Source organism: Hyperolius riggenbachi, chromosome 2, assembly GCF_040937935.1.
Source record: "Hyperolius riggenbachi isolate aHypRig1 chromosome 2, aHypRig1.pri, whole genome shotgun sequence".
NCBI classification, from domain to species: Eukaryota; Metazoa; Chordata; class Amphibia; order Anura; family Hyperoliidae; genus Hyperolius; species Hyperolius riggenbachi.
Window position 1 is genome coordinate 135,967,252 of NC_090647.1, and position 72,089 is coordinate 136,039,340.

Genomic DNA, 72,089 nt, shown 5'->3' on the forward strand with positions numbered 1-72,089 from the left:
TGTGGTACCTAGTATATAGACGATTGACTGGTTGGATTTGTCAACTCTCCTTAAATGGATTGGGCAGCTCTCCCTGTCTCCCTATTTATCAGAGCGGTATGGAAGAAAAGATTGTGCTGTGCCCATAAAACACGCCTCTTTCACCCATCTGGCCCACCCTTGTATCCTATTTACCTCCTTCTCTGCCTCTCAGATCTCACACATCTGCGCTTGCGCCGCTTAACTACAGCCCTCAGAAGCAAGTTCTGAGAGTCGGCTACAGGATAGGGTGTATCACCCGACAATGACACTCGCCGTATAAGACGACCCCTGACTTTTCAGAAGATTTTCAAGGGTTAAAAAGTAGTCTTATACGCAGGAATATACAGTACCTGTATGTACCCCTTTGCAGTACTAAGTATTAGTTTCAGCAGAAATGTTGTGTAATATTGACCATACCACCACAGCTGTTAGCTTTGTACCACTAACTGCCTATTTTTACTTGGTGGCACATCCGTTTTCCAAATCAAATGTAGCACCCGTGCTCCCGCGAATCCAAAGTCGAATCGCTTTATCCATGCCATGCATGGCTATAGGGATTTGGATGCGGGCTGTGGAAAACTGCTGCCAATACAATTTTTTTGCCCGCGCACAATTTTGAATGCAGCCGATTCATTTCAATAGGCTGTGATATTACCGCATACGAAATTGTGAACAGAAAACAGCTGCGATCTGTGGCTAGTGGAACTAGGCTCTAAAAGCTCCCAACTGCAGCCCTGCCCCGTACTCTTCTCCTGCTGGCATCAATCATGTGAGGTAGTTTGGAGAACACTTATCACATCTGTACGCATTTTGCCACAATGGTCATTCAATGATTTCAAAGGCTTGCCTGGGAATCTCACAGGATTTGGGTTTTGTGGTTTTTGCCACAATTTAAAATCGGACAGCGATGTATTGGCAGATTGACTAAGAGACAGGTCTCTCTATGATTGAATCTGATCGGAAAGCTGTTGGCTGTCCATAGACCGCAGGGAGAGGTTTGCAGTGCTTCTCAAAGGAAGCTGCATCTGAATGTCTGCACACCTATAGTCCATAGACCACAGGCCAATTCCTAAAGAATTTCAGCATGGAATCTCTCACAAATCAGCCTCGTGACGGCGGTCCAATTGGCCCGAAAACTGGAAATCCAGTGCAAGAGACTTGGGCTTAGCCGGCGCCACCATAGACCGTAATAGGAATTACGGCTATAGCGGCGCACAGTGAGTGACTTCAGCACCGTCAGAAGACAGAGCTGAAGTTACTTATAAAACACTATAATTCGGCCTCCGGCAATTGCTGGAAGCCGAATTATTTCATTCCCCACTATCCATGTAGACCTAGAGGGGGAATAGTATTTAACGTAGCCGAGAACTTGTGCAGTAGCAGGATAAGCCATACCGGCTGTATCCTGTGCCCAAGTCTCCCAGCTGTGAACTCTCTTGTACGCCAACTGGCCACCTCTGCTGCTGTCCATCCTTATATTGCAAGATATCAGCCCCAAATTTTCCAGCATGCTCCATTGATGCATTTGATCAATATCAGCCCAAAATTGGTCGAATTGTCTCTTGGACATGCTTGTTGTGACGCCGATTTTCATACGATCCGATGAAATGATTGAATTGGATGGTCGATCGAGCCACAAAATTGCTAAATGTATGGCCAGCTTAATTCATATAACTTAGCAAGTGCATCAAGGAACTAGCCTGTAAAAAAAAATTCCAAACTTAAATAAAATTCTCTTCCCAGCCAGAACCAACCAAGTGTTTTACATTACTTATCACACAACTGAATGCATGTATAAAGGCAGGAGAAATTAAAGCAGAGTGATTAATGACCACGGCAATAAGCAGAGAAACATCAATACATATAGGAACACCAGGGGCTGTAGACTAAACTGAAAATGAGATAGTAAGCAAATAATTGAATTACATCCCTTCCAATTTTATTAAACAAAATTATAGTGAGAAGTGTAGGAGGAGGGATAGGGGAGTAGAAGGCAGCAAATACACTGCATACACCCACCTCTCTCAATTATCGCCCCCTCCTTAAATATGCCTGTCTGCAGCAAGACTGGGTGCTGGGACCTGTTGCTTGCAGAAGTCAGAGGGACAAGACAGAGACGCTGCTAAGAATGTGGGGGAAGATTGCATCATTTACAAAGCAGGTGAAGAAGAACCCTGGAGTAAGTCCTGCATTTACTTTTGTTAGAAGTAATTCTCTTATATGTTGTGACCACTAAGTTGTTAGCAGGCACTGCACAATGCACATAGAATTATGTATCTATTAGGAAAGCTCCCAAGTGTCCCCAGATGCTAGTTACTGCTTATGTCACAGTGCCTTAGATGAAGTGCATCTCTGTATGTTGCTGGGAGATCTCTTCTGATTCAGGATGCTGCAGTCACTCCCAGCAGCTAAACAGAATACTTATAAAGTAACTCAAACTGCTTTTCCAGATAGCATAACTTTACAAAGGAATGTCTCCATTGCACGTCCATAACAGGCACACATATGCAAGGATCACAGTCCTGTAGAGCAGGCTAAAATCATGAATTATTGTGTTTGTTTCTTAATCCATCTGCTACTCCAGACTAACCAGCAGTGGAAAAGCCAGAGGTTTGGAGTCTGCCCATTTAAACCAAAACTTAAAGTACACCCGAACTGAGAGGGACATGGATAGGAAAAATGTGTTTAAAGAGGACCTGACCTCTTGCACAGGACAGAAAGAAAACAGAGAGAAATGCACCCTGTATGTATTTACTGTTTAGCATTTCTAATTCCCCTTCACCTGTGACTAATCACAACTGTAATTTGACCTCTGCTGTGTCAACTGGCTGCCTCAGCAGAGCAGCTAATTTGTAAACACACGATGTTAACCCTATGCCTGCTTCCATGAAAGCAGGAAGTAGACACACTGCAGATATATTGCAAGATTTGTATCAGCTGTAAAATTTTAAATTATTATTAAGTTATTATGCTGTTGCTTATCTTTCAGAGCAGAGCGGAAGTTCTGAGTTCAGGTCCGCTTTAACAGACTCTAAACTTTATTCCCATCATTTAAATGAATATATGTTTTGTTTTCAGATGTTAAAATGAAGAAAAACTACTGATGGTAGAAAGGATCAGTGTGGTTTGAATGATAAAGCTGCATCTTTTGGTTCTGAAATCTTTGTGATATGCATGAAGAAGTGTGGGGTGGGGTCATGGTAAGAGGCGTGGCAGGGGCTTGTCTTAAAGAGCCCTTCTTTCTTATCTCAAAACATTGGGAGGTATGCAATACCAGTTACCTGGCCGTTCTGCTGATCTCTTTCTCTGGAGTATTGTCTGAGGCCTGGAACCCACTATAGCAGTGATAGCTAACCTTGGCACTCCAGCTGTGACAAAACTACAAATCCCATCATGCCTCTGCCTCCCTGAGTTATGCTTAGAGCTGTCAGAGTATTGCAATGCCTCATGGGGCTAGCAGTTCCACCACAGCTGGAGTGCCAAGTTTGGCCATCACTGCACTAGAGCATTTTTTTTGAGCGTTTAGGGAGCGCTTTCAATCGCTAGCACTTTCCCTAAACGCTCTGCCAATGTAAATGGATGGGACTGATTCCACTAGAGCGATTGCGATTAAAGGGATACTGTAGGGGGGTCGGGGGAAAATGAGTTGAACTTACCCGGGGCTTCTAATGGTCCCCCGCAGACATCCTGTGTTGGCGCAGCCACTCACCGATGCTCCGGCCCCGCCTCCAGTTCACTTCTGGAATTTCTGACTTTAAAGTCAGAAAACCACTGCGCCTGCGTTGCCGTGTCCTCGATCCCGCTGATGTCACCAAGAACGCACAGCGCAGACCCAGTATGGTCTGTGTCTGCGCAGTACACTCCTGGTGACATCAGCGGGAGTGAGGACATGGCAACGCAGGCGCAGTGGTTTTCTGACTTTAAAGTCAGAAATTCCAGAAGTGAACTGGAGGCGGGGCCGGAGCATCGGTGAGTGGCTGCGCCAACACAGGATGTCTGCGGGGGACCATTAGAAGCCCCGGGTAAGTTCAACTCATTTTCCCCTGACCCCCCTACAGTATCCCTTTAAGGAAATCGCAATTGCAGAATATACAGCATTTTGGGAGTGTTTCCATTCTAATGAATTGTATAGGAGAAGGGAAATCACTCCCAATATCGTTTGCAAAAAGCTACCACAAATCGCTAGCGATAGCATTTTGTACTTTCTAGTGGGATCAAGGCCTGAGTCTGAAGCAAGAATGTAGCTAATCTAGTCAAACATCTAATCTGCATGCTTGTTCAGGGTCTACGGCTAAGAGTATTAAAGGTAGAGGCTCAGCAGGATAGCCAGGCAATCTGCATTGTTTAGAAGGAAATAAATATGGCAGCCTCCATATCCCTCTCAGTTCAGGTGTGCTTTAAACACAAAAGCGGAAAGCTGTGTGCAGCGAAATCTCTCAACTGCGTTGTGCAGCTGCTTACTGCAAGTAATTATTCAAAATGTCTGTAGCCACAGGGAATATAGAATTTTAATTTGTATTGCATAATTAATTCATACTCCTACAGAATAGCAGGCAATGCCATTTTTATTTTGTACAAAAGTAAGTGTATGTGTGTGTTTATGTGTGTGTGTGTGAGAGAGTGTGTGTGTGTGAGAGTGTGTGAGAGTGTGTGAGAGTGTGTGAGAGTGTGTGTGTGAGTGTGAGTGTGTGTGTGTGTGTGTGTGTGTGTGTGTGTATGTATGTATGTATAAATAAAACAGAAAGGACCGGCACCGCTGTCTTGTATCAAAGCTCTTTTAATACCACCAAAGTGGCAGCAGTGACAGACTGCTGTTTCGGTTTACACCTTTATCAAACTGCTCAAAGCCATAAAAATTGTGACAAGACAAACACCTTTAAATACCCCCTTCCTGTATGGGAGGGGCCCCAGAGCGGACCTGAGAGGGAACTTCAATGATAATATGCAAATATGCTCATGTTTCATGCACACTGAAAAAAAGTGTAATACCTGAATTAGCTTGTACACCACACCCCCAAGCTGGGATAGATCGATGATCACTTCCAAAAAAGGGAAACACTTTCTCCTCCTGTCCCTCCTCCAGCCAGCCACTCACAGCTGTGCAGGCAGTGCTCTGACGATTTCCAGGTCAACCCGGAAGTAGTCAGCACATTATGGTCATTGGAGTGATCAGGTTGCAGTATTACCAACAAGATGGCTCACTAAAGGTCGGTGCGACATTAAAGTTGCACCCTGCAGTATAAAATTAAAAGTTCTAGATGAAGCCACAAGATGTCAGTGTGTGCAAAAATTCTAATGCAGTCAATAGTTCGCATAGACAATGAGTTTAAGTAGAGTGACCATATTTTTGTGGGTCCAACCTGGGACGGGGGGGGGGGGGGCGTGGGGGAAGGAGTGAGGAGCACGCAGCGGTGAAGACTGGGGGAGGGGGGCTGCGGCGCGCGCAGCGCGCCGCGCCGAAAAATGGGCGTGGCCATGACATTGTATGGGCGGAGCTAACGTAATGATGTAACAGCGAGGCATAAGAAAGCAGTGTTTACGCCATGATGTGGACAAACGAGACTTTGTATCATGGGTGTGCAGAAACTGTGTGATGCTAATAGTATACCGTAACCACAAAGCAGCAAACATAGCCATCTATGACCATTAAATAATAAATGCAGTAACAGTTACCCCGGACACCAAAAAATAAACGCAATAGGCAACATGTCAGTATAAAATAAATGCAATGCGGGCAAACATGTCAGTACAAAATAAACGCAATGCGGGCAACATGTTAGTACAAAATAAACGCAATGCGGGCAAACATTTCACCAGACAATAAACGCAATGCGGGCAAACATGTCAGTACAAAATAAACGCAATGCGGGCAACATGTCAGTACAAAATAAACGCACTGCGGGCAAACATTTCACCAGAAAAGAAACGCACTGCGGGCAAACATTTCACCAGAAAAGAAACGCACTGCGGCCAAACATTTCACCAGAAAAGAAACGCACTGCGGGCAAACATTTCACCAGAAAAGAAACGCACTGCGGCCAAACATTTCACCAGAAAAGAAACGCACTGCGGGCAAACATTTCACCAGAAAAGAAACGCACTGCGGCCAAACATTTCACCAGAAAAGAAACGCAATGCGGCAAACATTTCGCCAGAAAAGAAACGCACTGCGGGCAAACATTTCGCCAGAAAAGAAACGCACTGCAGGCAAACATTTCGCCAGAAAAGAAACAATGCGGGCAAACATTTCACCTGGAAAAGAAACAATGCGGGCAAACATTTCACCTGGAAAAGAAACAATGCGGGCAAACATTTTACCTGGAAAAGAAACAATGCGGGCAAACATTTCACCTGGAAAAGAAAGCATTTACTCACCTGGCAGAAGTGTCCGGCCTCTGGCGCGCTGCTCCGTCCCGGGACCGTCTTGTTCCTCCTGCTCTGGTCTCCCGCGCTGACAGGGCTACGGCAAGATGGCGCCCGAAGCCCTGTACTAGTGACTAGTGTTGGGCGAACATCTAGATGTTCGGGTTCGGGCCGAACAGGCCGAACATGGCCGCGATGTTCGGGTGTTCGACCCAAACTCCGAACATAATGGAAGTCAATGGGGACCCGAACTTTTGTGCTTTGTAAAGCCTCCTTACATGCTACATACCCCAAATTTACAGGGTATGTGCACCTTGGGAGTGGGTACAAGAGGAAAAAAAATTTAGCAAAAAGAGCTTATAGTTTTTGAGAAAATCGATTTTAAAGTTTCAAAGGGAAAACTGTCTTTTAAATGCGGGACAGGTAACATGCTTTTTGTCGGCATTTTTTTGGGGTATTTTTCCAATTTTGGACCCCTGTAACTCTGGTTTGCAGAGATGTAGGGACCCCATCTTTGGAATCTAAGTCTAACAATATGTCTTCTACCTGCATGAGACATTTCGTGAGATTCAGACGTTGCTAACGGCCATGGCTGAGATTTATGTACGCCACCATCACTACCATTGAAATAGCCCCAATAAACAGGTTTTTGTGACCCTAGGCTATGACCTTTTCGGCCTAGGGGCCCGAAACTCACCAGTCATGTTCCCCCGAAGGGTCCCTACAATGCTAGAAAATTTGGTACTGCTGAGCCATTGCCCTTTGAAAAGATGTGAGATTTTGGAAAGTGAAATAGGGAGCCAATGAAATCCTATGGGGGATTTTACCAATTTTGACCCCTGTAACTCTGGTTTGCAGAGATGTAGGGACCCCATCTTTGGAATCCAAGTCTAACAATATGTCTTCTACCTGCATGAGACATTTCGTGAGATTCAGACTTTGCTAACGGCCATTGCTGCGATTTATGTACGTCACCATCACTACCATTGAAATAGCCCCAATAAACAGGTTTTTGTGACCCTAGGCTATGACCTCTTCGGCCTAGGGGCCCGAAACTCACCAGTCATGTTCCCCCTAAGGGTCCCTACAATGCTAGAAAATTTGGTACTGCTGAGCCATTGCCCTTTGAAAAGATGTGAGATTTTGGAAAGTGAAATAGGGAGCCAATGAAATCCTATGGGGGATTTTACCAATTTTGGACCCCTGTAACTCTGGTTTGCAGAGATGTAGGGACCCCATCTTTGGAATCCAAGTCTAACAATATGTCTTCTACCTGCATGAGACATTTCGTGAGATTCAGACTTTGCTAACGGCCATTGCTGCGATTTATGTACGTCACCATCACTACCATTGAAATAGCCCCAATAAACAGGTTTTTGTGACCCTAGGCTATGACCTCTTCGGCCTAGGGGCCCGAAACTCACCAGTCATGTTCCCCCTAAGGGTCCCTACAATGCTAGAAAATTTGGTACTGCTGAGCCATTGCCCTTTGAAAAGATGTGAGATTTTGGAAAGTGAAATAGGGAGCCAATGAAATCCTATGGGGGATTTTACCAATTTTGGACCCCTGTAACTCTGGTTTGCAGAGATGTAGGGACCCCATCTTTGGAATCCAAGTCTAACAATATGTCTTCTACCTGCATGAGACATTTCGTGAGATTCAGACTTTGCTAACGGCCATTGCTGCGATTTATGTACGTCACCATCACTACCATTGAAATAGCCCCAATAAACAGGTTTTTGTGACCCTAGGCTATGACCTCTTTGGTCTAGGGGCCCGAAACTCACCAGTCATGTTCCCCCTAAGGGTCCCTACAATGCTAGAAAATTTGCCACTGCTGAGTAATTGCCCTTTGAAAAGATGTGAGATTTTGGAACTGTAAATAGGAGGCCCAATGAAAGCCTATGGGGGATTTTACCAAATTTGGAGCCCTGTAACTCTGGTTTGCAGAGATGTAGGGAACCCATCTTTGGAGCCCAAGTCTAACAATATGTCTTCTACCTGCATGAGACATTTAGTGAGATTCAGACGTTGCTAACGGCCATTGCTGCGATTTATGTACGTCAGACTCGCCACCATTGAAATTGCCCAATAAACAGGTTTTGTGACCCTAGGCTATGACCTCTTCGGCCTAGGACTGCATTGAACGCGACCCACGCATTGTGCGCATTCTGGACAACACCAATTACTGGGTTTATACCCTTCTGGATCCACGGTACAAACACAATGTTCCAAAACTGCTTGAAGAAAGAGCCAGACAGGTCAAAATGGAAGAATACCAGCAGGCCCTTGTGGAGACTTTAGAGAGGAGATTGACATCCTCCCCCTCCTCTAGCCAGTTGTACGCCGACAGACTGACTTCCGCAAACCCAGGACGACCAGGAGGGCAGCAAACAACACAAGCCGCAGCTAGTGCCCAAAAGGGAATGGTATCGGCAGTGTCCTTGGAGTGGGAAAATTTTCTGACACCCATGCAGCAGCACACAGAACAGCAAGCGTGCAGATCCACCTCCAACACCGATCGCCTGGAGAAGATGGTCAAGGACTACATGTCAGATGGCGTAGCTGTGTTGAACAATCCATCTGCACCCTTCAACTATTGGGTATCGAAGCTAGACACCTGGCACAAACTGGCAATGTACGCAATAGAGGTGCTGGCTTGCCCGGCAGCCAGCGTTATGTCGGAACGCTGTTTCAGTGCTGCCGGAGGCATCGTCACAGATCGGCGGCGTATCCGCCTCTCCACAGAAAATGCAGACCGTCTGACTCAAATTAAAATGAATCAATCCTGGATTGGAAACGACTACGCAACACTCCCGGACCCCAACCAAGTAACATGAACAATGAACATCTGTGATGGGTTAGCGTTTCCGGTCCCTGTTTATTGAACCTCTCATCTGTATTACATTTATGACTGCATGGCGACAAAATGCAAATTGCTATCCGCACGCTTCTTGTCCTCATGCAAGGCCTGGGTTGTTGTGTCTCAAAGCGTGGCCTTCTCCTCCTGCGCCACCCTCCTCTTGTTCCATCACGTGTGCTGCTGCTGGGTTAGCGTTACCGGTCCCTTTTCCTGGAACCTCTTATATGTATTACATTTATGACTGCATGCCGACAAAAAGCATGTTACCTGTGCAAAGAAAACAGACATTTCCCGCATTTAAAAGACAGTTTTCCCTTTGAAACTTTAAAATCGATTTTCTCAAAAACTATAAGCTCTTTTTGCTAAAAAAATTTTTCCTCTTGTACCCACTCCCAAGGTGCACATACCCTGTAAATTTGGGGTATGTAGCATGTAAGGAGGCTTTACAAAGCACGAAAGTTCGGGTCCCCATTGACTTCCATTATGTTCGGAGTTCGGCCATGTTCGGCCCGAACCCGAACATCTAGATGTTCGCCCAACACTACACGTGACCCGTTCGGCCAATCACAGCGCTAGGCGAATGTTCGGGTAACGTTCGGCCATGCGCTCTTAGTTCGACCATATGGCCGAACAGTTTGGCCGAACACCATCAGGTGTTCGGCCGAACCCGAACATCACCCGAACAGGGTGATGTTCTGCAGAACCCGAACAGTGGCGAACACTGTTCGCCCAACACTACTAGTGACACAAATAGGTCTCCAGTACAGGGCTCCGGCAGCCATCTTGCCGTAGCCCTGCTCGCCTGCTGGTGTCGGAAACAGACACCGGAAGAGGAGGCTGGAGCGGGGCTGCGGGCAATGAACTGGCACGGCGTCTATAGACGCCGCTGCCAGTTCATTGAGGAGAGAGTGGCCAGAGTCCCGAGGCCGGGACGTCCCGCTGCTGAAAGCGGGACGTTTCCCGGGACCTCATTAAGCCTGGGACAGCGGACCCCGAATCCGGGACGTGTCCCGGGCAATCCGGGACGTCTGGTCACTCTAGTTTAAGTATATTTTAAGTGCGCCAAAAACGTCCCAACAAGAATACAAAAAGCAGTGTTGTTCTCCTACCTGGTTCGCCGAGGGTGAACATTAAAAGCAAAATCTGGAAAAAAAGCATAAAATAAACATATGAAAACGTGATTAATTCAGGAGGTTCTGATGTCACTAGATACAAAAACTAAGATCATATTCACGGTTTAGACCACCCACTCCAAAAGTATTCAGTTTCCTGATCCAAAAGGCCTCCTTTTTAAGTAAGGCCTTGTCCCTATCCGAGCCCCTCCAAGTATCCGGGACCCCATCGATTGCCATTATGCGCAATTGTGACACTGCGTGTTTATGCAAATGAAAATGTTGCGCTGCTGCCAAAGTGCAATTCGGGTCGCGTATATATTCGATTTATGCGACGAGAAACGCTTCTTAAGTCGCTGAGTGGTTTTGCCTACATAGCCAAAACCACATGGGCATTTAATCATATACACGACATACCGAGAGTTACAATCGTATCGGCCACGTATTTTAAAGGGGACACCCGTTGAGGGATGGCAGAAAGTGTCCCCCCTGATAACATGTCCACACATGTGGCATGATAAACAAGGGTACATGCCCCTTCTGCTCGTGTCCCCAACAGGGCCCCCACTCCTAGTAATTTTGTCCCGAACTGTTGGTGCCCTTTTAAAGGACATCAACGGGGGATATCGTAGTTCTGGAATCGATGGGAATCCTTCACTCAAAATGTGCCAATGTTTGCGAATTGTACGTGCAATCATGTTACTGCAGGTATTATAAGTGGATACGAAAGGTAACCTAAAGCTTCTCCTTCTACCTATTCTATCACGTTTCTCAGTTTGGAAAGTATTTTCAGGGTAACCCCGGGCCCTAAACTTACTCCTCATTTCTTCCTGTCTCCTCTCCCTGACCTCAGTATCTGTGACAATGTCCGCCACTCTCTTAAGCTGCCCTAGTGGTATACTATCTCTGGTGCCGTCGGGGTGGAAACTCCTATAGTGCAACAGGGAGTTCCTATCAGTCTCTTTGACAAACAAATCCGTTTCGAAGTGACCATTTTGCAAAATGACTCGAGTGTCTAAAAAGGAGACACTACTGGGGTCACTATGCGTCGTAAACCGAATATAGGGGCAGGCACTGTGCAGTTGCGACACAAACTCATCCAGGCCCGAACGCGGGCCCCTCCACACGTAAAATATGTCGTCTATAAATCTCCACCAGCACAAAGCGTGCTGGCGGAAAAGACCTTGGGCACGCTGCATACTCTTTTTTGGAAACGGTGCTCCCTCTCTTTTGTTTATGTATATGTGTGTGTGTGTGTGTGTGTGTGTGTGTGTGTTTGTGTGTGTGTGTGTGTGTGTGTGTGTGTGTGTGCATATGTGTGTGTGTGTGCATATGTGTGTGTGCGTGCGTGGTGTGTGGTGTGTGGTGTGTGGTGTGTGGTGTGTGTGTGTGTGTGTGTGTGTGTGTGTGCATATGTGTGTGTGCATATGTGTGTGTGCGTGCGTGTGTGGTGTGTGGTGTGTGTGTGTGTGTGTGTGTGTGTGCATATGTGTGTGTGCGTGCGTGTGTTGTGTGTGGTGTGTGGTGTGTGTGTGTGTGTGTGTATGTGGTGTGTAGCATTTATTTTATTTACAATATAGTGTTTTTCCTGAATGTGAAATGTGCAGGATTGACGGTAGGATGTCAAACCAGTTTAATTCACTGCAGTGGAGTGCTATTTTATGTGTGAATAAAATACATCTGTTTCTCTATTTATATTTTTAGATTTTACACTGCACAAAGTTTTGCTGACCTACAAAACTGTCATTCTAGATCTGGTTCTTCGTCATAAAGTTTGGATTACACCAAACTTTTTAGGGATCAGTTACAAACATTTGTGATGCCACATCCAATAGTGAGAATAGAATTGCGAAATACATGTTAAGTCTGGGATTGTTATTGTAATGTATGATTTTTTTTTTCATTGTGGTAAGTATTATTGATAATATCGAACTCTAGCTTTAAGAACAGATCTATGTGGAGCTGGCACGAAATTCGATACGGTGACCTGCGGTATATCTGATCAAAGTCATAACTACAAATGATGATTCACCATGGCAAAATTTAGATGGAACCCCAGCCCCCCTCCCCCACTTTTGCAAGAAAACAAATTGAGTGCATATAGTGCACCTGGAAACGTGAGCGCCACCATAGGGTGAAATGTAAATTGCGGCTATGGAGGCGCAGACTAAACAATTTTGGCACTGGAGTTAAGCTATTACAATATATAGCAAAACTCTGGCTATCATCAGAGGGGAGGAAGTGTTGGTGCATGGAGTCAAGTGACAGGCAGCCTATTGGGCCAATCAAAGTGCAGGGATCTCATCCTCTGAAGCCACTGGACCTGGTGGGGCTCAGGGCTGGTTCAGTGGAGCACACGTTAAGTTAATGGAGCGCTTGTTAAAGTAATGGAGCATAGCGTAAGTTACTACATGCCTTATCACCATGGTGATAACTTTAGAAACGTTATTAAAGACAGAAGATAAGCTTAGTGAATTGAGGCCAATGGACCGGAGGGGTCCACTGTTGGCCCTCGGTCATCCACCTTATTAGCTTTTCATTGGTGCTATGCTGGTAATGAACACCTCTATATGTGCATTGCATAGTGGTTATCCTTAAAGAGGAACTCCAGCCTAAACAAACATACTGTCATTAAGGTACATTAGTTATGTTATTTAAAATAGATAGGTGATATAATCTCTTACCTCCCCTGTTTTAAAAGAATAGGCAAATGTTTGATTTCATGAGGGCAGCCATCTTTTTGGCTGAAAGGAGGTGACAGGGAGCATGAGACACAGTTCCAACTGTCCTGTGTGCTGATCTCCCCTCCCAGTTGCTAGGCAACGTGAACAACAACATAGGAAATCCCATCAATCTTTGCCCAGCATCAGGAAAAAAAGCCCAGGCAGTTTTCTTTGATGGGTGGAGCTTAGCTAAAAATGCAGCTAAAAATTATGCTTTGGTAAGAAAAACAAAGTTCTGATGCTGTGAAACTGTTAAAGAAACACCAAGCCTTTTCAGTTCTGCTGAGTAGATTTTCAGTCCAGAGGTTCACTTTAAGTTGCATTAGTTATGTTGATTAAAATAGATAGGTAATATAATCTCTTACCCACCTTGTTTCAAAAGAACAGGAAAATGTCTGATTTCATGAGGGCAGCCATCTTTTTGGTTGAAAGGAGGTGACAGGGAGCATGAGACACAGTTCCAACTGTCCTGTGTGCTGATCACCCCTCCCAGTTGCTACGCAACGTGATTAACAACGAAGGAAATCCCATCATGCTTTGCACAGCATCAGGGAAAAAAGCCAGGGCAGTTTTCTTTGATGGGGCGGAACTTAAGCTTTTGCGAAGCTAAAAATAAGGCTTATGTAAGAAAAACAAAGTTCTGATGCTGTGAAACTGTTAAAGAAACACCAAGCCTTTTCAGTGCTGCTGAGTAGATTTTTAGTCTGGAGGTTCACTTTAAATTGTTTCCTTACTCTGATTACACCTCTTGGACTTGGCAGCTGTCCTTGGCAGGTTCCACGGCTCCACATCATAACAGTGGTTAGGGCCCTATGTAAAACTCACACTGAGGCCCCAAGCTCCTTAGTTACATCACCGGCAACGCTCCTGGGTGCTTTGTGGGTCACCTAATCCGCCAATTGATATGCTGATGAATGCACCATCCACAATGCTTAGGAGTATTTATTTTTCAACCATCACCAGCACAAGAATTACAAGCAGCATACAAGTGACGGCCTAACAGCCGTCTCACGGGGTGCCGCGAAAGGGATGTTAGGCCATCACTTGTATGCTGCCTGTAATGCTTGTGGTGGTGATTGAAAAATAAATACTCCTAAGCATTGCGGATGGTGCCTCATCTACCTCTCTTGCTGCTGTAATGGAATATTCCTGTTACGTGTGCACACCACGGGAGTGGTCAATCGTCACCCAAAGGTCCAACAGTGCATTTGGTGCTGACTTTTGTGCTTCTTCTAGTTTTGGATATGCTGATGAATCTAGCACCACACAGATACTTGTATTTCTAATGCTGCTCTTGTAGTGTTTTTAAATTGTATTTTCCCATGGAAGTTCTTTGTACATAACGGTGTTATGTCACAGTTTGTATTATTGCTGGTGAAGATAGACTTTATGCATTTCCATAGATGAAAGCAAACCTTTGTGTTTGCTCTGGTGTGCTTTGGAATGCCTATGTGTAAGACACTACAGGGTGAAAGGTCTGCAATTTGGAGAGCATCCAGCAGAACAGCACACTTCCCAGGACCTCTCTTCCTCCCTGTATTAATTCCAAAGTCACTGATTATGCACAGCTTTCCCATCAAAATCGTTACGTGCATAACAGTTGTTAACAATGGGAAAAGTACTCATTCCATCAGAAGCAATTCTGAGTGTCCTGTCACGTGACTTCTGGATTGCTGAAGTATCGCTGTTAAGAGGGAGAACATTTTTTTATCCTCACAATAGGCATCCTGGTGGATGAATAATATTAATATTAATATTAGAATGGTAGACAGTAATATTCTCCAACATCTGTTAATGCTATTATGGGATGTAGCCAGGAGAATGTAGACCATCTTGACAGTTGTTGCAGGAGGAAGGTGTGTAGACGGACAGACTATAAGAACAGCTATGACAACAGGACAGCAATGACACACGGCAACACCTGGAACAATGCTATTTTGTATTGTGCAGAAATATTGCAGGTTGACAAAACATTTATTATTAGTGCCATGGGTATAGAATATTGGTAAATGTACCGATATTTTACTATGTACTCACCCGACACCTTTTTTTCAAACTTTTTTTTTTTTTCATCACAAAATTTTTATTTAAGCAAAGATTGTATCATAATACATGCAGTAAACTAAATCATACAGGCATTTTTGATACATATGAACAGAGAAACATACAGATGGGTATAACCTCATAACTGCCTTAAAGCTCAGCATCAACTTAGCATAGTCAGTTAGTAGACAGTTCACTCCTACTTGTGACGTCTTCTATCAGTTGTTTTACATAACCTGAAAGAGGTAACAACTGAATTAGTCGACATGAGCATAGGTATCGTAACAGGGGGCTAGGTGAGCCCGCGAGACCTGTGATTTGGGTATCTTGCTAGTGGAGTGAGAGGGAGGGATATCTGTATCTAAGCATTGCGCTAGGGTGAAGAGGAAAACAGAGATTATAAACAGTATAGACAGATGGTAACTAAACATTTTCCCAGAAGCTTATTTTAATATGCCTAGTGAAGTGATATTCTCACCAGGAAAAAATTGTTGGTTTCCAGGAGGGGGGGTAGGGGTTATTGACTCCCAGGCAGGAGAAGAGTGTGTTAAGTGAAGAGACTAGACCAGGTGTCAGGCATAATGTACTCACTATAGTCTTTAGCGTTCCTCGCCCTGATTTTACATTCCATTGATAGATTCCTACTCACTATGGATATTAGCTGAGATACGCTGATTCGGTCTGCTGACCTCCAATTAGAAGTGATTAGGTGGAGTGCCGTAAGCAGAATGTGGCACACCCGAGGCTGGATAGCTTTTGGGAGGTTATCTAACCCAATTAATAATAAAGCTATCTTTGGGGATATTTGGAACTCCCTGTGTAGTGAGATTTTAATTAATCGTTCAATCTGAAGCCAAAAGTTATGGATTATTGGGCATTCCCAAAGCATGTGTAGGAGTGTTCCCGTAGTAGTGGAGCAGTGCCAGCAGAGCTGGGAATTCTCAGTAGAGAATGCCGCTAGTTTTCTTGGTGTTAAGTACCACCTATACACTATTTTCCTAGAGAGTTCCCAGTGAGAGTTATTTTTGGAAAATTTCATTACTTTTGAGGTAGCTTGTAATAAGTATTGTTCTGATATGTTAGTTTGGAGGTCGTTTGACCAAGAGAGAGCATATCTCTGGAGTGGAGCCGAGTAGTGGGAGATAATGGCTTCGTACCAAGTCGAGATCCCTCCTGATTGTGTTTCTTTATTGTTTAAGGTCGTGAGTAAATGGCTCGACATTTTTGGGAGCTTAATTTTCTTTGACCGTATTAAATCAAAAATTCTATGGTAGGTGAAAAGCTGAGAGTGGGGAAGATTGTATTCTGTTTGGAGATCAGCAAATGATTTCAGTTTCTCAGCAGCGAAAAGTGAGTTCAAGGAAGTGATATTTGTCCTATACCAGGGGAGGAGGTTGAGGTGTGGGGTGAAAGGGCATAGGGCTGATAACGGAATGACAGGAGTGTGTGAGTCTCTTGAGTCTGGTGGGTGTTTAACTAGTTGTTCCCATGCTAGAAGTAATGCTTGAATTATGGGATATACAGTATTTGGGGCTTTTGCACCCAAGAGAATACTGGCTAGCATTGATCTGAGGTTTGTTTTAAGTTGGTAATGTTCAATTTTAGCCCAGGGTTTGGTCGTAGAGTCATTCCACCAATGTTTTGCTAAATCCAGCAAGGAGGCGTAGTAATAGGCTTCTATAGAGGGGAGACCCATTCCTCCTAGTTTTCTAGGGAGGATCATAACTTTGTGTGGAACCCTAATTTTTCTACCTTTCCAAACAAAGTGATTGATACTTTTCCTTAGATCCTCTAAATAGGATTTGCGGAGGGGTATGTTGACCGTTCTGAGTATATATAAAATTTTTGGCAGAATAAACATTTTAAAAGCCGCTATGCGTCCAGACCAAGTTAACCAGGCTTTTGACATTTCCGTGCAATCTTTCCTTACTGAGTGTAGTAATGGTATATAGTTGCTCGTAAATAGTTTCTCTGATCGTGCAGTTAGATTAATACCCAGGTAGGTTACTTCAGAATCAGCCCATGCAAATTTGAAGTTATTCAGGATATCTTTCTTGGTTGAGGGCGGAATGTTTAATCCCAGCACTACTGACTTCTGCTGGTTTAATTTATAGTATGAGGCTTCTGAAAAGGCCGTTAGTACTTTCATTACCTGTTCTAAAGATTGACATGGGTCGGACAGAATCAATGCGACGTCGTCAGCGAAGAGGCTTATGACATGATGGGTATCTCCAATTGTTATTCCTTTTATTGCGCGGTTAGATCTTATTTTTTGGGCAACCGTTTCCATTATCAAGACGAAAATAATGGGGGAGAGCGGACAACCCTGTCTTGTCCCGTTAGATATGTTAAAGGGCTCTGAAATAAACCCTGCCGCATTGACTCTGGCCGATGGAGTGGAGTAGAGGGCCATAATTGCAGAAAGAATAGGGCCCTGAAATCCAAACTTGCATAGAGTAGATCTTAGAAACTGCCAATGTACCCTGTCGAACGCCTTCTCCGCATCCAGAGTGAGGAGCAGAGAAGGCGTCCGACAGAGCTCGACCTGGCGCAACAAACTCAGCATTCTTCTGGTGCCATCATTGGCCTGTCTCCCTTTTGTGAAACCCACTTGGTCATAATTCAGTAAGCTAGGAGTAATTTGCATAAGCCGGTTTGCCAGCAGTTTTGCATAGAGCTTTATATCCGCATTCAAGAGGGAAATAGGTCTGTAGTTAGCTGGGTTTGTTTGCTCTTTGCCTGATTTGGGGATGACAGTGATTGTTGCCTCTAGGAATTCTTTCGGGATTGGGGAGCCCTCTGCAAAGGAATTGAATAAATCTGTTAGATGGGGTGCTACCAATTCTGCTAATATTTTGAGATACTCATTTGGAAAGCCATCTGGGCCTGGGGCTTTATTGTTTTTTAATTGCTTTATGGTGTTTTTAACCTCTTTTTCAGTAAATGGGCTATTGAGAGCGGTAAGTTGAGAGGGAGAGAGTTTGGGAAGATTAATTGACTCTAAAAAAGCGTTTATTGCAGACTCTGTGGGTTGAACCGTATGGGGATCTTTTGCAATGTTGTATAATGTAGTATAATACTCGCTAAATAGGTCTGCAATGTCTTTCGGGTTTGAGACCGATATTTTAGTAGTGGGGTGTGTTATGGAGTATATCATAGATTTGACTCTCCTTTGCGTGAGGGTTCTGGCTAGGAGCTTGCCTGGCTTATTTCCTTGATAATAGAAGTTCAGATTGGCTTTTTGGAGCAAATAGTCATAATTGTGATTGAGGTGTATTTTTAATTGGTCACGCAAAAGAAAGAGCTCTTTTTCAATATTTGGTGTTCTATTTTGCTTAAAGCTCTGTTCCTTTAATTGGATTTGAGCTAGAATATCATCATAGATTTTATTTCTTTTCCTTTTAACTAGGGCTCCCTGTCTAATAAGAATACCTCTAGCGAAGGCTTTATGAGTTGCCCAGAGTGAGGCTGTGGTAGTTTCAGGTTTGGAGTTTATGTCAAAGAACTCTCGAATTTCCCTCTCGAATGCGGACAAAAATTTATCATCTAATAGCAATGAGTTATTTAGTCTCCAGAAGGGAGGTTTAGCGGTTTTGGGGCCATTTTTGATACAGATATGGACCGGGGCGTGGTCGGATAAGGTTTTGGTCCCAATCGAGGTGGACAGTACCTCCTGCAGAAGCATTTTGTCAACTAAAAAGAAGTCGATTCGCGAGTGGGTCTTGTGTACGCTCGAAAAATGAGTATAATCTTTTTCGTTACCGTGTGTGACCCTCCAAGGGTCGTATAGATTATTCCACTTTGTTTGTTTGTCGATCAATATAGGCGATTTGTCTCTAACCGCAGAGGAGTCAATGCGTGCGCTTATTGCGTTAAAGTCGCCGCCATATAAGACTAAACCTTGTTTAATTTTTTTAACTCTGTCGCATAGCCTCTGCAGGAAGGTTTTCTGACCTCGATTTGGGCCATAGAGAGCAACTAGTGTGAAGGTCTGGTTATTTATTTGGCCTACAAAAATAATAAATCTGCCTTTATCATCAGAGACAACTTGGAGGGGAGACACTTTCAGGTCTTTGTGAAAGGCCAGTAACACCCCTCTTTTTTTTTTGTGAAAGGTACTATGGTAAATGATTGGGAATTTGTTGTTTTTGCAAAAGCGGGTATCTTTTTCAATTAAGTGAGTCTCCTGAGCCATTATGATCTGTGCTGAGGACGATTGCATTTCTTTCCAGAACCAATGCCTCTTAAATGCTGAATTCAGCCCTCTCACATTGAGGGAAGAGATTTTTAAAGACATGAATTTAACATTAATGCAGTACTCAGATGACGGGTGAACACATGTGTACAATTATGACCTGGACTATTACATGGGTGATAAGCCTGGTGGGAGTCATACTTAGACAGTAACATCTTATAATAATACAACTTTATATAACTGAACATAAGCAACAAACATGTGGTAGCAACACGGCTCTTGAACGGGCTTAAGTGCAAACCAGGTATGTGGTAAAGTTCTGGGTGCCACATACAATACTGCCGGGGGTAAAAATGACATAAAAATGCTAGAGAGTGAAAACATAGATTCCTGAAAAAAGTCACGGCCATTCAGAGAAGGACGGAGGGAGCAAGCTCAGGGGGTGAAGAGAACGACTGATCTTGAGCCTGCCTTAGGACTTAATTTTTCGTGCGCCAGTCCGGGGTGACTTTATTGGACGTAAATAGGCTGTTAGGTCTCCTTGGTATTTCTGGAACCTGGATTTGTAATTGCTTGAACAGTTTGAATCCTGAGTCAGAGGATGAAATAGCGTAGTATTTGTTGCGGTAAGAAAAGATTAGCTTTGTGGGGAAGCCCCACTTGTACTGGATCTGAATTGCCTGCAAAGCTTTTGTGAACGGTTGTAGCTCCTTTCTTTGTTGCAGAGTAAACGGGGAGAGGTCGTTGTAAACGTGGACATGAGAGAAAGGATCTGGGAGCGATCCGGCTTTTCTGATCGCGAAGGTTAAATCTTCTTTTACTTGGAAGAATAAGAACCTGGCGATTACATCTCTGGGGGTTGAGTCGGGTAGGTGAGCTGGTTTGGGGAGGCGATGCGCGCGATCTATAGTGAGCTCAATGTCAGATGTATCAGGAAGAGAAGCTTTGACTAGAGATTTCAGGTAAGGTTTTAGCTCTTTAGTGGAGACCTGCTCAGGGATGCCTCTGAATTTCAGGTTGTTCCGCCTGTTTCTATCTTCCATATCGGCTGATTTGAATTTGAGCCAATCAATATCAGAAGAATGGGCCTCAGTAAGATCCACCATTTTATTGTGCTCATTAGAAAGTTCAGAGATTTGTATTTCCGATCTGTGTACTCTTTCCCCCAGAGATGTCATTTCTTGCTGCAGGTTTGCAGTTAAGGAGGATATGTCTGACATTAAAGTGAACCTCCAGACTAAAAATCTACTCAGCAGCACTGAAAAGGCTTTGTGTTTCTTTAACAGTTTCACAGCATCAGAACTTTTTTTTCTCTTATACAAGCCTCATTTTTAGCTGCACAGAAGAAAACTGCCCGGGCATTTTTCCCCTAATGCTGTGCAAAGCATGATGGGATTTCTGATGTTGTTGTTCTCGTTTTGCTGTTTTGGTGCAACTTTTTTTTTTTTACATTTTGAATTTGACATTTGAAGCCTAGCGCATGCAGCTGAGAGGGGTAATCAGCACACAGGACAGTTGGAACTGTGTCTCCTGCTCCCTGTCACCTCCTTTCAACCAAAAAGATGGCTGCCCCCATGACAAAGATGGCAGCCCCCATGAATCACAAACATTTGCCTGTTCTTTTAAAACAGGGTGGGTAAGAGATTATATTACCTATCTATTCTAATTAACATAACTAATGTAACTTAATAACAGTATGTTTGTTTAGGCTGAAGTTCCCCTTTAATGCAGCTTTAAATGTAATCAGAATGTCCTTAATATAAGTCTGTGATGCGGCCTGCTCTGATGCAGGGAAGGCCTCTATGGGTAGATGAGCCTGTGTGGGTAGGGTGCTTGAAGTAAGAGAGGTGCCTACCGTGTTATCAGCAGCCGGGTCATTCTCTCTGCGTGGACGGGACTTCACCGGGCTTTGGAACGGAGAGGCAGTGTCCGGGGATGATAGAGAAGCTTCTGTGGTGGATTTCAGGGCGGATGCCTGCGGAGCTTGTTTGCCCGTAGTGGACACGGAAGTGCCGGCGCCATCTTGGCCGCGTTGTTCTTCCCGCGGGGCGAAGAAGTCAGTGACTTTTTGGGGTCTCGGAGGGTGTTTCTTCCTCTTTTTGGAGGCGTCCAGTTCGAGGACCATCTCCTCTGGCTCTGAGGTGTTAGCGTGTCCCGGTTGGTGCATGCTGAGTGTTGCTGTGGCAGGCTTAAGCGGGAGCTCAGCTAAAAGCCGTCCGTCTCTCTCTGCGTGCAGGCCACGCCCCCCCCCACCTTTTTTTCAAACTTAAACCCTCCTACTGCATAACACTAACTCCCCCACCCCCTGCCCCCCTTTCTCCTTCAAGTGCCTAAAACTAACCACCCTTTCCTAATTCCCAACACTAATCTCAGCACCCAAAAAAACGCTAATTGTAGCCAATTGTCGACAACCATTATTTCCGATTGACTACTATTCACATCAGGCTACCAACTCACCACTTGGGCACCTGATTACCGATAGTTAACACCTCCCCACCAATCCACGCACCCAAATGAACTGATCTGAGGTGGGGAAACTAAAGAAGTAATAAAGAAGGACATGTAGGAGAGAAACACACACATTAGTGACAAATAGAGATGTAGCGAACGGTTCCAGCCGAACTTCGGTGGTTCGCGTTCGCCATGCAAAGGCGAACTTTTGCAGAAGTTCGATTCGCCCCATAATGCTCTATAGAGCAGAACTTTGACCTTCTACATCACAGTCAGCAGGCATATTATTGCCAATCAGACTGCACTCACGCCTGGAGCCCCCCCCCCCCCTTATAAAAGGCAAGGTCCTTGTGCCGTTTTACTCACTCGTCTGCCTACACTAATTAGTTAAGGGACAGCTGCTACACACACTCTGCTGGGGAGAGTTAGGCTCTTGTATATGACTCCCTCCTACCGGAGGGAGGAGGGTCTCATCTGCCAGGGAATTATAGTATTTCAAAAGCCAGCTTACATACCATGGCTAGGAATCAAACCCAGGTCTCACTGTGTGGTGGGCAAGTACCTTAACTGCTGTACCACCAACACTACTAACTGAAGCTAGCCTAGCATGTACCATTTCTGCTCAATCCAAGAGAAACATTAGGTTGCTTAAGGCTCCCTGCACACTGCAAATCCGTTTTCCGATTCCGATTCCGATTCCGTTTCCGATTCCGATTCCGATTCCGTTTCCGATTTTCCTTGAATACATTCAACAGAAAAACGGATCAAAAAACGCAGCATGCAGTTAAGATTAAAAATCTGAATCGGAATCGGATGTAAAAACAGATTAAAAAGCGGAATCGGAATCTGAAATGCATGCAGTGTGCAAGAGGCCTAAAGGGAACTTTAACTGAGAGTGATATGAATGTTTCCTGTTAAACAATACCAGTTGCCTGGCAGTCCAGTTGATCTCTGTGGCTGCAATAGTGGCTGAATCACACTCTGAAACAAGCATGCAGCTAATCCAGTCTGACTTCAGTCAGAGCACCTGATCTGCATGTTTGTTCAGGGGCTGTGGCTAAGAGTATTAGAGACACAGGATCAGCAGGCGATTCAGGCAACTGGTATTATTTTAAAAGGAAAAATCCATATCCTTCTCAGTTTAGGTTCCCTTTAAGGATTTGTAGCATAAAAGCCAACTCACATTGGTTGGGAATTGAACCCAGGTCTCACTGTGTGGTGGGCAAGTACCTTAACCGCTGTACCACCAACACTACTAACTGAAGCTAGCCTAGCATGTACCATTTCTGCTCAATCCAAGAGAAAAATTAGACAAGACAAATAACATTTATATCACACTTTTCTCCTGGCAGACTCAAAGCACCAGAGCTGCAGCCACTAGGGCACACTCTATAGGCAGTAGCAGTGTTAGGAAGACTTGCCTAAGGTCTCCTACTGAATAGGTGCTGCCTTACTGAACAGACAGAGCCAAGATTCGAACCCTGGTCTCCTGTGTCAGAGGCAGAGCCCTTAACCATTACACCATCCAGCCACTGCTTAAGGATTTGTAGCCAGGCATGGCCTTGCCTTTTGTGTTCAACAGTTGTCCAAAGAGAACACCAGATAGCCAGGCACTGTACCACCAACACTACATGCTGAAGCCAGCCTAGCATGTACCATTTATGCTCAATCCATTTATGCTCAAAAATACAAGAGAGAGAGAGAGAGAGAGAGAGATGAATCTACCTGGCTATCTGGGGTTCTCTTTGGACAACTGTTGAACACAAAAAACAAGGTATGTAAGCTGGCTTTTGGAGGAGGGAGGAAGGGAGGAAAAGAAGCAGAGTAGGCCTGTAATTGAAAATTGACCTTAAAATAGGGGTTTATGTGAAATCTAGATTTTTGCCTGGGACTTTTGATGTGTATTTCACTCAATCATGTCTGCCTCCAGGTATTAGATCCCTTGAAACATGTTTTCTATCATTTTTCCAGTCGGTAGAATTTTTTTCTATTTTTCAAAGTTCGCCTCCCCATTGAAGTCTATTGCGGTTCGCGAACTTTTTCGCGAACCGAACCTTTCGTGGAGGTTCGCGAACAGGGTTCGCAAACCAAAAATCGGAGGTTCGCGACATCACTAGTGACAAATAGAGGTAGTTGGATTCAAGAGAGCTATCACATAGAGATGGCCCGAACCTCCGATTTTCAGTTTGCGAACGGTGTTCGCGAACTTCCACAAACTTTCGCGAACATGCGAACTCACGCGAACCACAATAGACTTCAATGGGGAGGCGAACTTTGAAAACTAGAAACATTTATGCTGGCCACAAAAGTGCTGGAAAAGATGTTTCAAGGGGTCCAAAACCTGGAGGGGGGCATGGCGGAGTGGGATACACGCCAAAAGTCCCCGGGAAAAATCAGGATTTTAAGGGCAGAAATCACATTACATGCTAAATTAGAGGCCTAAAGTACTTTAAAACATTGTGCATGTGTATACATCAATCAGGGAGTGTAATTAGTGTACTGCTTCACACTGACAGACCAAACTCACTGTGTAACGCACCGCAAACAGCTGTTTGTGTAGTGACGACCATGCTGGACTGGTGCGCACTAAGGCCAGAGTGCAGACCATGGCGGTTTTAAAGCCCATATGGTCGGGCTGAGGTAGCTGAATGACAGAACAACAGTGACTGAGTGTCCAGCTGATCGAATTTGGTCCGTCCACAATGAAGCAACAACCTTATTATCTATTTTCTTGGGTCAGGTGTGCCCCCCAACCCCAACACACTCATATAGCCGTCGATCATTGCTTCATTGTGATACGCAAGCCCCTTCACCGCGGCAAGGTAACGATCACGAAGGGGAATTGACACATGTACATGCCTTTTGTTTTGTTGTTGCAGCTGCAGTGCAGCCAGAAAAATTAGGCAGGCATGTACACGCACCAGAAAAATTATTATAGAGGCCGCTGCTAGCAGCGGCCTTAAAAACTCAGGAATCTGCCTGAAGTCCTGGTGGACCCTGTTGGTGGTGGCAGTCAAGCGGCCTGCAGGCAGAGATGCTGTGTGGGGACCGTATTGGGGCAGGCAGCCAGTCACACGGCGTACAGGCAGAGATGCTGTGTGCGGGCACTGACTTAGTCTTCAGGCGGGCAGTAACCCTCCGGGATCCATGCCTCATTAATTTTGATAAAGGTGAGGTACTGAACACTTTTGTGACCTAGGCGACTTCTCTTCTCAGTGACGATGCCTCCAGCTGCGCTGAAGGTCCATTCTGACAGGACGCTTGAGGCAGGGCAAGACAGAAGTTGGATGGCAAATTGGGACAGCTCTGGTCACAGGTCAAGCCTGCGTACCCAGTAGTACACAGTACACACGCTGCTCACAGTGTCTACATCCACACTTAAGGCCAGGCAGTCAGCTACCTGCCGGTCGAGGCATTGGTGGAGGGTGGATCCAGAAGCGCTAAGGCAAATGTCTGCATGTCCGACATCACCATGAGATCGCTAGTGCGTCTGTACTTGGCTCTTCCATAGAGGCAAAGGGGGCAATTGCCCAGGGCCCCAGAGCCTGTGGGGCAGTGGTGTACCTAGGGCATTTGACACCCGGTGCTAGGTATTGAAAGACACCCCCCCACCCACGGTCCACCACCTGGCGAAAAAATGGGCGTGGCTATGACCGGATGGGGCGGAGCTAATTTAAAAGTGCACCCAAGTTTTAGTCAACCTTTCTCCAGAAAATTCACATCATTGCGCAGCTTTTCTCCAGAAAATACACAAAATGTCAGAAGCTTTCAACATAAAATACACGTAATGCGAGAACATTTCACCAGACATTACACGTTATGTGAGCAGATTTCACAAGAAAATACATTCAATCATGTCGGCAGATTTGACCAGAAAAAAATCATTCAATCTTGCGGTAGATTTGACCAGAACATACACAATGTCAGCACCAGATTTCACCACAAAATACACAATATCGGTAGTTAAACTGACCACAAAATACACAACGACGGTAGTTAAACTGACCACAAAATACACGACGGTAGTTAAACTGACCACAAAATACACAATGACGGTAGTTAAACTGACCACAAAATACACAATGACGGTAGTTAAACTGACCACAAAATACACAATGTTGGCAGTTAATCTGACCACAAAATACACAATATCGGTAGCAGATCTGACCACAAAATACACAATATCGGTAGCAGATTTGAGTGTTGGCAAGCTGATAGCCTGGTGGGTAGGTGGTTAAGGGTGAGCAGCCTGATTGCCTAGTGGGTAGGTGGGCAGCCTGCTGGGTAGCAGTGGTGGGTAGGGGGGCAGCAGTGGTGGGTAGGTGGGCAGCCTGCTGAGTAGCCTGGTGGGTAGGTGGGCAGCAGTGGTGGGTAGGTGGGTAGCATGGTGGGTAGCCTGGTGGGTAGGGGGGCAGCAGTGGTGGGTAGGTGGGCAGCCTGCTGGGTAGCAGTGGTGGGTAGGTGGGCAGCCTGCTGGGTAGCAGTGGTGGGTAGGTGGGCAGCAGTGGTGGGTAGGTGGGCAGCCTGCTGGGTAGCCTGGTGGGTAGGTGGGCAGCCTGCTGGGTAGCAGTGGTGGGTAGGTGGGCAGCAGTGGTGGGTAGGTGGGCAGCCTGCTGGGTAGCCTGGTGGGTAGGTGGGCAGCCTGCTGGGTAGCCTGGTGGGTAGGTGGGCAGCAGTGGTGGGTAGGTGGGCAGCAGTGGTGGGTAGGTGGGTAGCAGTGGTGGGTAGGTGGGCAGCAGTGGTGGGTAGCCTGGTGGGTAGATGGGCAGCCTGCTGGGTAGCCTGGTGGGTAGGAGGGCAGCAGTGGTGGGTAGGTGGGCTGCAGCGGTGGGTAGGTGGGCAGCAGCGGTGGGTAGGTGGGCAGCAGCGGTGGGTAGGTGGGCAGCAGTGGTGGGTAGCCTGGTGGGTAGGTGGGCAGCCTGCTGGGTAGCCTGGTGGGTAGGTGGGCAGCAGTGGTGGGTAGGTGGGCAGCAGTGGTGGGTAGCCTGGTGGGTAGGTGGGCAGCAGTGGTGGGTAGGTGGGCAGCAGTGGTGGGTAGGTGGGCAGCAGTGGTGGGTAGGTGGGCAGCAGTGGTGGGTAGCCTGCTGGGTAGCCTGGTGGGTAGGTAGGCAGCAGTGGTGGGTAGATGGGCAGCCTGCTGGGTAGCCTGGTGGGTAGGTGGGCAGCAGTGGTGGGTAGGTGGGCAGCAGTGGTGGGTAGGTGGGCAGCAGTGGTGGGTAGCCTGCTGGGTAGCCTGGTGGGTAGGTGGGCAGCAGTGGTGGGTAGGTGGGCAGCAGCGGTGGGTAGCCTGCTGGGTAGCCTGGTGGGTAGGTGGGCAGCAGCGGTGGGTAGGTGGGCAGCAGTGGTGGGTAGGTGGGCAGCAGCGGTGGGTAGGTGGGCAGCAGCGGTGGGTAGCCTGGTGGGTAGGTGGGCAGCAGTGGTGGGTAGGTGGTGGGCAGCAGCGGTGGGTGGCCGGGCCGGTGCACCTGTAAAAGGAAAAAAAAAAACCATTCACTTACCTGCAGATGAAACCTCTCTTCCGAATCCCAGGCAGCCTCCGCAGCTCCTCTTGAATGTCCCGCGCCGTCTCCTGCTGCGTCATCAGTGCAGGGCTACGGGAAGATGGCCACTGAAGCCTGTACTGGAGACAAAAATAGACGGCAAGATGGCGTCGGCGGCCATCTTGCCGTCTATTTTTGTCTCCAGTGCGGGCTTCGGCGGCCATCTTCCCGTAGCCCTGCTCGGGTAAACTGAGGGCGGCTATCAGCCGCCCTGTCAGTGCCCGTTCTGCCCTTGGAGGGGAAGCGCCGAAGGAGGGGACCCAGGTGAGGGAGATGTGGGGGGGTATTTCCCCCCTCCCCGCCGACGCTGCCACCCCTCCTTCAGCGCTGCTTTCCCTCCTGTGTCATCAAGGCTTCTGGGGAGGCCTTGATGACACCCCCCCTGGAGCTGACACCCGGAGCGGAGCGCTCCTGGCCGCCCCATGGTAGGGACGCCACTGCTGTGGGGGTTACCAAAGGTTCTGTATTTACTCTGTATAGGAAAATGAGGAGATGAATAATGGGAACTTCAAAAATAATTTTAAGGGACATATAATGGGCGCCTAATTATATATTGTGTGTGTGTGTGTGGGGGGGGGATTGGATTGGGCCTGGCAGCCAGCTCCGGGGCCCTAGGGTTGATTTAGTAAGGAGGGCATGGGGGGGCAAAGTTACTTTTGCCCCAGGGTCTCATTGTAGCTAGAACCAGCCCTGTGTGTGGAGACATATTTCTCCTTACATAGGATTGCATGTCCCTCCTCAGTTGCAGCTGCTGATTGGCTGGGAGGGGAGATCTGAAACATTAGGGGATTGCCCACCATATTTCCTTGCAAACATCACAATTGCTCAGTTCAAGCTCTCCCAAGCTGAATCTGCATTGATCGGGAAGACTCTGACAATCACCCAAATGCAAATAGCAACACTTATTACAAACAGCGGTCTGACTGACAGCCTTCATACCTTTCTAATGACAGGTGTACTGTAAGAAAAAAAAGGGTTGATATAGCTAGGTGGTATAAAAGAAGCATTCTTTGAGCAAGAAATGAACCCTAGGTCTCCCATAATGGAATGTTTAGTTTCCAAAATGATTACTTCACCGGATACTGCACATGCCCTAAATCGCATATTGCTCCCCCTCCTTATTTGCGGTTATTATTTCCAGGGTGCGCCTGTGAGTGCAATTCCATGTGCAATTGGTCCATTTTAAATGAGGCAATCAGCTGCACTGCATAGCCTGGCAGGGGACTCTAGCTTACTTAAGGTCAAGTACTTGTGTGTAGTATCCGATTGAGGGCAAAGCTCTTTGTCCCCTGGGATAAACACAGGCAAAGTAGACCTGGAGACAGCAACAAAAGCCATTATTCTGAGAAATAGAGAAACAAAACTCTTATTAGAGAGCTAAAGATGCAGGAGATTGACCCATGGAATGCTGGAGAGACTGGAGACGGTATGCCGCTGCAAAGATTACTATACGATTTTGTGTCGCGTTTCATTTAACAAGCCATTAATCTTGGAACACGATCAGGAAAGATATATATAAACATATAAAGGAGTCCTCTAAGACTGAAAGTATAAAGAAATACTTTATACTTTATTGTACATGAATTATTATAACTTCATGTTTAATGCAGTTAAATTCTATTGCAGTTGCATTGTGTGAAATTCATATAATGAATGCTGCCTAGAACCTTTAAAGTGAAATCTCACTTAAATTACAAAATGACTATAATAAATATATCGGTATTATACTGAAAGTTATTTTGTAATTTAATGTTATTAAACTTTATCTTCCATTGCAATTTGCAGCCAGCCATGGCTGTCTAAAACTGGCAGGGAGTTGACCAGTGAATGTCTAAAACTGGCAGGAAGTTGACCAGTGACTGTCTAAAACTAGCAGGAAGTTGAAATATCACTTCTTTGCAGCCATGCCAACAGTACACATCACGGAGTTCCATTGGTATTCCATGCACTCCCATAATCCCATTGCCTTACGTCAGTAATAAGATGCAGTAGGAAGACAACCAACTTTCCACACACCCAGGATTAATGAAGTGATTGCAGCAAGCTGACACTCTCATCTAAAATATTTTTGTTTTTGTTTTGTTCTTTTGGTTGTTGGCAATTGCTTGTATATTCAAAAAAAAGGTAAACAGTTGATATAATGTCTGCTAAAATCTTTGTGCTGTTTAGGGGTGACCTTGCATTTTTTTTCTAAACCAAAGTGAAATTTCACATTACCGGTATTTGCAGTACAAACATTAAAAAGGTTGCAGAACAGGTAAACTATATATGACCATTTCAGGTCATGTATATCAGATTTCTTTTAGTGATTTCAACGCTGATAAAAGCTTATCGAATACTGATAATTATTACTTATCATTTGAGATTCAAGCCCAGCTACAGTCACTAATGTTATCCCAGTCAGTGGCAGACCTTGTTTGTATCTGTGTATAAACTCCTTAATTAAATAGTGTCAAACATAACATTTACATTGGTAGGTAAACAGAGGAGCCAGAAGGATAAAAGTACATACAATTTTTAAAAAATTGCTGGGAGGAAGTGGTAGACCCACCTCTGTTAAAGCAGACACCAAGGACTGTAAATATATAGATATACACATTTATTGAAAATACCCCAAAGATGCAACGCGTTTCTCGGGCACAGCCCACTTCTTCAGGCAATAAGCAGGGGATAAACAACTGTAAACAAAAGTCAGAGGCATAGCTATAAATTTTGCCATAAAAAGATACAAATGGATTATTAGTTAGTGTAATAAGAATAGTACTTCAAAAGTACTTTTATGGCAACATTTATAGCTATGCCTCTGTCTTTTGTTTACAGTTGTTTATCCCCTGCTTATTGCCTGAAGAAGTGGGCTGTGCCTGCAAAATAAATAAAAAAAACACACTACCAGTGGAAATAAAAATATGGCTGTGGTCCTGAGATTTGTTTTTACCACTGCTGGTGAAGTTAAAATGAACCAGAGGTGAGAGTAATATGGAGGCTGCCATATTTATTTCCTTGTAAACATTGTCAGTTGCCTGGAAGTCCTGTTGATCTTTTTGAATACATATTGTGTGAGTCAAAACCCTGGAACAAGCATATGGCAAATCCAGTAAACCTTGAGTCAACTGAGTCAGAGTACCTGATATGCACATGCATGTTAAAGGTCTATGGCTAAAAGTATTAGAGACACAGAATCAGACGGATGCCAGGCAACTGGCACTGTTTAAAAGAAAATAAATATGGCAGCCTTCATATCACTCTCGCCTTGGGTACCCTTTAAGAAAGTTGCAGCTCCCACTGTCTATGGAAAGTTGTCGCTATGGGAACTAGTGAGCACTTGACCATTTGGGCACCGTGGATGCCAGCTTATCCCAGCACATACTTAAAGCCACTTCAATATCTGTAGTCTAATTGCCCCCTGCAGGCCCTTCACAATGATCCCCTCAATTGTGAAGGGCCAGGGGACACGCTTCTCTCCACCCATGCCCAATATACAGAGAACAGGGAGCAACATACATTACCTGCTAACAGCGCTGGGTCAGATGTGTACTGAACTCTTCACAGTACCACCTGGTATGTAGCTACATAGCTCTACACACCTTCCAGGTGTTCTTATACATGACCTGCAGGAACACTTTTGGATGGAATCTGTACCAAGCAATGTGGCTGTACACTAGGTTCTGCTGTGAAGAGTGGAGAGCAGATGTGATATGACCCAGTGTTAGAAGCAGGTAGCGTACACTGCTCTCTCCCTGCGTTTCTGGAGGGCATATTGAAGCCAAGGAGGTCTGCAGTACAGGCGCGTGCATCTCCTGCTTGGGGGGCAGAGCTCCGCCCCGCCTTCAGTCTCCGAGCGGCTATTGCTGCTCAGGAGACTGTTAGACAGCGATTACGCCGTCTATTTATATGGTGCAGTGCTGCGATCAGCAGCAGCGCTGCACTGGGGACAGCCGTGTGACACGGCTGTCTCCCTGGGGGACAAGAGAGCGATCGGCTCTCATAGGGTGAAGCCTATGAGAGCTGATCGCCGTGATTGGCTGGCTGGGGGGAGAGAGGGAGGGAAGGATTTTAAAGGAACAGGTCTTTTTTTTTTTTTTTAAACACAAACAAAAATATTTATTTAAAAAAAAAAATTAAACATGGGCGGAGCGATCAGACCCCACCAACAGAGAGCTCTGTTGGTGGGGAGAAAAGGGGGGGGGATATCACTTGTATGCTATGGTGTGCGGCCCTGCAGCTTGGCCTTAAAGCTGCAGTGGCCTTTTTTTTTTACTAAAAATGGTCTGGTCACTAAGGGGGTTTAGCCCTGCAGTCCTCAAGAGGTTAAAGTATCAGTTGCCATATTACAAAAACATGATCAGGCTGACTCTTTATAAATATGTAGCTTAGCACAAAGTACAGTATAAGTAGAACAGAGGCGCCAAAAGGATAAAAGCAGTATTTAAAATGTTTAAAAAATTGCTGAGGAGGCAGTGGTGGATCCGCCCCCTCCAAGCAGACACAAAAAACTGTGTAATATAACAAAAATAAATTTATTGGTACACTCCAGGGTTTATATATACAACGCGTTTCGCGGGCATAAACCCGCTTCTTCAGGCAGTAGAGGTAGGAGTACACTATTAGGGGGAAAAAAGGCACGTATTGGTATGTGGTCAGACAAACATGCTCAAATATTAGTTAGTTTCTTTGTTCTGGGGTGTGCGTTTTAAGCTGAGATGGGGTGTGAGGTCAAACTCCTCACCTGCTTATACAGTGGTTGCCTGGAGGTAACCCTGGTTTGTGAGTATATTTCTACTCCTTTTCATTATACCATTTGCCTAAACTTACTACACCATATCGGGCTCTCGGTTCTCCCTCTTTTTGCTTAGCACAAAGTAGATGAGCGCTATAATAACAGCGCAGGAGATTTGGGCACAGCCGGCGCCACCATAGACCGTAATAGGAATTACGGCTATAGCGGCGCACAGTGAGTAACTTCAGCGATGTTAGAAGGCAGAGCTGAAGTTACTTTTTAAACACTGTAATTCGGCATCCAGCATTAGCTGGAAGCTGAATTACATCATTCCCCACTATCCACGTGGACCTGGAGGGGGAATAGTAATTAACGCTGCCGGGACTTGTGCAGCAGCAGGATTACCCATATACTAGCTGTATCCCTGCGCCTAAGTCTCCTGGTGGAAATTTCATATGTATGCCAAGGTAGAGTTCTCACTAATGCAAAAATAGTATAACAAAAGTACCGGTCATTTGAAGTGATCAGAACATTCATAAATACAATAATATGAAAATATACAGTGCAGTTTCTAGGCTAAAATGCACCCAGGGCGAGGGTGTAAAAATTGCGCCCCCCCCCCCCCCCCCCCGAAGCAAGGTATGGGTGCCCACAGTGTAGGTTAGCCAGGTCTAGTTGCACTCAGTATAGATTCCCCCAGAATAGGTACCCCAGTATAGGTAGCCAGCTATAGGTCCCCCCAGTATAAGTAGCCAGGCATAGGTGAGTCAGTATAGTTGCCTCCGGTATAGGTTAGCCAGGTAGGTGCCTCCAGTATAGGTAGCCAGTATAGTTGCCCACAGTATAGGTTAGATAGGCAGGCGTCCCCGGTATAAGTTAGATAGTTAGGTGCCCCCACTACAGGTTAGCTAGGTGGGTGCCTCTAATATAGGTAGCCAGAATAGTTGCCCCCCGCATAGGTTAGATAGGTAGATGCCCCCAGTATAGGTTAGTTAGGTAGGTGCCTCCAATATAGGTAGCCAGTATAGTTGTCACCTGTATAGACTAGCTAGGTAGGTAGGTGCCCCCAATACAGGTTAGATAAGTTAATGCTCCCACTATAGGTTAGATAGGAAGGTGCCCCCCAGTATAGGTTAGGAAGGTGCCCCCCAGTATAGGTTAGATAGGTAGCTGCCCCCCAGTATAGGTTAGATAGGTAGCTGCCCCCCAGTATAGGTTAGATAGGTAGGTGCCCCCCAGTATAGGTTAGATAGGTAGGTGCCCCCCAGTATAGGTTAGATAGGTAGCTGCCCCCCAGTATAGGTTAGATTAGGTAGCTGCCCCCTCAGTATAGGTTAGATTAGGTAGCTGCCCCCTCAGTATAGGTTAGATTAGGTAGCTGCCACCCAGTATAGGTTAGATTAGGTAGGTGCCCCCCAGGATAGGTTAGATAGGTAGCTTCCCCCAGTATAGGTTAGATAGGTAGCTGCTCCCCAGTATAGGTTAGATAGGTAGCTGCCCCCCAGTATAGGTTAGATAGGTAGGTGCCCCCCAGTATAGGTTAGATAGGTAGGTGCCCCCCAGTATAGGTTAGATAAGGTAGCTGCCCCCTCAGTATAGGTTAGATTAGGTAGCTGCCACCCAGTATAGGTTAGATTAGGTAGGTGCCCCCCAGTATAGGTTAGATTAGGTAGGTGCCCCCCAGTATAGGTTAGATTAGGTAGGTGCCCCCCAGTATAGGTTAGATTAGGTAGCTGCCCCCCAGTATAGGTTAGATAGGTAGGTGCCCCCAGTATAGGTTAGATTAGGTAGGTGCCCCCCAGGATAGGTTAGATAGGTAGGTGCCCCCCAGGATATGTTAGATAGGTAGCTGCCCCAGTATAGGTTAGGTAGGTGCCCCCCATGATGGAGGAGGGAGCCGCAGCCGCGGGGAGGGCAGCCCGACCTCTCCCTCCCTCTCCCCGGGCCGCCCTCCATGCGATCCCCCCTCGGACGGAGTGCAGAGTAATGCGCAGGGAAGCGCTACAGAAGACTACTCACCTCGCTGGCTCCAAGCGCTGCTCTCTCGCCGCCAGTCTCATCTCTGCTTACACGCTGATACACACACACGCTGCTAAACAGGAAGCAGCGTGTGTGTGTATCAGCGTGTAGGCAGAGAGAGGAGACTGGCGGCGAGAGAGCAGCGCTTGGAGCCAGCGAGGTGAGTAGTTTTCTGTAGCGCTTCCCTGCGCATTACTCTGCACTCCGTCCGAGGGGGGATCGCATGGAGGGCGGCCCAGGGAGAGGGAGGGAGAGGTCGGGCTGCCCTCCCCGCGGCTGCGGCTCCCCCCTCCATCACAGCGCCCCCCTCCCAGCAGCGCCCCGGGCGGCGGCACGCCCCGCACGGGGGTAGAAACGGCCATGAAAATATAGCCAACTCCATTCTGGTTATTTTATCTATGCTGGGTGGCTAATATGAAAAGCTCCATTTAGGTTAACGGCACTAGGGCTCAGCTACTATATAGACAAATTCTGAATAGTGCAATAGGGAGATAACATTCAGTTACAATTAGTTTTAAGACAGTTAGGTGGTAGGGTAAGGGGAAAATAGAGTTGATAGAAGGAGGAAGTTAGGGTTGAGCAAGCAAGAAGGGGGTTGCTTTGGGCGGGAGGGTTAGGCGATTAGAAATTGTATTGTTTGAGAATGACGGTAAGGGCTAGGCATTTCGAAAGAGTCATGTTTTTGAAGAAAGGGTTAAGGTTAGGCATTTAGGTAGGGGAATACTCGGGGTAACGGTGTGTGCGGGGGGCACATATTGTGGTGGCACTGCTTGAGTTCGGTATTGGTTGGTGCCGCTAGTAGTAAAATATTGGTAATTTACATTGCCGATATTTTTCTATAAACTCGACACCCATTCTCTCTTCAACACTCGCTCATAGTGACTAAAACAACTCCCCCCACCCCCAGGCACACACACATACTTGTGCCTCAAATAAAACCCCCATCTAATTTATAACCCTAACACCCCCATATAAGTTCCTAAACCGAACCTCCCAACCATGGCGTCCAAGCAACAGCTAGTTGTAGCCAATCATCTTCAACAGTTAATTTTTATGCTGAAGCCGATCAGCTACTAGCTCAATCTGGCACTTAATTCAATAGAATATTGGTCATAAAACATCATATTTTACCTATCAGCGACAACCTACAATCACTTTAACAAGCGACTACTTTAACCACTTCCCGACCGCCGTATATACAATTGGCGGCCGGGAAGTGGACGCCGCAAGGACCGCCGTATTGACAAATGGCGGCGGTCCTTGTATGGGCATGGGCGGAGCGATCGCGTCATCCATGACGCGATCCTCCGCCTCCGCCTGGCGCCGCTCACCCGCCGCAACATCCCGCCGGCTATACGGAAGCGCCGGCGGGATGTTAACCCGACGATCGCCGCATACAAAGTGTATAATACACTTTGTAATGTTTATACAGGCTGCCTCCTGCCCTGGTGGTCCCAATGTCCGAGGGACCACCAGGGCAGGCTGCAGCCACCCTAGTCTGCACCAAGCACACTGATTTTTCCCTCCCCCTGCCCCAGATCGCCCACAGCACCCATCAGACCCCCCCCTGCCCACCCCCCAGACCCCTGTTTGCACCCAATCACCCCCCTAATCACCCATCAATCACTCCCTGTCACTATCTGTCAACGCTATTTTTTTTATCCCCCCCCTGCCCCCCGCTCCCTCCTGATCACCCCCCCACCCCTCAGATTCTCCCCAGACCCCCCCCCTAGACCCCCCCCCATGTACTGTATGCATCTATCCCCCCTGATCACCTGTCAATCACCTGTCCATCACCTGTCAATCACCCGTCAATCACCCGTCAATCACCCGTCAATCACCCCCTGTCACTGCCACCCATCAATCAGCCCCTAACCTGCCCTTGCGGGCAATCTGATCACCCCCCCCCCACACCAATAGATCGCCCGCAGATCCGACATCAGATCACCTCCCAAATCCATTGTTTACATCTATTCTCTCCTCTAAACACCCACTAATTACCCATCAATCACCCATCAATCACCCCCTATCACCACCTGTCACTTTTACCTATCAGATCAGACCCTAATCTGCCCCTTGCGGGCACCCAATCACCCGCCCACACGCTCAGATTGCCCTCTGACCCCCCCCTTATCAATTCACCAGTGCATTAATTACATCTGTTCTTCCCTGTAATAACCCACTGATCACCTGTCAATCACCTGCCAATCACCTATCACCCATCAATCACCCCCTGTCACCCCCTGTCACTGCCACCCATCAATCAGCCCCTAACCTGCCCCTTGCGGCAATCTGATCACCCACCCACACCATTAGATCGCCCGCAAACCCGCCGTCAGATTACCTCCCAAATGTATTGTTTACATCTGTTATCTTCTCTAAACACCCACTAATTACCCATCAATCACCCATCAATCACCCCCTATCACCAACCGTCACTGTTACCTATCAGATCAGACCCTAATCTGCCCCTTGCGGGCACCCAATCACCCGCCCACACGCTCAGATTGCCCTCAGACCCCCCCCCCCCCCTTATAAATTCGCCAGTGCATTAATTACATCTGGCCTTCCCTGTAATAACCCACTGATCACCTGTCAATCACCTGCCAATCACCTATCACCCATCAATCACCCCCTGTCACTGCCACCTAACAATCAGCCCCTAACCTGCCCCTTGCGGGCAAACTGATCACCCACCCACACCAATAGATCGCCCGCAGATCCGACATCAGATCACCACCCAAGCGCAGTGTTTCCATCTATTCTCTCCTCTAAACACCCACTAATTACCCATCAATCACCCCCTATCACCACCTGTCACTGTTACCCATCAGATCAGACCCTAATCTGCCCCTTGCGGGCACCCAATCGCCCGCCTACACGCTCAGATTGCCCTCAGACCCCCTCCTTATCAATTCGCCAGTGCAATATTTACATCTGTTCTCCCCTGTAATAACCCACTGATTACCTGTCAATCACCTATCAATCACCCATCAATCACCCCCTGTCACTGCCACCCATCAATCACCCCCTGTCACTGCCACCCACCAATCACCCCCTGTCACTGCCGCCCATCAATCACCCGCTGTCACTGCCACCCATCAATCAGCCCCTAACCTGCCCCTTGCGGGCAATCTGATCACCCACCCACACCAATAGATCGCCCGCAGATCCGACGTCCGATCACCTCCAAGTGCAGTGTTTACATCTGTTCTCTACCCTAAACACCCACTAATTACCCATCAATCACCCCCTGTCACTGCTACCTATCAGATTAGACCCCTATCTGCCTCTAGGGCACTCAATCACCCGCCCACACCCTCAGAATGCCCTCAGACCCCAGCCCTGATCACCTCGCCAGTGCATTGCTTGCATCTATTCCCCCCTCTAATCACACCTTGAGACACCCATCAATCACCTCCTGTCACCCCCTAGCACACCTACCCATCAGATCAGGCCCCAATTTGCCCCGTGTGGGCTCCTGATCACTCGGCCAAACCCTCAGATCCCCCTCAGACCCCTTCCGATCACCTCCCCAGTGCATTGATTGCATCTATTTTCCCCTCTAACCACCCCCTGAGACACCCATCAATCACCTCCTGTCACCCCCCTAGCACTCCTATCCATCAGATCAGGCCCAATACAACCTGTCATCTAAAAGGCCACCCTGCTTATGACCGGTTCCACAAAATTCGCCCCCTCATAGACCACCTGTCATCAAAATTTGCAGATGCTTATACCCCTGAACAGTCCTTTTGAGACATTTGGTTTCCAGACTACTCACGGTTTTGGGCCTGTAAAATGCCAGGGCGGTATAGGAACCCCACAAGTGACCCCATTTTAGAAAAAAAGACACCCCAAGGTATTCTGTTAGGTGTATGACGAGTTCATAGAAGATTTTATTTTTTGTCAAAAGTTAGCGGAAATTGATTTTTATTGGTTTTTTTTCACAGTGTCATTTTTCACTAACTTGTGACAAAAAATAAAATCTTCTATGAACTCGCCATACACCTAACGGAATACCTTGGGGTGTCTTCTTTCTAAAATGGGGTCACTTGTGGGGTTCCTATACTGCCCTTGCATTTTAGGGGCCCTAAACCGCGAGGAGTAGTCTAGAAAACAAATGCCTCAAAATGACCTGTGAATAGGACGTTGGGCCCCTTAGCGCACCTAGGCTGCAAAAAAGTGTCACACATGTGGTACCGCCGTACTCAGGAAAAGTAGAAAAATGTGTTTGGGGTTGTATTTTTACACATACCCATGCTGGGTGGGAGAAATTTCTATGTAAATGGACAATTGTGTGTAAAAAAATCAAACAATTGTCATTTACAGAGATATTTCTCCCACTTAGCATGGGTATGTGTAAAAATACACCCCAAAACGCATTATACTACTTCTCCTGAGTACGGCGGTACCACATGTGTGGCACTTTTTTTTACACCCTAAGTACGCTAAGGGGCCCAAAGTCCAATGAGTACCTTTAGGATTTCGCAGGTCATTTTGCGACATTTGGTTTCAAGACTACTCCTCACGGTTTAGGGCCCCTAAAATGCCAGGGCAGTATAGGAACCCCACAAATGACCCCATTCTAGAAAGAAGACACCCAAAGGTATTCCGTACGGAGTATGGTGAGTTCATAGAAGATTTTATTTTTTGTCACAAGTTAGCGGAAAATGACACTTTGTGAAAAAAAACTATTAAAATCAATTTCCGCTAACTTGTGACAAAAAAATAAAAACTTCTATGAACTCACCATACTCCTAACGGAATACCTTGGGGTGTCTTCTTTCTAAAATGGGGTCATTAGTGGGGTTCCTATACTGCCCTGGCATTTTAGGGGCCCTAAACCGTGAGGAGTAGTCTTGAAACAAAAATGACCTGTGAAATCCTAAAGGTACTCATTGGACTTTGGGCCCCTTAGTGCAGTTAGGGTGCAAAAAAGTGCCACACATGTGGTATCGCCGTACTCAGGAGAGGTAGTATAATGTGTTTTGGGGTGTATTTTTACACATACCCATGCTGGGTGGGAGAAATACTTCTGTAAATGGACAATCTTTTGATTTTTTTACACACAATTGTCCATTTACAGAGGTATTTCTCCCCCCCAGCATGGGTATGTGTAAAAATACACCCCAAAACACATTGTACTACTTCTCCCGAGTATGGCGATACCACATGTGTGGCACTTTTTTGCACCCTAACTGCGCTAAAGGGCCCAAAGTCCAATGAGTACCTTTAGGATTTCACAGGTCATTTTGAGAAATTTCGTTTCAAGACTACTCCTCACGGTTTAGGGCCCCTAAAATGCCAGGGCAGTATAGGAACCCCACAAATTACCCCATTTTAGAAAGAAGACACCCCAAGGTATTCCGTTAGTAGTATGGCGAGTTCATAGAAGATTTTATTTTTTGTCACAAGTTAGCGGAAATTGATTTTAATTGTGTTTTTTCACAAAGTGTCATTTTCCGCTAACTTTTGACAAAAAATAAAATCTTCTATGAACTCACCATACTCCTAACGGAATACCTTGGGGTGTCTTCTTTCTAAAATGGGGTCATTTGTGGGGTTCCTATACTGCCCTGGCATTTTAGGGGCCCTAAACCGCGAGGAGTAGTCTTGAAACGAAATTTCTCAAAATGACCTGTGAAATACTAAAGGTACTCATTGGACTTTGGGCCCTTTAGCGCAGTTAGGGTGCAAAAAAGTGCCACACATGTGGTATCGCCGTACTCAGGAGAAGTAGTATAATGTGTTTTGTGGTGTATTTTTACACATACCCATGCTGAGTGGGAGAAAGATCTCTGTAAATGGACAATTGTGTGTAAAAAAAATTAACAAATTGTCATTTACAGAGATATTTCTCCCACCCAGCATGGGTATGTGTAAAAATACACCCCAAAACACATTATACTACTTCTCCTGAGTACGGCAATACCACATGTGTGGCACTTTTTTGCAGCCTAACTGCGCTAAGGGGTCCAAAGTCCAATGAGCACATTTAGGCTTTACAGGGGTGCTTACAATTTAGCACCCCCCAAAATGTCAGGACAGTAAACACAGCCCACAAATGACCCCATTTTGGAAAGTAGACCCTTCAAGGAATTCAGAGAGGGGCATGGTGAGTCCGTGGCAGATTTCATTTTTTTTTGTCGCAAGTTAGAAGAAATGGAAACTTTTTTTTTTTTTCTCACAAAGTGTCATTTTCCGCTTACTTGTGACAAAAAATAATATCTTCTATGAACTCACTATGCCTCTCAGTGAATACTTTGGGATGTCTTCTTTCCAAAATGGGGTAATTTGGGGGTTATTTATACTATCCTGGAATTCTAGCCGCTCATGAAACATGACAGGGGGTCAGAAAAGTCATAGATGCTTGAAAATGAGAAAATTCACTTTTTGCACCATAGTTTGTAAACGCTATAACTTTTACCCAAACCAATAAATATACACTGAATGGGTTTTTTTTTTATCAAAAACATGTTTGTCCACATTTTTCGCGCTGCATGTATACAGAAATTTTACTTTATTTGAAAAATGTCAGCACAGAAAGTTAAAAAAATCATTTTTTTGCCAAAATTCATGTCTTTTTTGATGAATATAATAAAAAGTAAAAATCGCAGGAGCAATCAAATAGCACCAAAAGAAAGCTTTATTAGTGACAAGAAAAGGAGCCAAAATTCATTTAGGTGGTAGGTTGTATGAGCGAGCAATAAACCGTGAAAGCTGCAGTGGTCTGAATGGAAAAAAAGTGGCCGGTCCTTAAGGGGTAGAAAAAAAGACAAAGACAAACACTTATATTGCGCTTTTCTCCTGGCGGACTCAAAGCGCCAGAGCTGCAGCCACTAGGACGCGCTCTATAGGCAGTAGCAGTGTTAGGGAGACTTGCCTAAGGTCTCCTACTGAATAGGTGCTGGCTTACTGAACAGGCAGAGCCCAGATTCGAACCCAGGTCTCCTGTGTCAGAGGCAGAGCCCTTAACCATTACACTATCCAGCCACTACAGAAAGCCCTAGGTCCTCAAGTGGTTAAATGTATTTCCTCTCCATCGTTCACCTGATCCAGTAATAAAAAGCAGCCAAACATAGGGCTCCACATTTGCTACGTATAAACCTTAAATTTGCATTTCTTTTTATTTTTCTCTTTTATTTTTTCCATTTGTATCACACTCTGTGACTTTCTAGTAAACTTGGTAATAAAAAAAAATCACACTGTATCTGTATCAGACTGCTGAAGGTTCCATGGGAGAGATGAGAAGGTTCTTGTCTGAAGCAGACCCTGGTAGTTTCCGCACATGACTCTGCTCCAAACAAATATTTTATTCAGACAAGAAAGGAAAATAAAAAGGAACAGCACAGCATTTATATTTGCATTCTAAGTCATATTTACATAAAGCAGGCATCACATTTATGCTACACATTGGATTTACATACAGAATGTGTTGAGTTCCAGCATACAGCATTGGATTACAACAGAGCTAGAAGAGACCAAGTAGGTAAAAATACATGCAAACTGGTAACATCAAATAAAAAGGGAAATCATTAAAGACAAAAGTACCTAGCAGAATAAAATGTTCAGTAAAGCAAATTAAAGTTAAATCTAGAAAGCCCCAAACACATTATAAACCCTGTGTCTGACATAAAAGAAACACGCTAGGACTACAGCTGGGTGGTGTGTGTACATATGTACGTTTTACCAAAAAACATATGCCAAAATGTTAACCCATTCTCGCCTCCAGTACACATCAATTTATGCCACCAACAAACTTCCAGCTGCACCCAACCACAGTTCCAGTCATGCTCCAACTACACCTCCAATTTCACATCCACCACATCTCCAATTTAACCCCAACACACCTCCAGTCATGCTCCATCTACACCTCCAATTTCATATCCATCACACCTCCAGTCATGCTCCAACTACACCTCCAATTTCATATCCATCACACCTCCAGTCATGCTCCAACTACACCTCTAATTTCAGTACCACCACATCTCCAGTTATACTCCAACTGCACCTCAATTTTCACATCCACCACACCTCTAGTTATGCTCCATCTACACCTTCAATTTCACCCCCACCACACCTCTAGTTATGCTCCAACTATACCTCTAATTCCCTCCCCCCCACCACACCTCCTGTCATGCAATTTTGTTGATTGTAGCATGTATGCGGGCTTTGCTATTAACGTTAAAGTCAAATCCGTGATCACGACCGTGTGAGTCGAATCCGGAGCTCGGATTCAAATCCAGATCTCGATCATGGCATATCCGGATTTCGATTCTGCCGTGGCTGGATTTGCTTGAATTCGTGATTGGGGGTTATCCGAGCATTACTACTTTAAACACGACTGGGGAATGATAGTTGAGTGAGTTGTGTGCCCCCTCCTACACTGCGCCCTGAGGCTGGAGCCTCTCTCGCCTCTTCCTGGGCCCAGCCCTGAGCTGAGGGCTAGGCATATATCTCACTATAGACAGGCAGACACACACAAGTACTTTTAAGCCCTACCTATGAATACATGCCGCATACCTGTCACACAACTCAACAAAACCTGATAAATTGTATTTAATATTTCATGCAACCTAGCTTTTATTTCTCTTTGATTGTGTGGACCTTGGTATTTGTTCATTTTTCCTGCTTAAACGGCGTTATGATGCAATGAGCTGGCTGTGGTTTATCAATAATACATACTTATAAGGTGTATATACACATCCAATTCTAATTGGCCAATGATTGGTCCATTTTAACACTTTCATGTAGAATGAGGGACAACAGATTTTGATTACTATGAGCAGATTGTGTAGGTAAACTCGAATACTACATGGAGGTTGCAAAATTGGCTAGTCACTGGCCAATCAAAATTGGATGTGTGTCTGCACCCAAAGTGGGAATGACCCACAAGTCTTTGTAGGTCACAGCTGCAAACTATAACACTTCATTACCCAACAAGAATAAATTCTTAAGCTGGCCAAAGACTTTGATTTTTACCAGGAGATTTGATTACATTGATGCTATGATGTAATTTTGATATACGGCAGAAATCAAAATCTTAATTACGATTGGACGTGAGTCAATTTCAATTGATCAGACACAGTGGGGGGAGAGGCAGTAGATTGACAGCCCATAGCATTGCACTGCATTGAACAAAAAATGTCTGATTTACGTTGAGGAAAAAGAATAACCTCACAGAAATAACAATAACCCACCTAGGATGCAACCATTTATTTATTTATTGTATTTATAAAGCGCCAACATATTACGCAGCGCTGAACATTAATTTAGGTTACAGACAATATTTAGGGGTGACATACAGCAATATGACAATACCTGAATACAAGATAGACCAGATCACACAGCACAGTATGAGTACCAGGTAATGCTTAGTCAGTCACTGGATGGAGCATGGAGATTAGGAGAGTTAGGTTCACTCAGATGCATAGCATGGGTTCACAGTAATGGAGGTGCAAGATCAGGTAGGACACAAAAGGAGGAGGACCCTGCCCAAAGGCTTACAATCTAGACCATTTAAAGGATACCCGAAGTGACATGTGACATGATGAGATAGACATGGGTATTTACAGTGCCAAACACACAAATAACTATGCTGTGTTCTTTTTTTTCTTTCTCTGCCTGAAAGAGTTAAATATCAGGTATATAAGTGGCTGACTCAGTCCTGACAGGAAGTGACTACAGTGTGACCCTCACTGATAAAAAAAAATCCCCTTTTTATCTCTTTCTTGCTCTCAGAAGCCATTTTCTGCTAGGAAAGTGTTTTATAGCTGGACTTTCTTATCAGTGAGGGTCACACTGTAGTCACTTCCTGTCTGAGTCATGACTGAGTCAGTCACTTACATACCTGATATATAACTCTTTCAGGCAGAGAAAGAAAAAAAGGAACACAGCATAGTTATTTGTGTGCTAGGCACTGTACATACACATGTCTATATCATCATTTCACATGTCACTTTGGGTATCCTTTAATTAACACACACACACACACACACACACACACACACACACACACACACACACACACACACACACACACACACACACACACACACACACTGAGAGTAGGTAGCATAGTATGCAACAGAAGATACAAAGGATGATGAATGATGTAACTAGCGAGGAAGAGGCAGCTATACTTGGCACTATTACTGAAAGGACTGCAGTGGTCCCTGTAGTGACAGTGGTGTGCATCTGCAGTGAAGTGGAGAATTTGACTGCTCCAATTATGATTCCTCTAGGTAAGATACTCTAACAGCGTTGCCTATAGGCAGACAAACACAAACCTGCTGTGCCTAATGGGGAAATCCAGCTGCGGACAATCTTGAAGTATGTATAAACATTCCTTTGAAATTCCAGTTCTCTTTTCTATAAATGATAATTTGCACTACTTGGGGTCCTGCTATTTTGTATAGTGTAACAGTGTCGTTCTTTCTTTTTTTTCTTCTTTCTTTTCTCTCTTTTCTTTGACTCTAAAGTTCCACTTTCATAGCCAACTTAAAATTATTATTATAGAATGGTAATTTTCTAAAAATAGGTGAATGCTGAATAGAGACCAGCATCACAGGAGAGCTTATGAATACTTGTATCATCGCCTAACGTTCTGCAATATTATTATTCATGGCAGTGACATCACGATACTGACTAATACAATTACTATGGGTCACTCGGCTGGAAGGAAATTAATATTAGACTTCCCACTGAGTAGCAGAATCTCTCAGAAACAATGTTCGGTTTTTGAAGGTTGGATTCACACAGCGCTGCTTCAAGTGCATGTCTTTCTATCTAAGTGAGTGGTTTTTGTTTTTTTTGTAACCTACCTTTTATAACAATTCGATATATAGATATATAGATAGATAGATAGATAGATAGATAGATAGATAGATAGATAGATAGATAGATAGAGAGAGAGAGAGAATTCACATTTTCACTATTCAGCTTTTAAAGTGCACCTGAGATTAGATCATAGGCTGTGTTTATACTTTCCTGGTGCTTCCTCCAGCCCCATTAGGTGTGTGGGGTCACTTGCCACCCTCTTTGGCCACTTCGTTCTGCCACCATTTTACCTAGTAATCGGGCCAGCCTCTCTCTTCAGCGCATGTGCAGCCCTGCCACGCGCAACCCCCTATCGCTCTACTGCAGCCAGGGGTGTTCTGCGCCTGCGCAATAGTACGGCACAGGCGCAGAAAGATCCCGGGCATGCTCACAGACGAGCCGCACATGCACTGAAAGGCACAACTGGCAGCGACTGACTGATGGATTACTGGGTCAGATAACGGCAGAACGGAGAAGCCGGAGTGGACAGCGACGGTGAGCGAGCCCACACACACCTAATGGGGTTGGAGGAAACCACAGGTAATTATAAATACAGCCTATGATCTAATCTCAGGTACACTTTAAACTTCTGTACTATAGAATATGTATAGTGGTATACTTGACCTTCCCAGGGCTGATTCTACACTATTTGCCGCCTGAAGCCCATTTTTTCATTGCTGCCACCTCCCCTTTGCAGGGCTTGGAAGGGGTAACACCCACCTGGCAGAAGTGGGGAGGAGGACCAACATCCTTCCTCCCTCCCTCTCCATGGGCCCGCCTCCTATGTCCTCTTGCAAAGCTGGCAAGAGGTGCATTTTTGTAGATCTTATACCTGTCCATGCAACGCATTCATGTTTGTCAGCCACTGGCTCTTCTCTACTTCCTGCTTCCCTGCATGACACATGGGCACAGGAAGTAGAGAGTGTTTTGTTTTTGGGTTTTTTTTTTGAAAATTTTAAGTACAATTCTGCACAGCGCCATTCACTGAGCTGTGAAAACCTATATAGAAATGTGTAAAAAAAAAAAATCTGCATTTGCAACTTCATGTGTGATTTTGTATACTTTTTTAAATATATAAAGGATGCATAAAACCATAAGCATAATGTGATATAAGACAAAGGGAATGCGAGTACACACATGGCACATTATTTCTATTTAAAGAACAAAGTAACCCAGATTTCATATTACTCGTGTGAAAAAATAGCTGCCCCTTAATCAAGTAAATGACCAAACTTAGCCAATAATTAGATTCAGCAGACTGACTAATGCAAGGCAGCTTAATTCCAGACAGCCCAGTTACATGGAAATCTCATTATATATATTCAAAATAAACATAAGAGTGACGCAGTCAGGGCCTGTTTCCACTACACACAGATTCTGCATGCAGAAAACTGACTCCAATGAATGCCTATGGTAAATCTGCATCAGAAAAATCGCTTTCAGTGGAAACAGGCCCATATGCTTTCATTGGAGTCAGTTTTCTGCATGCAGAATCTGCGTGTAGTGGAAACAGGCCCTCACTACAAGGTTTACCTTCCTCCTGGAAGTGGACTGAAGTCTCCACATGTAGCCAACATTAGCTAATCAGAACCCGCTCACAGGTTTCAAACGTGCAATGTTGGTGGAAAAGATGCTGCTGTCTTGTTCTAATAAAGCCTTGACCCCCAGTCATGTTTCAGCTTGATGATTGGCTGATGGTAAATTATCCAAAGCCTATCTTTCTCTGCACATTCAAGCCTGCTGCTCACTATCACTGGTCTAACAAAATACCCACAAACGAGGAGGATACTAGACACTGCAGCTTTGTCTGCAGTGTATGTGTCTGTTTAGTTAGATCAGTGACCAATGGCGTAGCTACAGACCTCTGGCCCCCAATGCGTAATTCGGACCCAGACCCCCCTTCCTTCACACACACACAACTCTGCTTTCCATTTCCTTGCAACACAGCCCAGCACCCTCCACACAAAACTAAACACAATCCTCTCATACAGACCGGTATAGCCAGAAATAGGTGCCCCCAGTATAGTTAGCCAGCCATAGGTACCCCCATTATAGATAGCTAAGCATAGGTGTCCCCAGTACAGTTAGGCAGGCATAGGTGCCTCCAATATAAGTAGCCAGGTAGATGTGTCCCCAGTATAGGTAGCCAGGTATAGGTGACCTCAGTATAGGTAACCAAGTACAAGCGCCCCCAGTATAGACAGGCATAGGAGCCTCCAGTATAGGTAGCCAGGCATAGGTGCCCCCAGTATAGGTAGCCAGGCATAGGTGCCCCCAGTATAGGCTTACAATGCTCGCAAGAGCAGGGCTTTCTCACCCTTTTGTTACACATTTATTCTTATTAATTATGTCACTGTTATTACCAATTCTGTACTTTGTACCTATTCTGCATTTTGTACCATCTCTGCATTTTGTACAATGGTCTATACCGTTGTCTGTATTATTTTGTACCCCGTGTTTGTTTGTTACTTTGTACAGAGCTTTGGAATACATTGGTGCTTTATAAATCAATTATATTAATAGGACCCAGGCATAGGTGCCCCGAGTATAGATAGCCAACCATAGGTGCCCCTAGTATAGGTAGCCAGGCATAGGTGCCCCCAGTATAGGTAGAAAGGCATAGGTGTCCCCAGTATTGGTAGCCAGGCATAGGTGCCAACAGTGTAGGGAGCCAGGTATAGGTGCCCCCAGAATATGAATCCAGGTATAGGTAGCCAGGCGGGGGGAGGGGGTGCAGCAGCAGGCACATGCAGAGTGGGTAATTACAATAATTACGCTGCCGAGATCCACGTGCCACATGTATTTACTTCCTGGTCCCCCCTTGCATTCCTTCTCACAGTAACAGCAAGTAAGTACATGTGGCACGTGGATCCAGGCAGTGTAAGTATTGTGTTTGTCTAGCCTCCCCTGTCCGGGGAGATGGGCTGTCTGTGACTTTCCGTGCATGGGTCCCTGTTTGAGTGTAGGCCCTACACCACTGATAGTGACATGGAACTGCAGCTTAAAGCAGAACTGAAATAAAAATAAAAACAAAGAGTTTCATTTACCTGGGGGTTCTGCCAGCCCCTTGCAGCCGTCCTGTCCCGCGCCAGTCCTCCACGATCCTCCATTCTCCCACCGCCAGCTACCGTTCTCCCACCGCCAGCAGCATCGACTTCTAAGTCGACGGCAACTGCGCCTGCACAACATGCATAGCTTTCTACGCAATCCTGCCCGCAGTAGCGTCCTGCGCTAACAGCGCAGGACGCTATTGTGGGCAGGAACATGAAGAAAGCTACACATGCCTCGGGACGCGCAGGTGCAGTTGCCGCATCAGCGATACCAAAAGTAGCTGGCGGTGGGAGAATGGAGGATCGTGGAGGACCAGCACGGGACAGGACGGCTGCAAGGGGCTGGCAGAAGCCCCAGGTAATATTTTTATTTCAGTCCTGCTTTAAATGAGCAGAAACAGTTAAGCTGCAGATAATTTACCATCAGCCAATAGAACAGTCAATCATCAATGCACTATTTAGCCCATAACTGAGCTCCATGAGATTAACAAAGGACTGTAGGGTTTACATCCAAGAAGATACATTTAAAACAAATTAGAAAAAAAAAAGGCACTCATATAGTTGCACTTCACGCAAATAACTTCTTTCACATTGGATGTGTGACTACTACATTTTGAAGAACACGTGTCTGTAGAACCAGGGCTGTGGAGTCGGAGTTGCAGTCAGAGTTGAAGAAATGTTTGGGTAACTGGAGTGTAAGTTGGAGTTGGTGGTTTCAAAACTGAGGAGATGGAGTCAGAGCTGGAGTCGGATCATTTTTGTACCGACTCCACAGCCCTGTGTAGAACAAAAAGTAATAGCAGACTGAATACAGATTAACGTTGCTGAAATTCCTGTGGCCAACATTTCAGAAGATACAGCCACTTCCTGTTTACAGTATTCCTGACCTGCTCTCATAGGCTGAAATTCTCCTTTATGAAAAGAAATAACTATTTAAAGAGAAACTTCTCTGGAAGTAGAATTAGTGAAAAAAAAAAAAAACAAGCAGCAGAAATGATGTATAGGAAAGAAGTAATAGTGCAAAGAATGTTATAAATCCCTTTCTCATTTCAATATCTAGAGTTACAGAGAACTCAGCAAGCTCATGGTGAACCAGAACTTCTAGGAGTGTGTAAGGGACTACAATGGGCCAAAAAGCCCTCTTACTAAAATGCTATGGAAAACAAAAGTATGCTTTCTTAAAACTTTCTGTTTTTTGAAAGCATACTTTTGTTTTCCATAGCAATTAAGTAAGAGGGCTTTTTGGTCCATTGTAGCCCCTTACACACGCCTAGATGTTCTGGTTCACCATGAGCTTGCTGGGTTCTCTGTAACTCTGGGTGTTTCAAGTCCTACCCCATAGAGCCACATTAATCCATGCCATGCACTAATGAGGATCAATCAATCCGAAACAGTCCGTATGCATATTGGGTTATTGTGGCTCTGTATATTTAACAAGCTGACACATCATTGCATTCCAGCGGATCTGAAGGTGTGTTTACTTAGCTTACAGGGACAACAATGGGTGATTTGCATATTTCAGCAGTAATGCACTGGGAGACATCTCGGAGCTCAGTCCAACCTGAATTATCGCAAATACTTTCTGTTTTAAGAAAGCATACTTTTGTTTTTCATTTCAATATCCATATATTATGACATTTATTGTATGTACTGTATGCAATAAGTACAGGTTTGCTTTTAAATGTTATAAATATCAGATTTTTTGTATTCCCATTCTAATGTTCTGTTTTATGCCTTTGATACAGCTGGTGCCATTACTTGGTTTCACAGGTCTGGGGATCGTCAACGTAGGTTTCTACTTGATAAAGCATACTCTGTTCAACCCAGAAATAAGGTAAAAGACTGAGGTTAAAAAAAATGAAAAAGCATTACCTGCCACTAGAACTAGTTACTAATCAAGTATAAGTAAACTGAAAAATGAGCATACTTACTGTAAACAACGATAAAGGGCATGAACAAATTAAAATATTAAAAAATCAGACGCCATATGATGGGCAGTTCCAGAAGCAGGAAGCATTGCTCTGCCATTATCAGACATGGGTCCATATGGAAGTAACTTTTTCTCCTGAGTTTTTTGAGCGTCTTGAAGGCCTGCACGATTTTAGGAAAAAATTGAATTGCCATTTTTTTCTGTCAAAAATTGTGGTTTTGATTTTTCACGATTTAATCAAGTTCTGGCATTAGATTCACTATGTACTACAACATTTATAAACATGCATCGACAGAAAATGACATCCTACTATCAAATTGATAGTAGGATGTCATTTTCTGTCATGTTTATAAATTTTACTGCTTTGTGAATTTATCAAAACAAATAGCAGCTATTAATAAATGCAAAGCGGAGTTCCACAGCAGATCCTGGGCAGTGGTGGGGATCCAAGTTGTTTGCTAGACAGGATAGTGGAGAGATAACAGATCCTGGGAAGTGAGCAAATGTACAGTACACCGTGTGACCACTGGAGACAGGAGTGCAGAACAGGAGTGCCTGATGGGCGGATCCTTCTCCTCCATAAGTAACAAGCATTACACTACTTACTACCGCTCTGACTCCTTCCAGCCAACACAAATAATTCTACGCATGGAACGTTTAAAATAGCATGCGTAGAAAGCATGCACGCTTAAAACTGTACACATGAAAAAATCGCCACTTTGACGATTAGAAAATTGTCTTGCCGCAAATCGTGATATCGATTTTAAAAAGCTATATAGTGCATCCTAGCGTCTTGCAATGGAAAGGTACCAAAAAGTAGTTGAAAAAAGAATTATAAAATTTATTTTGTGTATTTTCTTACTTGGGGAGGGTTTAAAAGGCATTGTATTGACAAGGTGTTAAGATATCACCTAGGAGAAAACTCAAGAGAAAAAGGTAATTGCATATGGGCCCTGGTAGCACACCTCTGTATCTTGTGAATGCAATCCTTTCATTGCAAAGTGATCACTGTTTATCCAAAGATCTTTCACAGAAAAGAATGACAGTGTGAAGAACCAGACACAAAACTGGAAATCCTTGTCTTAGCTTTACAAGTAGCCAAGTTTATATTGCGTAACTGGCATTTTAGAGATAGGTCTTTTTAGTTAGGTCATTATTGTTTTTCGAATATACACTATATTTCATTATCATGAACAGATACACATTCAAGATGTGTCAAATTATGTACGCTGCTGAAATGCATATTGTACAAAAAAACAACAACCCAGAATCGAATTGAAAAAGAAACCTGATAAAGAACATTTAAATGCATTTCTTATATAGTCAGTTCAATTACTGGAGTCTTTTTTTAGCCGTACAATAGGACAGAGTTGTTTGTAAGTTGTCATGGTTTTGCTGAACTGTGCTGTCCAGACAGTTGGCTGAGAGTGTGGTTTTGCCCATGTGGCAGAATTCTAGAAGCTTGGGTTGCCTGTTCTAGCGTACAAGTGCAGTAGACACTGTCTCATTGGGTGCAGGATATTATTGATAATTATAATATCTGCACAAACTACCATCTGCTTTCCTTACACTAACTGCTCCACTCTTCAATACCTAACATCTCTACACTTCTAATGCTAACCTCTCCACATCTAATACTACCCTCCCTCCCAGCTACCTTTATTGGTTACCAGTAACCTTCAGGACATGGCAATATAATAGCTGAACCCCAATACATTTTCCCCATACTTACCTACCCGTCCAGCCATTATCTGAGTATACCTACAGTATAGCCAAATGCATTATTGATCCATTTGCTATTTCCTGCTGTTCCTTGCACTTGGCTATCTCTTATCCGAACACCAGCACCAATAGCCGGATGCCTATATGGAAAGATCCACCTGATGCCCTCATAGCTACAAAGCTGCACTGCGGCCTGCAAATGCTCAGAATTACGATAATCGGTCATGAGCCAAAAGCTCTTGTTTTGCCTGTTCTGCTACAAGCCCATCTGAATCCCAAAACTGGCTGGATGAAGTTCAGCTTTAATTAGCAAGTGCTTACTCTACTGAGCACAAGATTCCTGTGTGCTGTGCTGTCCTTACATATAATATAACAGTATGCAGATGGCGAGAAAAGATATTACCTGTAAGTTCCTTCAGCTGTTTGCAGGGGATTTGCAGTTTGTTTGTTACACAGCCACACTGGTCCCATCTGCTGCGAGAGCTCGTGTGCAATACTGATTGGTTTTGATTCTATCAGCCACAAAGAACAGGCATGAAACAAACTTCCCAAGCAATCTTAACCCAATCACTGTTTCAAATCTCACAAGATCAGTTTATTAATGTCCTCTATCTGTTCCATTACTGCATAGAAAAAAATAATAATTTCATTTGATTTATATTTTTGTTTTGCTGTTTTTTTTTGCAGTTGGGCGAAGAAGGAAGAACCAGAGCCGTGGTATAAATGAGGTCTGGACCTCTGGAGGAGAGGTGAAGACCTCAGGATGTTTTTAAAATGAAAACAGGTAGAACGGATTGAAATCTAAATGACTGTACTTGTACCAACCGTAGAGCGAGATTACTCAGCAGATCGGCTATAAATGCAATCAGCACATCCACCGCTTAAAAACATGTCACCTTGTCTCACTTATTCCGCTGAAGATACCATGCTGAATTCAGGCAATGACCGAGGACTTATCTCTCTTGGTGCCTTTAGCTTGCAGTATATATTGAAGAGTCTATTAACTCTGTTAACCAAATTGCCCAAATCACTTTTATAGAACGGACTATATCTAAAGTATATATTTGACCAAAGATGCTGCAGTAAATTAAAGTGAACCTGGGGTGCAATAAACCGATGAGATGAAAACTTATATTTATCCTCCTACTCCTAAATATGACTTTTTAAAGTATCTCATGGTTTTATTTTATCTTTAAACATTTACAAAGTAGGTTGAATGCTTTGCCGTCTCGAATCAGTAACAGCTGGTTAAGCATCCCAGAGTTAAAATACATGATCTATTGACCGATTTTTATACCCTTCTGCTCTCAGAAGTTGTATTCTGCCAGGAAAACTTTTATGACTGTAATTTGCTTATCAGTGAGTTTACTATATTCCATACAAGGTACAGACAGAAGCTGTCACTTCTATGCCTTGACATTAAAGGCAGCAAAATGAAACAAGTAAAACAATGAATATATTTTGTACTGTACATACACATTTTATCTTATGTCACATATCCCCTGGGGTACTCTTTAAGCTCTAAGCCTGGCTTTAAATGTCAATACACATTGTAAAACGTACATCACCACAACAACAATAGTACAGGGAGAACAGAACTTTATGGGGGGTTATTTAAACAAATTATTGGTCAATTACTTACCTAAAATGCTCAAGAAATGAACACTCCCAAACATGAAAATAAAATTGTCATAATATATTTACATGCATATGTGTACATTAAAAAAAATAACTTAAATGTACCTCATATGTACACACACACACACACACACACACACACACACACACACACACACACACACACACACACACACACACACACACACTAAATTCATGGACTAACTCTATTCTTTCACTATATCTCCTCCTTCTGTTGCAGCAGTGTGGGCATCACTTTTGTCTATCCCTTATGGTTCCCATACACGGTACAATAAAAATAAGTTCAACTTTCTTTTCCTGTTCATTCGACCAAAACGATCAAATTGAATGAAAGAGAAAAATAATCTTTTTTTTTTTTCGATCAAGATTATCCCATTTTTTCAATAAAAATCCGATCAGACATGTTGGAAAAATCTTTATATTCAATGTAACTGAATAAGCGAACAAAATTATCTAATCGGAAAAAAATTCAGAAATTGTACCATGTATGGGCACGTTTAGTGTGACCCTGATAGCAAAGTGAATCCCACTATGCAGAAAGCTGTGAAAAGGTTGATTTAACAAATCAAGTAACACATGCAATAAAAGAAAGTGTGAATAAAGCAAAAATACTCAAGCGACTCATAGAGCATCGTAAATGTTTTAGTTGTGACCTCGAGTGGTGGCATTATCACTATTGCATTCAATTCTGGGTTGATTATTACAGCATAGAGCAGTTATATATTTTACTACTAAGGTTTATTTACATTTTTGTTTTTTCAGTTATACTCTAGAGCGTACCGGTTTTTGTCTTCCTAACTACAGAATAAGCATTCAGAGACATTTTGAAGCATTTGTAAAAGCCTCAATGCCTTTTTCGACCTTCACAACACAACATTTTTTCTTATGCCTTATGCGTGACCTGCCCCTTAACCCATCAGCAGCATCAACAGAGTTATCTTGTTTGAGATAAGTGCACTTGACTTTTGCGCTTTTGACCTCAGTCAACAGAAAACATTATGCTGTAAATTTTTGGAATGCTTTGATCTCTCTCTCAAGCAGAAAATATAGAAACTGAAAGCAGAAGTCCTCTGTTATTGTCTCGCACTGCCCCCTAGTGACACCTGGCCATAAATACACATTACAGCAGTACTAATACAAATTACAGCAGGATAAATTGGCCTGGAGCACTTTCAAGCCTCTAAATAAATTGGCTGTTAAGGGGTTAAAGTATGACAACCACCATTTTTTTAATAAAACAATGTGCTCCACTGAGTGAATGTAACTGACCTAACTTGGTATTAAATGTCCAACTTACTTTTTTGAGTTCCTGAATACCATTGTTGGAATTCCTGGTGACGTCAAGTAATTGTTCAATAAAGTTAGATTTTAGCACAGCCAAACCTGCACCAAGTACGAATAAAGCCAGTTTTACATATGTACACATCAGCAATGTAATCATGAAAACAAATCACAGCAGTGAAATGGTTAAGCTGACTTGTGAAAGATTTCCTCTTTTTTTCCATACCATATGCTAGAGTAAATGATCGTTTACACTGTGTAAGCCTTCAACAAACATTCAGTAATTGGTGCACACCTGTCTCTTATCACTTCTTAAAATCCCTGTAGGAATGATTGGCAAAACTACATCACCATTAATGTTATTTCTAAACGATCATATAAAAGAGATAATTATGCCCAAAGTGTTCTACGACATAATCAGATTCAAATAATTATAAAAAGCCACCACAGAATCTAGATTCTGGAATTCTATTTTACGCACATGAAGATAATACAACCACTACATTCCCATAATCACTGCATTAATGTTCTAGCGTAACAAAGTATATTGTTGATACACAAATGTATTTTCATAATTATTAATTAATTATTAATCCAATTAATCATTTAAAAATCACCTTTTATTTAGCCATGTAAGCAGCTTTGGTTCTGTAGATATGACAAAATATTCAACACATGCTTCTTTGTAGCCATGGCAACAATCTACTTTTTTGTTGCACACACAAAAAAAACAACAACTTTCAAACTCCTATTTTGTACACACACAAAAAAAGTATTTTTTGGTCTCTGAGCCTGGTACAAACATTCAATTTTGATTGGTGAATTTTACTACTTGCATGATGCATGAGAGTTTACCTGCATCATCTGTTCATAGTATTCACAATCAGCTAGTCCTCATACTATATGAAATTGGTAAAATTGGCAGTCAATGGACAATCAACATTGGATGTGTGATCAATTTGTTAACTTGGTAGATATTGAGGACACAAAGTGTCTCTCCAGATTTAAAATGAACTCGATGGTGAAAGACATATGAAAGCTGCTATATTTATTTCTCTATAAACAATTCCAGTTACCTGGCAGTCCTGCTGATCTTTCTTTTCAGTAGTGTCTGAATCAGACACCTGAAACAAGCATGCAGCTAATCCTGTCAGATTTACATCTGATCTGCATGCTTTCTTCAAGGTCTATGGCTGAAAGTATTAGGTATTAGGGGCAGTGGATCAGGACGACAGACAGACAATATGCATTGTTGAAAAAACATAATTATGTCAGGTTCCTTGTATCTCTCATTTCGGGTTTCCTTTAAGCCTGACATACATACATCAAATTTTGATTGGCCAATGACTGATCAATGTTATCCCACCCATGTAATATACATGCCTAGCTAAACAATCTGTTCATATTTTTCAAAGTCTGTTGGCCCTCATGCTACGTGGAGGTAAAACTGGCCACTGATTAGCCAATCAAAATTTGGATGCGATAACCAGGCTTAAGCCTGGTACACACTTTCAACTATGATTGGCCAATCACTAACCAATTTTAGCACCTCCATGTAGTATGATGGTTTACCTACACAATCTTCACATAGTATTTAATATATGTTGACCCTGTTCAGTGATTGGCCAATAATTATTGAAAGTGTGTACCAGTCTTTAACCACTTAAGCTCTCAGTCGTTTTCACTTTATGCATCCGAGCAATGTTCACCTCCCATTCATTCGCCTATAACTTTACCACTACTTATCACAATGAACTGATCTATATCTTGTTTTTTCCACCACCAATTAGGCTTTCTTTGGGGGGTACATTTTGCTAAGAGCTACCTTACTGTAAATGCATTTTGACAGTAAGAATAAGAAAAAAACGAAAACAATTCATTATTTCTCAGTTTTCGGCCATTATAGTTTTAAAATAATACATGCCTCCATAATTAAAACCCACGTATTGTAATTGCCCATTTGTCACGGTTATTTCACCATTTAAATTATGTCCCTATCACAATGTATGGCGACAATATTTTATTTGGAAATAAAAGAGCATTTTTCCCGTTTTGCATCCATCACTATTTACAAGCTTATAAAAAAAAAATATATAGAAATATTTCATCTTTACATAGATATTTAAATAGTTTTAACCCTTAGGTAAATATTTATGTGTTGTTTTTTAAATTGTAATGTTTTTGTTTTTTCTTATTAAACATTTTATGTGGGTATTTTTGGGAGGGGGGAAGTAAATAGTGTTTTATTTAGGGAAACATTTGTGTAGTGTAATTTTTTTTTACTTTTAGATGTAGTTTTACTCTTTGGCCACAAGATGGCAACCTCGAGTTTGTTTACATGACGTCACTCTAAGCGTACAATGTACGCTTAGAGGGACATAGTCTCAGAAAAAGCGTAGCTTCCGAGAAAAGCTGTCGCTTTTTCAGCGGGGGAGAGGAATCAGTGGTCGGGTACCATAGCCCGATACATTGATTCCTGGGCTACCGAATCCGCGGCCAAGAGTGCGCGTGCACGTGCGCGATCGGCCAGGGGAGCGCGCCTGTCCTCCTTGACGTTTTTATACGTCAAGGAGGACAAAGTGGTTACGTTTGTATACAATCATCCAATTTTGATTGACGATTGGCCAATTTTACCACTTCCATGTTCAAGAGCTTACCTATGCAATCTGTTCATAGTATTCAAATTCTGTTGGCCCACATGCTTCATGAAGATGGTAAAATTGGTCAGTGATTGGCCAAAATTGCATATGTACGTACACACTTTCAATTATGATTGGCCAATCACTAACCAATTTTGCCACTTCCATAGTGTCAACACATATTGAATACTATGTGACCAGATTGTGTAGGTGAACCCTCATACTACAAAACTGGAAAGTGATTAGCCACTCCTAATTAAAAGTGCTTTAGGGTTACGTGGCCTTCATATCTAGTTTTCAGAGAAAAGCAGAGTAGCTAGACTGAATCAAGCAAGGTTAAGCTGCGCATGTAATGGTGTAAAACAGTTACTTGAGAGTTCGCCAGCTGTAGCCTTCCGTATCAGGTAGTCAAAGTCAATAGTACAATCCTGCTGCACTCCCACTGTAAGAGTGTCCTCACCATAGAATTCCACCACGTTTCCAAGAACCTCCAAAAAAGATACAGAACAAAGAGGGGCACATAGGGCATAACATTTACACTCGCACACACCCTAAAAGTGCAAAGCCACACTCCATGCAGAAAGTGCACCATCACCAGATGCTATGGATAGACTCCCACAAACCTCCCCTCAGAGTGCCTGCTTACCCGCAGGCTTCTTAAACATACAGCAGAACAAGGCAGCCGTTGCTAACAATTAATCCTGGAGCCTATATGAGAAGTAGCTGGACTGTAAGGACTTTAGATATCAATAATTAGATCTAACAATTTTAGGCAACAATCTCATCTTTATACAATCATACAGAATACTTTGGAGCAAGATGTAGTACAGTTCAGGGGTTGGATCATGCTTGAACATTAAATAAAAAAAAAAAAAGTTTTAGTAAAATGTTTTACTAAAGTTCAAGCATGATCTAGCGCCTGAAATGTAGGTACAACTATGGTACATCTTGCTACAAAGTTTTCCACCTGATTGTATAAAGATGAGATTGTTGTCTAAAAATAGCTAGCCTAGTTCTAACAATTGATAGGTCCGGCTACTCTGCTCTACTCTGCACTCCTCTTCCCCGTACAAGCACAGTAAAGCACCACCCAACACTCCCCTGCATGTCACATGACTGAGTCACTTCAAAAGTGAAGACGAGTGTGGAGGAGCAGTCCCACTGCCAGCAGCCTGTAATGTATGGCTCCTCTCATGCCCTGCATCAACAAAGGAGTGCTCCTCCGGGGGCTGTAGTTACGCTCCTGGGCTATTCAATGTTCACACCATTTCCCCATCTCACCTTGATGACCATCTGCAGGGGTCACATAGCAAGTGTACCCATTCTTGATCCCCTCCCATCCCCAGCCATAATAATGGCATCAATAACAAAACCTGTATCTGAGGACAGGAAGGCAAGTAGTAGTCTTCCTACGGCTAGGGTCCTCTTCTCTGAGGTTACAGGGACGTCTCCTCCTATGGTTACACCCCTGGTGAGATTCCATTCATGCTGTGAACTTTTTGCCAAATGGACTTAAAGAGATAAATATATATGTCAGATACTTCTAGCACTGGGTGCCTCTTAGCATATTCAACCGCAGTGGTTTGTGTATGCTTCTTCTATCTAGGACATGAACAAGCGCATCCACCTGATCATGCACAAGAAAGGTTTGCGCAAGAATAGTAGAACAAAGCGTTTATGCATGGAGGAAAAAGGTCACGCACAAGCAACTTTTGTGAAGATTTTACAGGAAAGGTGACGGGGTGGAGGTTGGGGTAACATTGATTCTCTTGTTCAGCGTTTACCTCTAACTATAATGTTCCTTTAATACTGGAAAGAAACAAGGATTAAGCCAAAATATCCCCTTGTCATGTTCAAACCTTGCACACATAATTAGATTACTACAAAAAGAATTATTGCGCTGCAGTAAAGTATAATCTTGTTAGCTTGGCGTAGCATGCTAAGATGGTTTGTACACCTCCGACATTCCAAACTGCTCTTTCCTTTTGAAAAACTGCTTATGTTGAAGCCACCATTTATGGACAGTGGAAAATTTATTTGAGTTGTAATAATATTTTTCCCCACAGTTCTCCGGGATCTGAAAAAAACTTCTTGCAGACTGCGATGGACTCGTACTGCTTCTGCATAGGAAATTATTTCTGTGTCACAAATCATTTGCCCACTTTATATAAAATCACTGTTATCTCTTCCTCCTCTGGGGAAAAGTAATATTGTGGACAGTAAAAACTGTAATTTATTCGCTAATTATACACAGAGTGATACACTTATGAAGCCGTCACACACAGCCAGCAACGGCTCAAAGGGACTCAATTAGGCCTGTTATTTTTAGAATTTACAGGCTACCTACAATCATCTTATATTAGACAATGGACAGCACCAGTGTACAGTTCGAAGGACCAAGGAATAAACTTGAAAGGTATATGCAGAATATATGTTTTTCTTTCAGGCAGGGAACACACTTGACTGTTTCCGTGCATGTTTTCTGCACAGAAAAACTGAGAACGCATGTTAATCAATGGGCTAGTTCACACTTAATATGTTGTTCGTGCGCAGAAAAAAACTGACATTCTGCATCATGCTTCTGCACATTTTGTCAGTTTTCTCTATCAATTACATCAGCTGCTGTGCAGAAAAAGGACGCAGAAAAACGCACGCAGAAATTGAAAGTCAAGTATGTTCCCTGCCTTAAGGAAACTATGCATTTATTCTTTGCTCCTGAGTAGTGAACCCACTTGGTATTAAGGGACAACTGTAGTGAGAGGTATGTGGAGGCTGCCATGTTTATTTCCTTTTAAACAATACCGGTTGCCTGGCAGCCCTGCTGGTCTATTTGGCTGCAGTAATGTCTGAATAACACCAGAAACAAGCATGCGGCTAATCTTGTCAGATCTGACAATGTCAGAAACACCTGATCTGCTGCATGCTTGTTCAGGGTCTACGGCTAAAAGTATGAGAGGCAGAGGATCAGCAGGGCAGCCAGGCAACTGGTATTGCTTAAAAGGAAATAAATATGGCAGCCTCCACATTCCACTCACTTCAGTTGTCCTTTAAAGGACCACTTCAGCGAAAAAAGTAAGCAGTTAAAATCTGACAGAACCAACAGGTTTTAGACTAGCCCATCGCTTCATGGGGGATTCTCAGAGTTTTCTTTGTTTTAAAAGCATTTCCTGAACGACAGTTGAGAAGTCTGACAAAGTCATAAGATACCAGCCAGCCTCCCTAATGGCAGTTAGACTTAGCAGCTGCTGTTCAGGAAATGCTTTTGAAAACAAAGAAATCCCTGAGAATTCTCCCACGAGGAGACGGACCAGTCCAAAACCTGTCATTTCTGTCAGATTTGAACTGCTAAGTTTTTTTTTCGCTGGAGTGGTCCCTTAACAATAAGCATTTACTCAACAAAGATACCCTAGTAATTACATATATGTGTATGTATTGTACATGTACTGTATTTGCAAGCATGACTGTGTATATTACAGCTATTTAGGAATGATGTTGTGTATCTCAAGCACATTATATGTATGTTTAACAATGTAAAAATAAATAAAATGTAAAGTATGTGCTTAGGGGCAATTTTACAACTATTGAGATTAACCACTTAAAGGGGAACTGAAGAGAGAGGTATATGGAGGCTGTCATGTTTATTTCCTTTTAGACAATACCAGTTGCCTGGCAGCCCTGCTGATCCTCTGTCTCTAAAACTATTAGCCATAGCCCCTGAACAAGCATGCAGCAGATCAGGTGTTTCAGTGGTTCAGACTTATAAGTCTGATCTGACAAGACTAGCTGCATGCTTATTTCTGGTTTTATTCAGATACTACTGCAGAGAAATAGACCAGCAGGGCCGCCAGGTAACTGGTATTGATTAAAAGGAAATAAACATGACAGCCTCCATATACCTCTCTCTTCAGTTCCCCTTTAAGTACCAGCGGTCTCTGCCTCCTTAAGGACCAGAGACCGCTGGTACCAGAAACGGCGGAATCCCAACGAACGACAAAACGCCGCACATACCCGCCGCAATCGCCGTCACCGACGCACATCGGGAACCTGGGACACCCACTCTGCCACCTCTATGATGGCAGAGTTCCTGTGAGCCGGTCAGGAGACGCTTTCATTGGCTCCTGACCCTGCCTAGGGTCATATGTTTGTGATTTTGTGCGTTACTGGGCCTCGCACCGCAACCCACATCCTTAAAGGTAAAACTAGCCTCAATGTCGGACTTTTGTTCTGTATTCCAAAGAGCTACCTGTCCAAAGGCTAGTGTGAGCAAATCTTTTGGTTTCAGTATCACAACAGTTAACGTTACAGATTACCCAGCAAGCTCATGGTGAAGCAGAACTAGGAGTGTGTAAGGGGCTAAAAGCCTCTCTACTAAAATGCTATGTAAAGCAGAATTTTGCCTTCTTAAAACAGAAGGGATTTGCGATTATCCAGGTTGGAGAGAGCATTTGAGGTGTCCCATGGTGCATCACTGCTGAATATGCAAATCATCCCTTTGTTGTCCCTCATAGTTAAATACACCTCCATAATCGTTGGACTGCAATGATGTGATTAGAGAGAGATTTGTCGGCTGCTCATACACCGCAGGCCGATTCCCGATCAATTTCATGCTGAAACTGATCAGGAATCGGCCTTGTGCGCCTCATCCGCTGCCTCGCTATCCCCCATAATGTGCAATAAGAACCCCCACCCCGGTGTGGCAGCCCCTGCACTTACTCACCTCCCTGGGACCCAGCTCTGCAATCCTCCCTCCGTCCTTCGGGTGGCACTTTACCTCTATAGTGAGATCGCCGTCTGTCATCATGACAACAAATGGTAATCTCACCCGAGGGATCCAAAGCCTCTGAGAACCAGAAGAAGAATGGCTGCCAGCGTCTGGATGTTTGGGGAGGCGAGTTGAAACTCCTGCTGTGCTTCATTGTCTCTGCATACCTCACGGCGGCTACCTCGAGTCAGGCTCGGTATTATCGATCCTGGCTTCTTTTTCCCAACTTGAGCCTGACTTGTCCTTAAAGAATGGCGAGGGATGGAACGTTGTGATAAGCTCTGCTGGTTAACCACCCTGGCGTTCTATTAAGATCGCCAGGGAGGCTGCGGGAGGGTTTTTTTTTTATAAAAAAAAAACTATTTCATGCAGCCAACTGAAAGTTGGCTGCATGAAAGCCCACTAGAGGGCGCTCCGGAGGCGATCTTCTGATCGCCTCCGGCGGCCAGAAATAACACGGAAGGCCGCAATGAGCGGCCTTCCGTGTTTCGCTTACCTCGTCGCCATGGCGACGAGCGGAGTGACGTCATGGACGTCAGCCGACGTCCTGACGTCAGCCGCCTCCGATCCAGCCCTTAGCGCTGGCCGGAACTTTTTGTTCCGGCTACGCTGGGCTCAGGCGGCTGGGGGGACCCTCTTTCGCCGCTGCATGAGGCGGATCGCCGCACTGCAGCGGCGATCAGGCAGCACACGCGGCTGGCAAAGTGCCGGCTGCGTGTGCTGCTTTTTATTTGAGCCAAATCGGCCCAGCAGGGCCTGAGCGGCAGGCTCCGGCGGTACTGGACGAGCTGAGCTCGTCCAGACCGCTCAGCTGGTTAAAGCACACAAAAATTGTCTGCAGTATGTATTGTATTCCATTAGAACACATGAATCACATTTATAATGTATTTACACTTCAGCCAATACAATATCATATGTAAGAAGATGGATTTGCAATGGTACATGGGCCAAACTGTATATAATGCCCAAACAAACTGCAATACAGTATGTAAGAGTTTTCCCATCATCCAAATTTGTATTCCAGAGAACCATTTCCTGTCAAAACAAGCAGACCTTGTTTACCCTTGTGTTGCTTAATTGTTACTACTATTTTACACTATGGAACACAGTAAAATATATATATATATATATATATATATATATATATATATATATATATATATTAAAAAAAAAAAAAAAAAAAAAACACTGCTACTGTTAGTCTTTAGAAGGGCTGTCAGTAAATGTTATTTGGAAAAAAAAAAACCCTGCTTTTGTTTGTCGTTATATTTCCAGAATATCCATCTGGGTAACCCCAAGTGGCCTCTGAAGGTGAAAGGTCTCATATACACAGGATATTTGATGTGAGATAAGTTTTTCCATAGATCAGTTAATGGGAAAGGTCAGAAATGCCTGCGGTGTCCTATAACTAGCTTGATCTGTTCTAGTGACTGAATCTAAAGAATAACACATAGTATAACTGAACACTAGGTAGGTAATCTACATTTGAGAAGACAACATAGACTTCTACAAGAATTCACAATCAAAGGGCTGCTTTGCTTGTAGTTCTTACAGGTAAAACCATACAAAGCAGTGATAGCATTAACTTATCAAAGACACTTTTCCCGATTCAGTAACTGAGGAACCGCAGTAAGTAATTATTATTATTATTTTTTATTTATATAATGCCAATATCTTCCGTTGCACTGTACGTAGTCCAAATCAAAAACTTGGGGAACAAATACATGAGAATTTCAAGACACTGGCAGAGGCGTAACTAGAAATCACTGCCTCCAACCCCCCCCCCCCCCCCCCTACGAAACTTTGCATGATGCCCCTCAATGCGATTCTTATCGGCAGCTAAGCAGATGCAGTCATTAGAACAATTGTGAAGAGAGCAGAAGTTTTTTCTCTCTGTGCCTTTAGTTGTCAGTCTCTCAGGACAGGGAAGAGAAATTCCCCCCCCCCCTATGGGGCCCTATGCAGCTTCAGGGCCCCCTTGCGGCTGCATCCCTTGCAGAGTCTATTGTTACGCCCCTGGACACTGTACAGTCATGACATCCAGTAATACAAGTACAAATAGAAACATAGTTAATGTGTGGTGTGAGTCGAGATACCACTAAAATTGCTATACGTTCATATGATAAATTACAACAAAATAAGAAACAATAGGAAGAGGTCCCTGCCCTTACGAGCTTACAATCTAGAGGGTAGTCATTTGGAAACAATAGGAAAGAAAACACAGGGGTTAGGGGATGAGGCAGTGAACTTCCAAGGCTACCTATAGCAACTTGTAGGTTTGTCTGAAAAGGTGTGTTCTTAGAGTACGTTTGAAGGCTCTTTCACACTCCACCGCAGAGCAATAAAAGTCTATGGGGACTTTCATTCTAACGCGGTATGGCTCGATATGACGGAAGTGACATTTTCGCCGCATCCATGACACTCGGAAAGACCTACGTTACTGCGCAGTTATGCATCGAGCTGCGGCGACGTGCCGTGGACCAGAAGTCATGTACATTTATGGCGATGCAGGGATATTAAAAATTATGGTGGCGGCGTGCATGCCTGGAACTGTATTTTTTACAATACGCTTCTGTGCACTTCCATATTTTTTGCCCGCTAGCAAGCCACACTTCCTGTTTGGTTGTCAGCCAGAAGGGGATTAACGCGGGAATCCCCGAAGACCTGTTTTCGGTGGTGTGGTGTGGCCGCTGCAGCAAATCCGCAGTCTGAAACCAGCCTGAAGGTTTCCAGGCTTGGAGCATGTCGAGCAGGCTGTGGGAGAGACTTCCAATGGAGAGGGACTGCCCAATGCCCATGAGAAGTCCTGGATGCGAGAGTGAGAGGAGGTATCTCATAACAATAACATTTCTATAGCGCTTTTCTCCCATAGGATCTCATAAATCAGCAGTTTACACCAGTTTCATCTCAGCAGTCCCTCCACTTTTTTTGCTCTCTTTCCAAGCAACTTGATATAGCCTCTGATCTGTTGATCAAGTAAATTCATACAAATAAATGCAATGTGTAGTATAAAGACAAATGAAGAAGCAATAAGTTATGAATACAGTGCCACTGTGCGTGAATAGATAAATACATTTATAACCCCAATTAAACAAGTGGGAACAAAGAGGTTGCAAACTTCTGTTTGTGTCAATTAAAGTGTGTCGCCAGGTCTGAAAAGCGAAACTGGAAAAAAGGGCATATAAGCAGCCTTGGAAATAAGCCTCCAATGCAAGTGTCTCAATTTGCAGCATTGAAGGGAATTTTCGGCACACAGAGGCGACCAATAAAATTGTGGGTGCTGAGGCTTCCCGCTATGCAAATTGCAGCATTACATAGCGAGCACAGAGCGCCCAATTTTCCCTTCATTGCCATAAATCTTGGCTTTGCGGCTAGAAGGTAACTTACTGGGCAGTTAAGGGTAGGATGGAGAGTGGTCGCCGGCGGACAACCCCTGCCAAAACATCCAATAGGTGTTCAATATCAATACACTAGTAACAGTAATAAGGGCCGATTCACACTTGAGCATTTTGCCGCGATTTCGGCAAAACGCTCAAACGCTAGCGCTTTTTAAAAGCGCTAGTGCAATTAAAGCCTATGGGCTTAATCGCCGCAAATCGCCCAAAAACGCTAAATGCAAACACGTAGTCTGCACCATTTTCAAGCGATTTCCTGGCGATCGCGTTTCAGTGCTATAGAAGCGCTAAACACGATCGCTAAAAAATCGCCAAGTGTGAATGGTGATTTTTTTTTGCATTCAACGCAAAAAATCGCCATAGCAAAACGCTAGCAATAGCGCTAGCGTTTTGCGATCAGCAAGTGTGAATGGGCCCTAAGAGTCTGCTAGCTGTCTGTTTTGCAGCGTTGTTGAGTGATTCCATGAGAATCCAAAAGAGGTGATGAGTAAAGGCAGGGCTGCCACCACCTGGGACCCCGACCAGCATGCAACATTCCAGGGGGCAGAGCATGTGGCCCCTACCCTCGCGTCGTGCACTTACCACCAGAGAAACTACCCACAACTGCTACCTAAATTAAGCAACAACACAAGAAAAGGCAAATGCTAACTTCCAAGCAGCACCTGGCTATTTAAATGGTCTGCAGTCAGCAAATCATGCAGTCAGCCGTACCTGCTCCTGCACTTGCAATACCAGATCTAGCAGGGCAGAAACTTTCTCTTCTGTCCTAAAATAGTGATCATCGTAATCTTTTAATTACGATTAAGCAAAATATAGCGTTTTGGAAATGTAATTGATTTTGCATAATCCATTTATAATTTTCCTTCATTTTGTGCCAATTTTAGCGGTTAATAGCAAAGCATGCTATCATGCCCTAAATTGCTACGTATGTTTATGGGAATAGTGGACACAAGTACCAAAACTTTTTTCAAGAAGACCTTGTTGTTTTTGAGAAAAGCAATTTTAAAATTCAAAGGAAAAATGTTTTTAAACTGTAAAAATATATAATGGTGAGGATAGTATGTATGGGGGCTTTGCAATGAACCACTATAGTCAGCGTGAAATGACGTATAACTGCAAAATTAAGCTTCCCGATTATGGCTACAAACTAAAATTAATTACAACTTTTGCCGCAATTTCGCATTACTATTTTGCATCCTAATTATGAATTACAACCTTATATGGAGACTTCAGTTTCACATAATAATGCAATTACGTGGCAGCATGGGCGGCGCGAACAGCCAGTCTCCATGCCCCTACCCGCCACTGCTATGTGACCAATGAGATACATCGCCTGTGGGCAGCGATTGGGACCCCACCTATACTGCTCTCCTCTGTTCGAAGCTTAGAGCAATAAACACCTGATAAACATTCTAATTATTCTCCAACCAAATGAAAACAAAAGAAAACATTGAATAAATTTACATTTTTTTCTTTCACTCTCTACAATATGTGCTGATGGATTATGGTCTACTATAGTGCTTTTGAAAACAGTGAGCAGAAAAAGGATTAAGGCCCTAGGCAAGATAGTCGTTTTTGCCCATTGCTGATAGTCACCTAGCTCTTTAAGGGCTGGTGCACACCAAGCGTTTTTGGTAGCGTTTTCAAAACCGCTGCCGCCTGTAAAAACGCTTAGCTAATGTATCTCAATGGGATGGTGCACACCAGCGGTTTGAGGTTTTTAGCAAACCACAAACGTGGCTCCTGCAGCATTTTTGCGGTTTGCAGATGCGTTTCTGCCTCAATGTAAAGTATAGGAAAAGATCCAACCGCTCTGAAAAACGCTAGACCAGAGAGGTTTTCCAGGTGTTTTTGTTACAGAAGCTGTTCAGTAACATCTTTATTGTAACAATATATGAAATCTGCTACACAAAAACGCTCCAAAAAAATGCTAGGCGTGTTTAGAAAACCTCTCTAAACATGCCTAGAATCGCTCTGAAAATCTGCTTCAAAAACCTCTAGCGTTTTGCGCATCTACTACTACTACTTAATCCTGTGTCTCCCACTGGAGCAAAGGGCCTCAACAAATGTGTGCCACCGGTTTCTGTCCTGGGCGATTTTTTCTATCTCAGTCCATGATGCCCCCGCCTTCTTTATTTCTTCCTCTACACTTCTTCTCCAAGTTATCTTTGGTCTTCCTCTTTTTCTGCTGCCTTGAGGATTCCATTTTAAGGCTTCTTTCTCAATTGACTTGTCCTTGCGAAGAGTATGGCCAATCCATCTCCACTTTCTGCGTTTGATCTGCAAGTCCACTTGTTGTTCTTGGGTTCTTTCCCACAACTCTTTATTTGAAATTACATTTGGCCACCAGATATTTAGTATTCTTCGAAGGCAGCGGTTTATAAAGGTTTGGAGGCTTTTTGTTATCTCTGCTGTCACCTTCCATGTCTCACATCCATACAGGAGGACTGTCTTCACATTACTTTGGAATATTCTCAGTTTGGTTTTCGTGGAAATATCATGGGATCTCCAAATTTGGTACAGTTGTACGAAGGCTGCGTTTGCCTTTTTGATTCGACTTTTGGCATCCGCACTGGCACCACCATTCATTGTCATCAGGCTGCCCAGATACTGAAACTCAGTCACAGTATCTAAAGGTTTTCCATACACCTGGAACTTTCGTTTAGGATCAACATTGCTGTTTAATCTCATCTCTTTAGTTTTCTTGCAGTTAATCATCAGACCTACCCTCTGGCTCTCCTCTAGTAGGTGGGCTAACTTTATTTCCATATGTTGGAAACTTTGTGAGAGTAAGCAAACATCGTCTGCAAAGTCGAGATCCTCTATATGTTGTGTCAGCCCCCATTGTAGTCCAGTTCTGTTTCCAAGACATGTCTTCCTCATGACCAGATCCATTACTATCAGGAATATAGTGGGGGAGAGGGCGCACCCCTGTTTGACTCCTGTGTTAACTTCTATTGGATCGCTTAGCATGCCATTGTGAACAACTTGGCATGTATAGTCCTCATAAAATTGTTTTATAAGAATTATGAGGTTTCTTGGTATTCCGTATTTCTCTAAGGATTTCCACATGGACATTCTTTCCAAGGAGTCAAATGCCCTGAGAAAATCTATGAAGACCAAATACAGTGGGACTCCTAGTTCCAGACATTGCTCTATTATAATGCGCAGTGTGTTTATTTGGTCTGTGCAAGATCTGTTTTTGCGGAAACCAGCTTGTTCTCTCCTGAGTTTTTGATCCACGTGGTCTTTCACTCGATCTAGTAAAATTCTTGTGAATACTTTGCTGGGAATAGAAAGTAATGTGATCCCCCGCCAATTATCACACACCGTTGTATCACCCTTCTTTGGCAGCTTCACAAGGACACCCTTTTTCCAGTCTGCGGGAATTTGATGCTCCTCCCAGATTTTCTCAAACAGTGGCTGTAAAAGTGCAGCTGAAATTTCAACATCTTCTTTTAACATTTCTGCTGTAATGTTATCGAGCCCGGGAGCTTTTCCGCTTTTCAGCTTCTCTATGGCCTTGATGATTTCTTCTTTCCTTTTGCGCATCTGCTAGAGATTTTTGGTGTGCACTGGGCCTAAGATGGATTTGGGGAGTAGCCTCCACTAGGCCTCTAGGCTTTCTCCAGGCCCTAGGCAACTGCCTAGGGTTGCCTTGTGGATAATCCGGCTTGGATAATGAGCACTGCTTTATTTTGCAGTTCAACAATAACTCCTTTCCAAATACATTGCCACGTTTTTAATGCAGAATGCTTTAGGCCAGGTGTTCGGCATAGAACATGAACCTGATCCTCCGGATCATACTTAAGACACTAGCACAACAGTTGTATGGTGACCACAAACAAAGAAAATATGGGTAATATGGGAAGAGATGACTGGTTACATCCGACAGATGATTTATTTTTGCATCCTACAGTCAACTATGAGAGCTGAATGTACTAAGACAAGGAAGTGAATATTACGATGGCTCGGCTTTGTGCTGCAGTGATTACCTAAGCAATAGGCAAACAGCAGGGGAGAGACAAAAGTGCTTGCTATGGCACTTCTGGAGCTGTGCCCGCCTGCTCCTGCAGCCACACACAGCTCCCTTGACATGAATAGGCAAACAGTGCACATATTTTGGGATTTTAATGCTGAATTTATATTGGCCCACATGAATGGATAAAGGGAGCCCTGGCAGAAAATTCAAATGAGCTGCCGACAGGTCTCCTGACCTGAACTATGAAAGGATGCAGCAAGCACAAATAGCATGCGACAGGCCGCATTAGGAAATACGGGAGAACAGAGGAACAAAAAAGAAAGTAGATGTAAAGAAGAATTAGGCCTTGTTCACATCTAAAATCGCAATCGATGATGCCAGCATTTTGCGCTTTTGTGCGTGATTATTTTTACCGCCTTGCGGTGCTTACTTGCGCGTTGTAATTTTTTGTGAAGGCTTTATTAAGCAGTGTTGCAGAGCGATTTGTTTTTTGCACTTCCTGATGCAAGTCAGGAAATGAACTCTTTGACCTGGAAAAGATAAATGCAATGTATTTATTCTTAAAAGCGCTGGGGAAATCGCTATACAAAGCGCTTTAAGCATTTTGCGATTCCCCTATAGCTGCCATTATAAGCAATTCGACCCAAAAATGGTACAGGCAGCGCTTTGGTGAGTGGATCGGATTCGAACCAGTCAGATGTGGACACTCTCCTAGGGAATCATCGCACAAGCGATTTTGAAAATCGCTGGTGCTTAAAAAAATTCTGAAAACTCCCTTAGTGTGAACAAGACCTAAATGTTCACATTGGTAGATACAGCAGAGTCTCTAGTACCAGCAGGAATTGCTTGAAGCTGGATACATGTGCTTGCCAGTTGCTCCCCCCAAATACTCACCAAGCCTCCAGCGACGTCTTGCAGCCTTCCTATTGCTCCTAGTGGCTTTCCAACTTCCCCCGTGCACATAAGTTAGCATGTCACCTTACCCGTACCTGGTCACGTGACACGCCGAGAGCCATGCACACATGCTAGAAGGTGCTAGGAGCCCACTAGAAGCAAGAGGAAAACTGCAAGCCGTCACTGAAAGTTCAGTGAGTATTTAAAAGGCTGCAAACACCCCAAAAAAACAAAGTCCCTGTTATCCCTCAAGCATGCCGGTTAGTTGAGACTTTTGGTTGTTCCGGACAAAGAGGACTTTGCTGTACCCAAATGTTGGCACCAAAATGAATCCCCCAGATAAAATCTTCAGTATCACAACCAAGCACCAGTACCAACAAGCATATGGCCAATTTCTACTAATCGGAGACGTATATATGGTATTAAGTTCTAAATCTTAATGCTGCTCTGTAGATAAATACTGCAAGTTCATAAAAGCAACACTGTATAAAGTATAGTCAAAAATATATATTTATTCACAATTCAAATAACACATTGATAAAACAACACTTAAAAAGTCTAAAAATGTTACCCCACTTATAAGAATAATCGTACTATAGTAATCAAACAATATGATACATATAGGATTCAAAAAAAACTTTGCAATAAGTGAATCTTTTTGGTTCCAATGAGGTCCTCACTTGAATAGAAACCCGGGTTTCTGACCAATGCAATCAATATATAAACAATATGTAGGATACATTGGAAAAAGAAGCAGAATTCAGGAATATAGCTGTATGCATGGTATGCCATTCGAGAAAAACTATGAGTACTAAAATACATAAAGAATAAGAATGTGCGAGAAAAAAAAATCAGATCTTAAATAACCAGAAACAATTTGTGCAAAAAAGTAGTAGAGCAGCAGGTAGCAATAAATACTATGGGGTGCTATATATGGAGATGGGAACAGCATACAGGTATGTGAATCACAGAAAAACGCCAATAGGCAGGTAACATTTGAATGCTTATCACCTCAACATGCTTTGCGGTAATGATACCGCTTTGAATAGAGTCCAAAATGACGTTGTATGAAGCTGGACATGCCGTGATTATATACAGAGGGAACGCCAAAGACATGACTGGAAGTTATGTGACCAGAAATGACGTTCATTGGAATGCATTGCGGAAATTGGAATTAAACACAGAAATTAGCATTTCTGTGCAAAAAAATAGTATGCTATTTCTGGGACTCAGCAAAAATATGTTAACTATACTGGAACCGGTAATATGGGAGCTCAAGAAAGGAAGGATATATAGGCTATATGAGGAATGTATATTAAATAGTAACCCAATGTATACCAAATCATTACGTATAGAGGATTGTCTAAAAAAACCTAATCTAACAGGGTAAATAACCATACAACGTATTTTATACCTATAAATCTGTCCAGAAAGTAAGAAATGCATATATACTGTATAAGGGCTCCCCGAAGAAGTACCTAGCACCCTAAATACCAAAAAGAGCACTATAGTAATCAGAGAAGCCATCATTCCACACACACACAACAAGGAGACAACCATAACAATAATAATAAATTATATGCAAGGCATATGCAATGGCAGTAGGGAGATGCAGTTGCAATTCAAAAGGTATTTTCTTTTTGCTGCTTGTTCAATCAAGGTGTATGGGGAATGATCCAGAGCAGTATGCAGCCTTCTAGGAAGGGAGCAAGGTACATACATTGCGGGTCAAAAGGTGTGGTATACCTGGTGAACAGCAATTTGTGTTGCAAACACTATATAGGGTGTACCATCAGACAAGCTTAGAGTCAGGATAGGAGAGCACTATTTAATCAGTTATGTGTTAACCCATCTAATGTGGCGAAGCACTTTCCCTCATGCCATGCTGGGGACATAACCCGTTTCT

At 44.0% G+C, this 72,089-nt stretch overlaps 1 long non-coding RNA gene across 3 annotated transcripts; it reads left to right on the plus strand.

Annotated features, from left to right (window-relative positions):
- The first annotated feature begins 2,116 nt into the window (after positions 1-2,116).
- Positions 2,117-53,234, plus strand: LOC137544092 (uncharacterized). Of its 3 annotated transcripts, none has more exons than XR_011025723.1 (4): positions 2,120-2,200; positions 44,296-44,383; positions 49,665-49,753; positions 52,259-53,234. It is a non-coding gene; the product is annotated as an uncharacterized lncRNA (long non-coding RNA). The 3 variants fall into 3 exon arrangements; XR_011025722.1 differs by lacking the exon at positions 2,120-2,200 and adding an exon at positions 29,270-29,436; XR_011025724.1 differs by lacking the exon at positions 44,296-44,383 and having other exon boundaries at positions 2,117-2,200.
- Positions 53,235-72,089: the final 18,855 nt, after the last annotated feature.